We start from the raw sequence: 70,354 nt of genomic DNA on the forward strand, positions 1-70,354 counted from the left end.
CATTTCAAAAATCACCAGAGAAGTGTTGTGCAGGTGCACAAGGAGGACCGAGAAATGCAGTAGGTAACAGAGGATGCTGCCATTGGGCACAAGATCTACAGTGTTGACTCTGGATGGCCATACACATCCTCTGGGAGGGGGGCTGAGATTTTTAAATCACCTGACGCTGGCTGCCTCTGCTGTCTTTGGTGTGCTTTCAGCAAGGACCTTTTGTACTTTAAGGTGAGGTCATGGAAAGCCTTCTGCCCGATGGTGAGCCAGCAGAGAGGTGCCCTCAGTGTCCAGGTCTCCAGTGGCTACAATTGGGGTTTGTTAGAGCAGTCACACCGCCAGCTCAAGCCCTGCACAATTAGAAAGCCAGAGACTTTCTGACTGATGTTTTAATGGGAGCGTTTGCTCATGCACGCTTCTGAAGCAGGAATCATGTCTTATCTCAGCTAGTCAGTGGAGTTAATAAAAGCCAAGTGCATTCTGAGTCCTTCACTTGCCCTGGATGTACCCTATGGCTCAGCCTGACTTCCACCTCTGCTCTGCTCTGGTCAGCCCTCGCTTTCCCAGCTGAAATCCTGCTCTTAGGGATGCTGAGGGATCGCCTGCAGGTGCTGAGCACACCTGAGCCTGGCAGCGGCGTTCTGTCCCGCTCTGCTCGCACAGAGCACACCGGGCTCTGCCTTCCTCTCCACTCCTCTTCAGGCCACAACCAAATCTGGACGATGCTTTGTGCCCTCCCCGCTACATCAGCCCGTTCTGGGGTGCCGAAGGCAGTGACGGGACAAGCCGCGGCACTGATGTGGCAGCAGCCATGCGGGGCTGCCGGCACGGAGGAGATGCCACAGGGCCACGGGAGAGGCTGTGTTGAGCCTCTCACGGGGAGCTGGCCCAGCCCCGGCATGTGACCGATGAAATCCCGCAGCCATGCCTCCCAAAAATAGCCCTCCGGCCCCCAGCAATTGGGAGCCGCAGGGATTTCATTGCATGCGCTGCACCGTCCCCTCTCAGGTGATTCAGGTCCCCGTGATGCTGCGGGCTCCAGGTGACAATTAACACTAATACAGCACTTCTAAACGCCCCCACGACCTCTGTTCTCTGCTCTCCAGCCGGTTCCCGTCCCTGGGAGGCCGGCGAGCCCCATGGCAGCCAGGTGTGAGCAGGTCCCCACGCCTCGACACATCTCCGGGGCGATGCTTCTCCCCAGCCGCTCCCAAAGGCTCCTCAGTGGAACCAGACCGACCCGACCGGCCGGGCAGGAGCGGAGTTTTGTGCTGCGAACGCAGCACCGCGTTTCAGGTGTTGCTGTCACGGATGGAAGGGGAGCCAGGAGACTGTTGGAGGTCACTTGCTGCCAGCCTGGTGCCGGTGGAGCCCACTCCGCCTATTCACCCCTAAAAATTCATGGACTGGAGGTTGCTAATGACTCCTGGAAGTGCAATTCCTTGCCCTTCTCTTCAGTCTGGGTCAGGTCCTGCGCTCCTTCTTACGGGCGCAGCTGCACTTTCTCACCTCCCTGACTGCAGAACAAGGGGAAAACAAGCTGTAGTGTGTCCGGCCCTGACCTCGGGTCTGTGGGGAGGGCTGTGGAGGGGTGAGGGAGGGCTGGCGCAACACTTGCCGGCTCTCCGCCTTCGATTGACTTCGGAAAAAGATAATTTGTTGATTGCTTTTGGAGTCTGAACCCAGAGAGAGCTTTCTGGGGCGCACTGCTTAATAGAAGAGGAGTAATTTGACATTAAATTCCTCGTGCTTCGCGCCGAGGAGCCCCTTTGGAGTTCGGGGCCGTGCCTGCAGTGCTGGCACAGGGCTGGGCTCAGCATGGGCTCCCCAGCCCTCCTGTCACGCCGGGTCCCTGACCCGGGACAGACCCTCGGGCAGTGGCGGGAGGTGACACGGGGCGACAAGGGGCAGGACAGGCCTGGCCGTGCCTCTGTGTCCTGGGGGCGGGTGCAGCCGGGCCCCCGCCGCTACACTGGCACCGCCGGTGCCGCCGTCCCCGCGTTCGCGGTGCCGCCACCGCCGCTTTCCGAGGGGTCGTTCCCCGTTGCGGAGCCGTAACGCATCCCGGGGCTGCTGAGCGGCGACCCGCCGGTGCCCCCGCCCCGGGACGAGCCCGGCCCTGCCCCGCCGGCCGCTCCCCCCGCCGCGCAGCCGCCGGCGCTCGCAGTCCGCAGGCGCGGCCGGGCCGGGCCGCCCCGCCGGGGCGCGGGGGGGGCGGGACGGCGGCGGCCCGTGGGGCGACACAGCGGCGGCGGCAGCGCTGGGACGGCGGCGGCCGCCGGGCTCGCCGGCAGACGGACGGACGGACGGACGCACGGACGCAGCGCCGCACGGGGAGGCGGCGGGGCATGGGGAAGCGCGGCCGGCCGCGGAGGGAGCCGCGGAGCTCAGGGGTGGCCGGCGGGGCCCGGTGCCCCCTCGGGGACATCTGCAACACGAGCCCCGCGGCGGGCATGGACACCTTTCTCTACAACGTGCAGGTGCTCCTGGAGGCCGCCAGCTACCTGGAGCGGATCGAGAAGGAGAATAAAAGTAAGTGCGGGCTGGCGGCCGTGGCCGCGCGTGTGCGTGACCGCGGGGCAGTCAAGGGAAGTAGGAAAAATAACCCAAACTTTCGGCTGGCTGCAGGGGCCGGCGACGCAGTGACAAAGGGCGCCGGGGCCGGCCTGCACCCCCCGCGGTGGAAGCGTGCGTGCGACCGGGCCCGGGGGGAAAGTTTGGGATGGAGAGTGGAGCGGGCCGGCGCCGGGAGGTGGGGGGGGTGGAGGCGCATCGCCGGTTCTCGGGGAGAGCGGGCTCGGAGGGACACCGAGAGGGGCCGGGAGGGCGGCGGGCCCCGCGCCGAGCCAGAGCCGGTGGCGGAGCCGGAGCGGCGGGGGAGGAGGCGATGACACGTCCCCGCTCCCCCCGCCGGGGCATGGGCAGAGTCACGTAGGCAAGTGGCAGCGCTCGCCAGGTAGCCGGCGGGGAGGAGAGGGCAGGGCAGAGCAGCGCAGGGCAGGGCAAGGCGAGCGTCCGGTGCGGGGCGGTGGCCAGCCGCGCCGCTAGCCTCCCGCTCCGCGGGCGCGGAGGGCGCGCATAGCCCGCGACTTATCCCCCGCGGAACGGTGTCCCGGGCGGGCACGCGAGCCGCGAGGGACGGCGGCACCGCGAGGAAGGGAAGGAGCGCTTTGGGAACAAAGGGGCGGCCGCGGCCCGCGGCGGAGCGCGGCCGCGGACCCCGCGCAGTGGCGGAGCGCGCTCCAGCGGCGCAGCGCCCGGCGCGCCCCGCCCCCGCGGGCGGACACATGGTTCGCACATGGAGCCAGCGCGCCGCGCTCATTGGCCGCCGCCGCCCGGGGGCGGGGCCGCCTGTCCCGCTCCGCCAATGCGCGGCGCCGGGGTCCCCCCGTGTGACGTCACGCGTTGCCGAGCAGGCCGGGGGGGCTCGGGGCTGGGGGGGGCTCGGCCCGAGGGCTCCGGGGCCTGCGAGCCCGGGGGTGGCACATCAAACCTCCCCGGGAGCCCCGGCCTCCGCTCCGCCACCGGCGCTTTGCCCTTATTTTCCTCGGGTTTCTCTGTTACTCTTTGTTTTAGCCTTTTTTTTTTTTCTTTTTTTTCTTTTTTTTTTTTTTGTATTTATTATTTTTATTATTTTCTACTTTTTTTTTTTTTTAATTTCTCTGCCCTCTTCGGTTTCATGTTTTGGGTTCCCCCCTCCCCCCCCCCTTTTTTTTTCCCCCGCGGAGCATGTGCTGCGTTTTGTTTTCCGTTTAACTTTACAAAGGAATCAGCGAGTCCCTCCCCGCGCGTCTCCATCGCAGCATCACGCTCTCCTCGCCGTCCATCCCCTATGGCAGCTGTAGGTCCCGCGCAGGTGACCATATAGGGTGCCCTTGTTCTGTGGGAAAAGCTGCGTGCACGCAGGGAAAGGGATCCCACTGCGGAGGAGCTGCTCTGCCGCTAAAGCTGCAGCCAAAACCCCTTGTTCTTTGCTCGCCCGGAGCAAATCCAGGCTGCTTTTCACTTTTTGAGAGTTGAGTTAATATTGGGCTGTTTTGTTTTGTTTTGTTTTTTTTCCTCGTGTGCTAATTGTTTCGTAATGAATCTGCAAAGCCAAGCGTCTGAGGAGCTGAGCTGCACCGCGAGCGGCAGCTGCAAGCAGGAAAATGATAGGAGACACCAGCAAGAATTGGGTTTGCATGTGAAAACAGCAGCACCCCTGGTTTGGAAATTGAGTGTGAGACCGCTGGCTTAGGTTTGTTTGTTTCTCAGTGAGCGCTCTTGTTGTGGAGGGGGACTGTCAAAATCATGGCTTTTTTTCGGGAGGAGGGAGATAGAATTTTCCTTGCCGTTGAGATGGATAGTATCTGATCTTTTATACGCTCTATTTAAAAATGCATCATTTTATACGGTTCCTTGTTTGGAACTGGAAAATGATCAGGACGGCAGGATACAGGATTTTTTATTGCTAGATTTTTAAAAGAGGTGTTTGCATCTAAATAACTCCATTTCAGAGCACTTGTTTTCACAGAAGCTTTCACTAGTAATTGTTGAGGTCATAATGTTGAAAATCGTCACTTTTATTAGGCAATTCTGCAAAACCCTTCAATATTTTAATGTGCAATCAGGACATTTTAGGGTGAAAAGTCCCATTTAACCAGAGGTTCAGCTGGTGAACGTGCTGTTCAGAACGTGACCGTCATAAACCAGGCAGCTCTTACGTGTTGCTCCCAAACAAAGAAAAATGCTGCTGGGATTGGAAAACAATCTCTGAGCATTACTGGCCCTATCTAAACTAAGGAACAGCTGCAGAAGCGGGAGGGCTGTATCCTAATGTATATACATCTCCTTTCTGGGGAGGGATTTGCCTGCAGAGCTCAGGTTATTGCACCAAGAGAATGCTGTGCCCTTTCATCTGCCAGGGCAGGGGTGATTCCTCAGTGCACCCTGTGCTGGCAGCCTGGCAGAGACATTGCTAATGGCTGGTCAGTCCTCATTACAATCTCTGAACTCACAATTAGCAAAAATAGGGGAGGCCAGCTCAAAAAAGTTTGGTGATGGAGACTGCCAGACTCAGTTGCAGTCAGACTTGGTGCTTGCCTGCTTCCTGCAGCGTGCCCAGGTCATTTGACCACGGTGTTTTGCAGGGCTGTAATGAGTTATTTTGGTGTTACTCCCATCAGGAAGGTGGCTGAGTCACAGCCCTGTTGTGCCAGGTGCTGTACATGCTGGGGAGTGACGGTGCCCTGCCCCAAGGAAACAGTCTTAAAAAAATAGGGGTGACAGGTAGATGTTTGTCTCTCCCTGGCCAGGATGGGTGACAGGGACAGAGCTGGGTAAAGCACCAGGATGCTGGTTGGGATCAGCATCACAGTGGTATGGAAGCTGAAGGGCTTCAACAGCCAAAGGAAGGAATTTAAGGAAGGGCTGTTAAGGCTCTGAGAGTTCAAATGGTTTTCCTTGTAGTTTGACAGTTTCTGATAAACCACACTCAGTGTCCTCATTCATTCTTCCGAGCCTTTGGTGGCTGTGCAAGGTTATTCACCTTCTCAAAACACTGTCCTCAGCAGTAGCAGATGCTGTTTGGTAGAGGGCCCCACTGAGAGGTGGACACAACCTCTTCTCTTGTGGATCCAAATGCTTGGATGTCCCAGATAAGCTGGTCACACCTTCTGGTGATAGAGGAGCAACTAAAAGGATGTTTTCCTACCCTTGTCTGCAGGTCAGTGGTGCAAGGCAGACAGCAGAGCCTTCCATTTCGAGGGCAGGATTTCGGATAAGGCAGGAGTTTCCTACCTGCCTGAAGCTCAGGGAGAAATATGGAGATGATTATGATTTGCATTTATACGTCCCACATCCCATCATGGTCATGAATAATAGCAGAGGAGTCATGGGTTGCCTGGGTGGTGTGGAAGCAGAACCACAGGGCAGAGAGCAGTGGAGCAGGGTAGGATGTACTGTCAGGGCTATGGCAGGGACACACTGTTCAGGAGTGGCCTCTCAGCACCACCCTTAAAGTATTCACTTATATTTTAAAATATTAGAATAGAAAAACCTGTGTTACAGTACAGTGACAGGGAAGGTTAGAATCCTCTTATCAGACTCCTCGGGTAAGCTGGAGTATTTTAGCTACTGAAATATAACTGAATTATTTTTCTAGTTGAGCCTCTGGGAATGAATAACAGTGCTGCCTGCCTTCTTGCTGCAGTTCTCTTGGTGGAACCACAAAACCCCATTCCAACACACCTTGCTAACTGACATGTACAGGTTTCCAAATGACCTGTTTCTAGAAATTTGAGCTTAGTATCCAAGGAATAGAAACATCACACTAAGAACGTTCCAGTGGCTGTTTTCAGAAATGAAAGTTGTGCTGAGGGCAGCTCTGTTGATATATCTGTAACCTCTGCAAATGCCACTTCATGAATAAACATGGCTGAAAATCTGTAGCAGCTGAAATGCTGGAATTTTGGAAGATGTTTTTAAAGGTACCTGGAGGAAACTCAGCTGACGAGTAGTATGTGTCAGGCATCCCCTTTGTGTGTGTGGACTCATGTTTTTGTCAGTAGGAGTTGCACAAACACGTGATGAATCCTTTGGATACGATGACTTATCTGTAATAGGCATGGTGTGTAATACATTCTGATCTCGCTACAGATACCGACCTGTGTTGCCATATCCTCTTCCAAAGGCATGAAGGCAATCAGGTCTCTGTAAGAGGGGTAACAAGTTCACAAGTCTAGTAGAGGTGTGCATGCATGGACAATGGATATTAGCCCCTCACAGGAGACAGCTAGGTCTTCTTCAAGTGCTGGCTATGTTTATTGATCTTCTGACCAGGAATAACAAAGAGGTGATCTTAGATTTGTCCTTTGCTCCTGAATAATTCTCTCTGAGGGAGAGGACAACTGAGCCTTGGGGATGGGTTAACAGTATATTCATCATGTGGCTCCTTCCATTGTTTATGTGCTGTTTAGGGTCTTTTTCTGACAATCAAATGTCAGAAACCTGTAATTAGCAGAGGGCAGAAGAAGCTGAGACTGCCTTTGGTCTGTGTGCAGAGCTCCCATTGTATCAATGAGAGCTGAACACGTGGCTCAAGGTCAATGTAGATGGTCTTGGATCTTATGGTGATGTGATATACGGAGCAGTGTGGGACCCCTTTATTTATATATTTTTCATCCAACTCACAATAAACCCCTTTCATTCCTCCTGGTTCATGACCTGGCCACAGTGATTCATGTGTTAGCTAGCCACTTCCAGGCTGGGGTATTTTGACTCATGCCGTTTGGACCTCAGCATAGAATTCAGAAGGAAGCCACAGCAGGAGAAATGATAGGGCAGAGGTAAAACCATGGGACTGTGCCAGAAGCACCACTGAGAACCAATCACATCCCTTGTCAGCAGAACATCCTGAGAGCTGGCAAAACACCTTCTGCCACTGGCTGAAGAACCCTACCTGCTTCTTATTTAGCTGAAGGACTCAGTATATTTTTTCTTACGGAAATTCCTCTTAATGTTGCAGCTGGATCAGTTAAGTGACTTAATCAAAGTCACTAAGTCACTGACTCAGTATAAGTTTGGGCACAGCACAGGCCTGAAAACAGAGCACATCTCCTGGAGAGAAGGAGCAAGTGGCCCAAAGAGCCAACAGATCTGCGGCTTTTACCTTATTGTTTGGCAGAGTTTAGTCTTTGAATCAGAGTGCACACTTTATTCTGTTCAAACTACTCTGTTGGATACCCCGGAGGTTTGGTTCTGAGAAACGTCTGCCCCCAGCGGTGGATGGCTGTCCATCGGATACCAGTGGGAGTGCTGAAATGGATTGTCTGATGCCTTGCAAAAGAATGACGCTCCCGGATGAGAAATGAGGCCATGTCCTGCAGGCACTTGTAGGTCCCTTAGTGAAGGTATTGCAAGCCTTGGAAGGGAGTTGAGTAGGTGTCACTTGGGTTGTTCTCCAGTCTGCTGCTGCAAGTCCAGCAATACTGAGCTCTTACAGTCATGACTACAGGTACAGAGACCTGTTTGTTACAGTGTGTGCTGTTCAGATGTTGTTCCCCTCACTAGAGAAACAGGAGTGGTATGGATCTGCTGTTCCCAGAAATTTGGGGGAATCACTGAATCTTTGCACTGTTTTGAGAGTGCCAGAAAATGGTTCCTGCTGGGGATCTCTGTTCATGCTTTGATTGCACAAGTTAGATTTCAAGGATTTGAAAACAATATTAAGAGTTTGGAGGGTTTGTGTGAAGGTGGGTAAAGGAAGCGCTTAGGGCTGCTTCTTGTTCTGGGAGGAACATCAAGATGGCTTATCACTGTTGCCATCTTGATGTTCCTCCCAGAAAATGCAAATGGCTGGGGATGGGAGGGTTTTAGCAAAAGCCATATACAGAATGAAAAACAAGGCAGCTTAGCCAAAGGGATTGCCCTTATTGAAAATAACTTCCACGTTGCAAAGCATTGTGTTATTTCTAAGGTTTGTGTTCAAAGCAGAGGGCTGGGCATTTTGATTTGTGAGACGTGTTCCTGTTCCACCTCTGACTTAGGGTGTGTCTTCATGTGAGTAATTGTGCTGCTTACACCTCAGTTTCCCTTCCTGCAGAGTGGAAAGAAAACAGCTAAAGTAATTTCGGGTTTGAGAATCTTAAAACATTACTTTTTGAAAGCTCTTAGAAAATTTCCCTAGATGGAAGTTGCTAGTTTAATGCGAGTGATGGTGATGTCGATAAAAAACAGATCGCATCTGTTGTACTTGATGAAAATAGTACAGCAGCATTTCAGATGTAAATATTAATTGATTTCTGCACTGCAGATTTCTTCTTGGATATTTAAATTATTGCTAAGGAGGAGGGAAAGGCTATCAGGGAGATTAACAAATCCATTATTAAGGCTGGAAATGGAGGGTTGCCGAAGTGCCATTTAATAAAATGTAAAAAGCCCCTTTCTAAAGGGCGAAGCAGCAGAACACACAATGAAAGTGAATCACAGCTGCCAGAAGGGATGCCAAGCAGCAAGCACTTATAATCAGAAAACTGTACTTACAGATCATTTGGAGCCACTAAATTAAATGATCTCATTCTCCCCTAAAATACTCTTCCCTTAGCCCCTCCCCAGTGTTGCCTGTGGATTGCTCCACCACATTTAAAATCTGACTTTGGGGGCTTTTTGGTCAGCAGTTGAATGGCACTGGGCCTCTTCGTGCTATTTACTTTTTACCCACTTTTGTTTCTGTCACACTGGCATTTTGCAGGCTGACCTGCCCACACGAGCACTTGGGCACTTGGGCTGGCAAATGCAAGATTTTACAGATCTGCTGTGGCTCCATAGTTGACTTTCGTCTTCTCTGGGGCTCCTTCTTCGGGGAAGTATCCTACAGTTTATTCCCAAATTTGTCTTTGTTTCACAAAGATTTTTTTTTTTTTTTCCCTAATTGCACATTGTTTGCTTCAGAAACAAAGACTTGGAAGCTGAGCTGAAGTGGAAATGCAGGAGCTTATCCTACATCATTTCACACAGAACTGATCCTGCTGTTACTTCATTCCAGGGCTGATTTAATTCACCATGTGTGTCAGGGTCTTTCTCCTTCATCCTCTTTTGTTTTGTATCTTGAACTTTATCTTCATGAGGCTGACAATCTGATATGCTCCTAACCTACCCCTTCATTTTCCAGCCATGGCTTTCCCAATTTAATCCCTAGAGTGGCATCACATGTCTCCCAATGTGCCATCAGAAAAGCTAGTGGCAGTAGATACCCACAAGGGCCTGTTTTGCAGTGATTTTGAGGGTTCATCATGAGTTTGGGGGGTTGGAGTTGTGGGGTTTGGGGTTTTTTTGATGTTTAGTATTGCTAATCCTGAGAGGCTGGTTTTGGAAGTAGGTTAAAGGAAGCACAGTTAGAGCCCAGAAATGCTCTTGTATTTACCTCACTGTTGTGGAGATGTCTGTGCACCTGTGTCCTTTTCCCTAATCCAAGATCTTATGAGTAGTCCTCGAGACTGCTGAAACTGTGAATTTTCCATGTGCTTTTAACAGTCTCCTCTATGGGCAGTTTCCAGTGTAGAAATATGAGGTGGGGAGAGAGAATACTTCATTCCCTGAGTTGTCCCCCAGACAAAAGCCAGTCTTTACATGTGCTGTGAGTGTATGAGTGGATGCTGACTTTCCCAGAATGAGGGAGGGATGTCCCTGGAGGTGTCCTAGCTTCCTTTATTTTTCAGCTGTCCCACCTTAAGAGAAACAAAACAAATCAACCCCTAGAGATTCGGAGATGAAAAGGTCTGTGTAAGAACTGAATAGTGGTATTATTTTTACCTCCATCAGCTGCAAGCCTGCAGTCTTCTGAGGAAACCTCAGAAATGGTGAATCAGCAAATTGTGTGAGAGAAAAGTTAGCTACCCTAAATCCACTTTTTTCAGGCTTTCTCTAGTTGAGTGCTACCAACACTTGCAACTCCATCCCGAGTCTCCTGATAGTTTGTGCTCTGCCTAAAGCCCTTGCTACCAGACATAAGCCATTGATTGAGAATCTCTGATTTTTTTTTTTTTTTTCCCAAGGTGCTTTTCTGTCTCCCATTGTGATGGAGGAAAGTTTGCAAATGTAACCAGTCACGGCCTAAAGGTTCAGAAGATTACCCCAGTCAGAACTACAGAATAATCTTTGGAGGGTTTCTAAGTCAGAATCAGTTGGAGATTCAGATATTTACTATGAATGTTCTGATTCTGATCTTGAATGTTCTCTGAGTGCGTCCTTTTTGAGCAAGTCAAATATTTTAGAGAGTGGTGTCATGTAATTTTATGTTACCAAGTTTTAAGCGCCATTCCAGCTAATGCTGAAGTTGGTAAAATTCAGGGTGATAGTGTTCCGAGGGTTTGTACCCGCATGAAAATCAGGATGTAAATACATTATTAAAATTCTGGAAAGAGTGATTATACTGAAAGGTGACAGCATTTGTTAAAATATTGGGATAGTCACTGTTCTGCCTTGTTAATGTGCTACTTCAAGTACAGTGAGTTTGCTGTCTGTGGTATCTCTTGTCTATGCTCTTAAATCATTTGTGCACATTGAAAAATGGGTCTTGCTCCTCAGCCTGCCACGAAGAACAATGTATCAGTCACTCCAGGTGGGAATTCTGGCACCCTTCTTTTTTAGTTACATCTCCACAGGTGAGATGTGGAAAGTTTCCACACTGTGGCTTTGTCGTTTGTAGCCTCTCTGCTTTATCCTTGCCACAGCCCTGTCAGTTCCATGTGGGGTGCATGGAGCTGTCACCTGGAGTGCTGTGTCGGGTTCGGGGCCTCTCAGTTCAGGAGAGATGTGGAGCTCCTCGAGCAGGTGCAGTGGAGGGCCACAAAGTGGATCAGGGGACTGGAGCGTCTCTCTTACGAGGAAAGGCTGAGGGAGCTGGGCCTGTTCAGCCTCAGGAAGAGATGACTGAGGGCGTCTTATCAATGTCTGTCTGTTTGAAGGGAGGTGTCAGAGGCTGGGCCGGGTTCTTTTCGGTGGTGCCCAGCAATGGGACAAGTGGTGACAGGCAGAAACTGATACACAGAAGTCCCACCTGAATATGAGGAACTGTGCAAGTAACTGAGCGCTGGCGCAGATTGCCCAGAGAGGTGTGGAGTCTCTCTCGCTGGAGATATTCCAGAGCCATCCGGATGCAGTCCTGTACGCTGTGCTCTGGAGTGACCCTGCTTGAGCAGGGAAGTTGTCCCACCGTGGTCCCTCCCAGCGCGACCCGCTCTGTGATTCTGTGACTCGACCACCACCACCTCGGGGTCTGGGTGGGCACGGAGCCATCACCTCAGGCGAGGGGACACACAGCCATTGCGCCGGGAGGGTCCTGCGTGTGTCGCAGCCCCCGACACGCTCCGGCGGTGCCTCGGTGCTCCCGGGAACTGCATTTCCCAGCCCGCCCCGCTCCGCTCCGCTCCGCCCGCCCGTGAGCGCCGGGCAGAGGTAAACAAAGTGCTGCGAGGCGGCGGGCGGGGCGGCGGCCGGAGGGGCCGGTCCCGCCGCGGGGCTGCCGGGCCGAGGGGGCCGGGGCTGCGATCCTGGCAGGGCCCGGCGCGGGGCTGCATCCGGGCTGGCCGCGGGGGCAGCGCTCGGCCGGGCGCCGGGGACGGGGCTGGGGCAGGAATAAGCGCTCGCCGCTCCCCGGCGGGAGCATCCCAGAGCGGGTCTTTCCTCCGGCGTTTCCCCGCGTGTTCCCTTGCCGGCCCTCGCCCTCTCAGGACAGCCGCCCCCGGGACGCCGTGACGAGGCTCGGGCACTGGGCAGAGACGGCGATCCCCGGCGCCTCCCCGCCGCAGCCGCCCCCGTGTCCAGCGGGGAAGCCGGGAGCGTGGGGGCGGAGGGCGGCCCGGGGCCGCGGAGCCCCCCGGCCATGGAGCAGGTCCAGATGATCAACATCCAGCGGCTGCTGGAGGCGGCCGAGTATCTGGAGCGAAGGGAGAGAGGTAATGGGGGGAGGATGGGTGCCCTCCGTGAGGGGAACGGGTCTGGGGTCAGATCCCCGCCGAGGGGGGAGAGTGACCCCGGAGGAGGGATCAGAGCGAGCGTTTGCTGGCGGGGTGGTGGTAAATCCCCGGCAGTGAGGGCTTGGATGAAGGATAGGGCTGATGAGTCCTCCTGGAGGTGGTGGGTGAGGTGGAAGGCTTTTGCAGAGTGGGGGAGATTGACATGGATGTGGTTTCTGGGAGGAAAAGGGGGGGATTGGTGTGGAAGTTTTCCACTGGGCAGGAGGGATGGTGGTGGGTGGCTCTGGCTCAGCAGAGACGTCGGTGGCACAGTGAAATACACGGCACAATGAAATACATCTGGTTTGCCTGGTTCAGATAGGTCGGGCGGGAGGAGAGCGATGAGGCACTCTCTGGACTGTTGTAGTATTTTTTTTTTTATATTTTCAGTGTTTGAGTGGTGGTGTCCTTCCCCCAGGGTTGGCAGAGACTTTATACTTCCCTTCCTCCCTTTTCTCCGACTCCTAGTCCACTTCCCTGTGAATATATCCTCAGTCATTTCCCTGAGTTGTTGTGGTTAAGGGCCTCCCCAGCTAGGCCAACGGGTTAGTGGTGAGGCCTGCTTGCTGACTTTTTTTTTTCTTTTTTTCCCCTCCTTTTTTTTTTTTTTTTTTTTTCTTTTTTTTTTCTTTGTCATTGTTGTTGTTTTGTTGGGATTTTATTTTGTTTTTCATGCCTTGCCTGTTGATTCTCTTGCAGAGTGCGAACACGGCTATGCCTCAACCTTCCCCTCCGTTCCAAGCCCTGGACTACAAGACCCAAAGCCCCCGCGGAGGCTGAGCCGGGCACGGAAATACAGCGGCAGCGGCAGCATTGCCAGTATTGCCACCAGGTACGGTGTGGGCAGCACAGCACAGGGGACAGGGCTGCCTCGGGGGGAAAAGCTGCAGAAGAAAGTTGGAGGCAGCAGAGAGACTTGGGAAAATGGGAAGAGTCTGAACAGCCAGAGGGATTCAGAGCTGGGACACACAGGAGCAGTGTCCATTCCGGATCCATAGCACTGGAAGCAAAGGGGACACGGGGGAGCTGGGTCTGAAGTGGCACTGCCAGCTGATACCATGCCAAGTCTCAGATGCTGCGGAGGGACGGGGAATAGGCAGATCTGTTCATAAGGTTTAGGGAGGAGGCAGGCAGTAGCTGTTCCCATTATATACAGCTGATGTCTTTCCAACCCAGAAATCACTGCTTTTAAGGGATGGTGCATGTGCAGCCTGGGTGCTTTGGGATTGTAATGACAGGCATGATTCAAAGCAAGGAAATGTTTTGAAATGGATCCCCTACAACAAATGGGAGAGAGGGAGATGACTGACTGTAATGTACAACATGTTAAAAATTCAGTTCAGGAAAACAAAGCTGTCTTTCAGTCTGCCTTTCAGGGCAGTGGGATTTCCCAGCTTTTGATAGCTTGGTAATTGTAGAACTCCATGTTTTTGACACTTTTCTTATTATACAATGTCATGTCTCTTGGTTTCTTAAATCTAGAAGAGACAACAGGATTAAGCCTGTCGCCTGGTGCTCTGGTTGCATCTGCCCTTTCTCTCTCATTCCTGTTCTTTTTGTTTTTGTTTGCTACCTTCTGTAGATTTGTTCAGACCTTACTGAGACATCCTGGGGTAGAGAAGCTTTAGAAACATCAAGTATGCCTTTGAAAAGCCATTTGCTTTTGCTGCAGCAAGGCCTGTGCAATCCATGAAATGGTGGCAGGTGGCTCAGGTGATTAAGGCTTTCTTAAGGCCATTGGGAAGGACCTGTAAAGGCCTAAGGGAAAGGTGCCTTTGCTTGCAGTGGTTCTGCTTCGGCAGCATTTGATAATAAAGGTTGTTTGAAGCTATGTTAGGACACCTTGCTGTGGGGAAGTTTTCTTCATCAGGATCAGTGTATCTTGAGCTCTTTGTATGCTGAATTTTTGTATTTGCTTTCCTGCTTCATCCAGACTCTCCTAATTTGAGGGCATTTGTAGCTCTTTACTGTTTATCAGGAACCAAAGCCCCCAGTCCTGTGACTTTGTGTTGGAAAATGATGGCAAATGCTGAATCGAGGTTGGTATTTTTCCCTCTAGGTTTCCCACATACTATTTTTCCATCCCACACCTCTTTGTCTCAAAGGCCTTTGTCATGGCAACCTGCCCTTCTCCAGAGGAGGGCTGGAAGCACATCCCCCTCAGGAACTCCTTAGCACTGAATCCAGCAGCCTGGAGGCTGGAGAGGGATGCAGAGCACTCCCAGTCCCTGGGGCCAGGGTGCTCAGCAGCCCCTGCCAGCACAGAGCCCCGGGCACAGCTCTCCTGGGGCAGCTCTGGTGCTGACACCAGCCCGCTGGGCCCTTGAGCCTGACAGGCTGAGTATGTTCATGTCAGGGGGAAAGGCAACAGAGAAGCAGAAAAGGTTCTTTCTAGTCTTACTTAAACCTTCTTTATACAAGGAATACTGAGGCCAAATTGAATCTTTAGAGTGAGAGCGTAGTTACCCAGAGTGTTGCTTCCCGTGGTTGTTTCAGCCTCAGGGAGTGACCAGGGTCAGGTCTGCTCCAGGCAGAGACCAGAGCGGGTCTTTTGAGGAGCTCAGACCTTACATGCACAGTTGGAAATGGAAGTTTCTTTTAGCACAAGTCATAGCAGCTTGCACTTGCTCTAGGAGATGGCAGGCCTTCCAGATGGCTGAAGTGCCGGGAAGTGACAACTGTGAAGTTTAGGGTGCCTCCAAATTCACTGCAGTGTCTTTTGTGTGATGCTGAGTATAGCATCAGCCTTGTTTAAGGAAGGCTCTGTATCATCTCTTCCTGTTAAAATCAAAGGGGCAATTCAGTAAGTTCTGTCTGGTGAAGTCGGAATGGACTTTGAATTAAATATCAAGTCCTTGATGAGGAACAAAACTTACATTTCATGTGTGGACAAGAGATTTTCATAGATTGCTTTTGTCTCAAAATGTTTCGTTAGTGTAGAGAAATTATGCATTTAGGTCTCACGCAGATCTTGTAATTTAACAGCCTCCTGTAAAAATGCCTCTCAAGCAACCTTGGGAAAGCAACGTTTTCCTCCCTCTTTAAAATTTTATTTATTTATACACTTTTACAAATTGGCACGTGTACCTTGTTGATGGTCATTATTGAACCAAATAATCCATGATTTTGTGGTGCAGGGTATTTACAAAGCCTAGTTGCTTGTTTGATTCATGGTTTAAATCCAAGTATTTCCCTTCCGCATTTGCAGCCCAGATATGACATCTATGTCCTCCCAACTGGCTCTGTGCTGTCGCTGCACAAACACCCAGGAGGTTCTGAGGAGCAGACAGCCCAGTTGTGGATGACAATGGTGGAGCAAATCATATTCTTACAGAACTGTGGTGGTCCCACAGTCTCAGCAAAATAATTCTTTTCTACCCCAAACAGAGGTGTGCAGATAAGAGGGGAAAACATTGCTTCATGATTTCTAACTCGTCTGATGCAATTTTAAAGAAGGATGTTGTGGCTCAGGTTCTCTTTTCCTTTGCTTGTCTCCATTGTGCAACCAACAGTATGGAGATTGCTGCAGAGGGCTTCCCTCTGCAATCATTATCTACATGAACGTGCAGTGTTTTGTGTAGATATTTGAAAGACCTAGTGAGTTTGAGTTAAAACATGAATGTGTTTAAAAATACAGTTTTGTTTCAGTCAGGGATATTTTGGTATGGAAGATTACCCACCTGCAGAAAATAAGTAGAGAATCACAGTCATTGTTACCTGGTGTTTATAATAGACAAGGGAAGCTTTTTCTTTTTTTTTTTAACAAATCTCACTTGACATAGATAAAAGCAAAAACCCAAGTAAATTAAAAACCCAAGTTAGCCAACATGTTACATTTGAATTGAATATTGCTTCTTTAAATTTGCTCTTGAGAAAAGTATCTTCTGATTTTTGGAATGGGATGAAAGATGAGCAGAGGTTTGTTACGGCATGTAGTATCATTTATTTAATGTTACTTTCTTCAGAAGATGTTCCTGGGGCAGAACCTGAGTTCTAAAAAGTTGCTAAAGAAGTGAAGTAGTCTGTGCTGGGAGTTCGGTTCGGTGGGTACATTAACTTGCACTCAATATCACTGGAAACTCTCATGGACCCTGTATGTGCAGTTCTGATACACCCAATTATTTGAAAGGTTCATTATAGTTAGTTAGGATTAGCCCGGTTTGATATTTATACATTTTGGAAAATAATTGAGAAGTCTTTTTAATCGATTTAAATCATCGTATCAGCAGGAAATAAACAGTAGGGTTGCTAAATTATTTTTCCCCCAATAATACCATCAGTTTAATGAAGTTAAGATTTATAACAAAATCTGAAATTACGTTACAGTATTAGATTGTCATTTGTGTTTTGTTTTTATTTAGGCCCTCAGGCATGTAGAAAGCCTGTTGTTTTTTGGTCTAATCCTGGGGAAATACCAAGCATCCTCCCAGCAGCACTGGGAGCCCTCAGCTCTCCCAGGAGTCCCATGTTGTTTAGGGCTCTCAAAGAATCTATTGCTCAGTTCCATGGGGAGGGCTTGGTCTCTGTCCAGTTTCTTTTTCCTTTCATTTTCCTCTCTTCCCACTATCCTCCCTTGTGTCTGGGGCTGCTTCCCAAGGGCCTTTCAGACACCTACAGTCTGGTAGCAGGTTGCTTGCAGAGCTTGGAGTCAGCAGATGTGATGAGTATGGTAAGGGATTTTGGACATTATCTTGGAAATCTGGGTGTGTGGGTTTCTTTGCCCTTCTGGCTGTTCTACTGGTGCTGTTCCTCGTCTTCTCTGTCCTTGCAGTCTCGTCTACCCGCATGAAACTTTATTTCCACTTCTAAATCCCATCACTTGGTTTTGTGCTGAATCTTCTCTGTAGGCCTTCATTCTCATATCCTTTGAAACTCTCTCTGGAGGGTCAGTATGGGGACTGTACTGCTGAAATCCTCAGGTATTCTTGGTTTAAGCTTGGTTTGCTCACGGTGTCCCAGAGCAAGGACTGAGGGGTGGGTTTGCAGGTGTGCATTAGGTACTCCATGTGCCTTAGGTGGTGGCTTTGTGTGGCACGAGTTCACAAACACGGGTGCAGAAGCTCAGAGGATGTGGCTGCAAGTGAATCTGCAAGTCAGCCTTGGGTGTCTGGTGCACAAGAAAGCTGATTTACCACAGCAGCAGTGCTGTGTACCTCACTGTGCAGGGGAGGACTAGCGGGGCTGGTGAACACTGCACAGTTTTAATATATTACATCTTTTCTGTCAAAAGAGGTTTCCGCCCTCCACCCTCCACATCGTGCTGCTGACTGAGTACCTGGCAATTTTCAGTCCTTCCTAGAGGCTCTGGAGTTAGGACAGTGCTGTAATTATGATTTTATGGGGACAGAGGATGTGCAGGTGGTTGAGTGGTTTGCCTGTCTTGTGTAAGGAATTCCTGAAAGAGCAAATTGCTGTGTCAGCTCTTGTTGATCTATTTTTCTGCACAAAGCCCCTACCCCTGTCTTCATGTCCCAGAGACCTGGTCTCTTGAGACTTTCTGTCCACGGCTTTCCTGCTTCCTAGGCTCTATCAGTTGTTACTTGTTTCTGGATGATACTTTGTTTATTTCCTTGTGAGTGTTTTGTGTTTTTTTTTTTTTTTAATTCTCTTGCACTGGATCACACCTCACTCCACAGCTAGTGGGAATTGAGTTTTGACTCACTGTACGTAGGTGGGTTAGAATATGGCCCTTGGTAATATGGGGGAATAGAGGCTGCTTTCTGCCTCAAGCCTTGTAGTGCCTTGTAGTGAAGCTCTATTCATGGCTCAGGACCTGGCTTTGCTTCATAGAGTACAAATCCACATGTGTAAAACAGAATGTGTGAGACCTGCTGTGCCGTGTTTTGAGTTATGCTTCATTTTGGTAATGTACAAGCAGTGTGATTAGGGTCTGGAATCTTCATCTTGCTGTTGAAACTTTGTCTGGAAGTACTTGGAGACTGGATCTGGCATCCCAGTGGAGGCTATACGTGAATATGCTGGTTAATTTTTCAAGGAAGGGAAGCTGAACAAAGCTGAGCTGTTAAGGATTGTTTTTCTCTTAGACATGCTGAGGGACACTGGCCAGAAGTATTGAGTACAGTGAGGTATGTGCATGACTTCTTTTTGAGAAAGCATAATGACAGTATAAGTGTTGGGCTAGGAAACTGGATTGGTGATCCATGCACGAGAGGCAAATCACCCCATATTCAAATCCCACTGTCTTTGTAGGTTTGTAGTGGCATACAGGTGCTCAGAGAAGGCTGGCAGGTAGGACTGTACTCAGGTAACTCTGCCCATTCAATGTAATTTGCCCCAGTGCAATCTGCAAGTGTAGATAAGCAACTCCCAGTAATGCTGGAGTTTCTGAACCTGCCAGCACTACATTGTGTGAGATCCTGCCACGATTTGGAAAGCAAAAAGTACCCCATGTAGGTGAGGTTTTGTACACAGTGTCTTCTCAGTGGTGCTTGGCTTTGCAGTACAACTGGCAGGTTACCAGGGAAAACACAGAAAGTGGGGTGAACCCAGCAAATGGCATGAGAAGCATAAACCCCACTCCCTGGTGAGGAATGAGGCCTCCAAAAGTGCAAGAGCTGATGTAGCAATTTCCATGGAGGTACCCACTGTGTTCCTCTTTGTCACCTTGTTTATTTTATAACCCTTCAAGGAAGAAGATCCTGCAGAGCTGCAGTTCCTGTTTTCCTTTGTGTATTAGCAATATAGCCATGTATAGGGATAGCTGTGGGAGTCCATGCAGAAATCCACAATTCTAGGCTCAATTTATACTTTGTACTTTCAGTAGTTGTAAAATGTAATTTGTATTCTCTTTAGACTCTCTAAGTTGTGCAAAGGGGCCTTTGTGTAAACTAGAAGTAGGCCCGGTTGTTGATGTTATCTGCAACTGAGCTGAAATTCTCTGCTGCAGCATCTGTCTGCTGTGAAGTGTCACTGTGTGTGGCTGAAGGCTCATGATGCCTTTGTCCTCCCAGATTTAGGGAAATCCTCTACAGGAGTGTGCTGTTTTGCAGCAGGGAGTTAGTCAGGGCTCATGCTGTTTGTGTTGCAGCACTGCCCAGATAGAGCTGTGCTGCAGCTGCCGTGAGCTGATTTGCATCGCTGATCACAGCGCTGGTGTGATGGCAGGAAACTTCACATTTTGGTTCTTATGTTCTCAGGGTCTTTTGAAATGTGAAGCTTCTTAGATCCAACCCCCGGAGAAATTTGGCGTCCTGGGATGATGGGGAGGATATTTGGGCCAAACCTGTTCAAGTGTTCCTGCAATTATCTTGTTTTCTCTTTCCATTGTACTCAGTGTACAGGCAATTCTCTTTTTTTCCTCTGGTTCTTGTATTCCTTCTTTGTCAGTTTGTTTTGGTTTTTTTCCCCCATCTCAGCACATTTTTATATCTTCCTTTTTATATCTTTTCTGTGTAATGCTTCATCCACGACACATGCAGGGATTTATCCTTCATGCTTTTGTTTAACCTGACCTGGTGCTGTGCTCAGTAGTGAATTGGTTGTCACCTGTAGTGTTGTTTCCATCTGCTCCCCTGTTTGTAGGTAAGACTGACTTTTTCCTTTCTTGCTCTTGATTGAGCTTTCAAATCCATTTCTATTTCTGACCCAAACAGACTGGTCAATGTCCTGCTGCTGAGTTAATTGTCTTGCTTGTTGGAGTTCCTGCTGTTCATCGTCTCCTGATCCCTCCTGACAAACTTCTGCCCAAATTCAAAGACTGGCTGCTATCTGTTCTCCTCCCGAGAGTGTTGGCTCTTACTCCCTACCTTCTTTGAACCAACAAAGATAGGATTTGTTTTGTTGACTTATTTTGGGCTCTCTTGATCAGAGGCTCTGGGTCTCTGGGGCTGTGCACTTGGCTGGCCTTTGCCTGGATCTCTTCTCTATGAGACACTGCCTTGTTGATCAGCTCAGAGAGAACAGGCCTGCTTTTTCCATCTTGCTGGATATATTCCCATCTCTCTTTTCTGTGTTCCCTACTGTACTTTCAGTCCTTTCATTCTCTGATATGAAAGTGATTTCACTTCAGTTCTGTTGCTTTGTGAATTGAGTTTGAAGTAGCCTTAAATGATTCCAATATCATCTTAATTACATGTTTATGCTTTGCTTCTTGGTCTGTGACAAGCAGGCATGTGGACTGAGAACAATTCTTTTGCCTCAGTTTTGATTAAAGTTCCTCTCCATAAAATAGTCGATTATTTTCTGAAAGCTTCTCATTTATCTCCTACCATCTGTTACACCATCAAGAAGGGAGAAGTTGTGGGAAAGGACAGATGACATTGGGATTGCTGTTGGGACTGCTGCTCCAGTGGTCATTGCCCAGGTGCCTGGGCAGCACTAAAGCAGCATATAGGCATGGTAAGGTAACATGGCACCGATTCTGGTTTGCCTTTAACAGTGAGGCCACAAAGTGCAGCAGTTCATGAACTGCTTCACAAGCAGCCTGGCCATCTGGGAGCTGTGGGAGGTAGCCACCTTGCAGCCTTTGTGTTAGTTGGTGCTGCTTGTGAGCCAGAACTGTAAGAACAGAAGAAATCAAAGCTCTTCTGTTTTTTTCAGCCTTTCTTTTCCATGGATTTCCCAAATGCTGGATAAGTGTGTCCCTGTTGACAGAACACAGTCCCAGACATAAGGACATCTAGGTTCTCTTCCTGATTTTCTTACAGCCTGTGGAGTCCTTGTGCCTCAGTCTCCCTAGTACAACATGTAGCTAACAGCAGTGTTAATGTATTTTCCTGTTCTAAAGTATATTCCCCCCTGCCTTCATCTCCAGGCACAGTATTGCAGCAGTAGAGTTGTAACATGAGAGATAACTAACAAGCCTAAATAGAAGTGAAGGAAGTCTGGCCTGGCCCACAGCCATACAAATGCCATCAGTTTCTTTTCAAACAAAGTGCAGTTCAGTCAGGTGGTGTTTACTCAAAAAGCCTCATTTTCCTCAGTGCCTCTGAAGGCAGTTTCTTGAGGGCAGAAGATGCGTGTTTGCAGAGAAGTACATGTTCCCCAAACAGACTGCTGCACTGCAGAGGACACTGCCTGGGCTATTTCTGGAAATGACCATCTTCCTCAAAAGGGTAATGTTATGTGTGGGAAGAAGCAGGGTATAGGGCAAGGGCCTGGCATGCTGGGCCCTTGGATCATTTCCTGAGTCTGCTGCCGAAGGGCTGCACGATCTGGGCACGTCAGATGACCTACATGGCTCCTACCATCTGCACATTATATGGTTCCCACCATCTGTACGTTGGGGTAATGCACACATTTTTCTAATCCTGTTTTCTGGAAGCAGTATAGATGTTTTGGAGCTTGTAAATGTTTGAAAGAAAATGAGACTTAAGCTCCTAAGTTTTCTGGGTGGATTTGAAAATTGCCTCCTGTGTCTTTATTTTTTTTTTTTTCTGTGAACCACTGCAATGCAGGTACCAGCAACTGGGATACTGGTTCTGATGTGGCCTTGGAAGGGGACAAGTCCCTGACCATTTAAGTCTCACTACTCACATACCTGCTGGAAGTCAGCAGGACAGAGAGAAGTGTTTGTATTTTTCTGTCCTCATTCTTTGTCATGCTATTCCTTGTTCATGGGAGAGCTTGGAAGTGCCATGGTGACATTTTTGTTCAGGAGAGCAGGTCATGAAATACACAGTTTTGTTAATGTATTAAAAAGAAAGCAAGAATCTGTTTACAAGAAGCTCAAACTCCCTTGCATCATGGATCACAGACAGGAGCCTTGGTGAAGGCAAAAATAATATTTTTTCTGACATGTGAGAATCTGCCGGAGTTGACCACGTTCTAAATTGTTATAGGAGATGTTGTCTGCTGCAAGACCAAGGGGGGTGGACTAGGGTTTCTGTACTGAAATGGCTAAGGTACTTTACCAAATGAACATACGTCAGCCTTTGTCTCTGATCTGTGTGTCCCAGCCCCTTTTGACGTGGTTAACCGTGGGCTGGGAAGAGAAGGAAGTGGTTTCTGTAGGACTTTTGCTCACTTGTGGCAGAAGTTAGAAGGCAGACAAATGGTACAATGAATGCCACTTTGGAGAAGTTGCTTTACTCTTGGCAGCTGCCTGGTGTCCAGCCAGCAAGCCCCTTTCAGGCCAGCTTGTTATGGGAGACCCCAAACTGTCTGTTCCTCACACTGATCTTTTCCAGGATACAAACCTGGGATCTGGACTGTGGAAGTGCCAGTGGTGCACAGCCAGAGGGGACACCAGCAGGACTTGTGCTCAGAAGATGTAAAGTGGCCCAGAAAACCAGATCCTTGGGGGTCTTCATGGCAGTGCTCCAAGGGGCATGAAGATGCAATTCTGATTTTTCTGTTTCTTCGCTTCCAGTTTGGAAAGTGAGGGTGCATGACAATAAATGTGCTTGTGAGCTGCCCAGCCACTGCTCTTGGTGAGCCTGTCAAAAAGCCTGTAAGGAAAGCACCAGTTCTGTATTCAGAGCAGGGCTTGGCTTGAGGCCATGCATTGAACAATGAAGAGAAAACAAAATATTGAATAGCTGCTTGTTCAGCAAACCCAGTTCCTCTTGGCCATGCAGGGCCCTGCATGAGGACAGTTTTCCTCTAGCATTTGGGACTAGGATGAACATGTAGGGTCTCTGGTGGTGCAGGAAAACTCCCACACCAGCACACTTGCTCCCAGCCTGCACAGTGGGGAGGAAAGCCGGCTGGGGACTTCTTTACTGGCCCCAGACTGCAGCACTGACTGCAAACAACATTCCTGCTCTGGCTTGGAAAACCTTTCCCTGCAGAGTGCCACCTTGTGCTGCTTATTAGAATGTTAGTCTGGTTTGGGGGAGCTCAGCTCTGGAACTGGCATAAACTCGTGGTGCTCAGCAAGGAGGAGCTGTCTTCCTGCTATTTTCTCCCATGTGCTGAAAAAGCAGAACACACACCAACAGAACAACGTTGCTTCCCCAGCTGAGGCTTATGTCTGATACGTCTGTGGGTTGAGTTTTATCAGTAAATTAATACTGCTTTGTTATTGGCTCCCATTTTAGATTGTTCTCTGGCACTTTGTACAGTGCTGTTTGAGAGTCAGACTATGCCTGCTACCTTATCCTGGGGTTCAGGGAACCCAAATTAAGTACCCTGCTCTGCCACAGGTTTCTTGTGTGACCTTGGGAAAATCATCTATAATTTATGTGTGTTGGTGTTGTCCCCGTGCATACAAAAGTATTATGGAAGACTTAATTTGGAAATGTTGCAAACAGAAATAATGGTTATGGGGAGCAGGTAGCAAATTGAGAGAGGCTGTGTAAATACAGTAGGTGACTCTAAATATATTTACTTCTTGAAAGGAAGTGTGCAGTATACTTTTGAAAGTTGTTTTGACTAAATCTTGCAGGAGACTTTCCCAATACTGTGTGGAAACCCAGGGGTAGGTGACTTTCTACAGTTGTCAACCACGTGGAAGAGCTCTCTTCTGCTCTTTGAGCTGAAAACAGACTGTGGGGCCATTTCTCCTTTTCCGAAGATGAACAAACATGAACAGATGCCAGTACGGCTGCGTTCCCTTCTCTGTTGGAGACTGAGAATGTGAACTTTGGAAAGGGTCTGGCTTGATCCTGGGAAGACAGCTTTGATCAGAGCCTTAGGAGGAATCTGATACCGTGTCCGTCTAAGAGCGGCAGAAAAAGTAGCCAGAGTTTGGGGCCAGGTTAATCTGGTGCATCTCCATTGACGTCAGTGAGAAGGTGAAACAGCCTGTTCCATCCCCTCACCTCAACTCCTCATGGAGAAGATTGTAGGGGATCATGAGGTAGTCATGGCTTAAGATAATTTTTGTTTCTGGGATTTCTTGGAAGGAAACATTTTGTTGGATTTGCTGATATGCAAGGCTGAGGTGAAGCTCTTGTTAGACTTGAGGCTGCTACTTGCAAAGGGCATAAGGATGGCAGCAGAAAGATTCCTGCTCCGGCTGTGCCATCTTCTGATGTATCTTGCTCCTCCTCACTGCAGGATCTCCCAGCAGTACTGAGTACCATAAGTGCTGTGTTCCCAAAGCTCCCCTGCAGCTCTCTGAGGGCCAGACTCCTGGGCCTCCCAGAGGTTAGGTGGGTTCACAACTCCCTTAGAAAGAGTTGTTGAGCATCTGTATCTGGGCAGGAAGAGTTAACTCTTGTGCTGTCTTCATTTCACTTGCCATTGGTGCTGCTACTGGGAGAGGTTCTTTGTGGGCTTCCCAGGCTGGCTTCTGCACTGGCTTCATAGGCTACTATGGTGTTAATCCTCTTGGAACCCTGGCAAAACACTGGGGGTCTTCAACCACTAAGTTGTGTTTTGTGGTCACATGTGGATTTAAAATGTAAAAAAGCTGTTGATCGCCCTTCTTTTCCATGATTTTATTTTGTCATTTTTGAGGAAGAAGTTGCATAAATGAGAGCAGTAATGTAGTTCACTGGTTTCAGAAGGGTTGGTTATTCTTGGCTTGGCGAATGGAAGAAGGCATTTCCTGCAGGGGAATTTAGTGACCCAGTGTCAGCAGGGCCAGAAGGTGGGAAGGGTCTGTAAAATAAAAAAGAATGAGCCTGTATATATTGTGATGATGCATAAGGATGTACTGGAAGAGGTCCCTTATGGCCAGCAGCACCTCCTGAGACAACAGTATATCTGTTGTGGTGCAGATGGAGCTCTTGAAGTCCTGGACTCTTCTGGAGCCAGGAGCTGGTGCCAAATACAGACAGGAAGATGATCAGGTTTAAGAGAGATGACAGGATCATTGAGTCTAAATGCCTTCTGTGTATTGCATAGGACAAGGACTCTCCAGGGCTTTGTTCTCCTCAATGGAAAATAGTTACCTCACTGAGAACCCAAACTGAGATGCAGATGTTCTGCAAATGCATGTATTGGCCCATTTATCAATAATAAATGTGTAAACCAGAAAGGTCAGCTGTGTTTAATGTCATATGGCAGCTTTGTGATTTTAATTACAGTGAAAACCCCAATGACAAATGAATTCAGTGCTCTTCAGAGCTTATTCCTTTCTGATGCAGTTGTGTTGCCTTACCTGTGCTCGGGCAAAGTTTGGCTGCCTCTGCCATGGTAGAAGAGATTTTATTTAAATAAAGAAGGTGGGGTAAAGTGGCAAATTACTTGCATATTTTCATTTACTGGGAGACTTCAGTGTAGCTTAATATTTCAGCAACACCTTGTTAGTGTGTTGGATAGCAAGGTTGCAGGCAGTATCACTATAACTGGCACCAAAAGGTGGTTGCATTTGACCTTAAATTAGAATGGCTGACAATTGCTGCTTCCCTCTTTCTTCCTATTTTGTGTGCAGTTTCAGGTATCTGGAGTAAATTGAGATAACTTAAGTTTGTCCTCTTTCAACTTTTTGTTGCTTAAAATCTTGACAGAGACTGCACTGCTATTTTTGTTGTTGTTTGCTTGGTTCCTTTATCTTAAGCTTCTGAAACTCATTCTTGATCTTTTTCCAAGCTGTTTCCAGAACGTAGTGAGAAGGATCCTCCTCCTTAATAGCATTTCTTCAGTTTTCAGAAGCAGTTATCAGTTTGGGTGTTTTAAATTGACTGTTAAAGAACTGACTGCTATAGAGACCTGACTTTTAAATGAGGTCCCTGCAGATGGTTTGTGCTTGAGGTACTTCTAAATTGCAGCTGACGTTTTGAGCAGTGCCAGTGCATATGCTTGGTATTTTGTTTTCCCCTCTGAATGGGTCCATACCCACCTGGCTCTGGTTTCGGCTTTGCAGGTTCTGCTTCCCCTGTCCACCTGACAGCAGGGATGTGAGTTCCCCTGGTTTGTGGTCCATGCTCAACAGCAGTGTCCTTGTTTCACTGGTGCCACAGGCTGTGGCTGTCAGCAGCAGCAGCACAGAGGTGTCACACGGAGCACGCTGGTTACTCGCTGTTGTACAAGCAGAGTGTTTCCCGAGTTCTGGTGATAGTTTTCAGCTGTGGTGTTCATCCTGTGCCCATCAAAAAGCTGCTGGTGGTGTGCAAGGATGAGGCCTTGATTTCAGTCTGCTGATAGTCTCTGAGTTCTCAGTTGATGATAAGACCAGCTCACTTAAAGAGATCCAGTTACGTTTGGTTTTGGACCTATTTAAGACACTCCTTTTTCTGAGTTGTATCAGTAGAGGTTCCTCTGCTTTTTTCCACTTCAGTGACAGCACTGTCCTTGTTTAACTCCCTTTATATGTTGTCGAAGCAAAAGGAAACTGTCACAGAAAATATGAGTTAGTGAATGGTGATAGTGGGGAGCAGTGCTGGACTTTTTTCCTAAATTGTGGTGAAATAAAAAATTAAAACTTCTCCAAATGGTCCCCAGTGACCAAACAAAGCTTAGGTAGGCAAGAGAAGAAGCCTCCCAGTAGGATTCATTCAATGCTGCTGAGATTCTTTCATTTGCATTCAGCTTAAGTGGGAAGGTGTTGGGGGGGGGGGGGCGTGGTTTGCTTTTTTTTCCTTGCACAGATGTGGTTAAAAGTCACAGCAAATATTTCTTGGTGAAAAGCCTGTGACCTCTCTCAGTTGTCTTGTTCATCAGAGAGCAGATAGGTAATAAAGAGTCTCCTGTGTGAGAGGGGTAAGGAGAGCCTGCTGTTTTAATTTTGTTCACAGCAGTGGGCCAAACTTTGTTCTTTCAGTGCTGGCCTTGGTAATTGGCTCGACATAATATAGGAATTCAATCCATTGCATATCTTTGGCCTTATAAGTGCTAATGTCATAGCCAAGAAGAGTGCACAGTCTCCTGCAGGAACATGCAGTAAAAAAGAAAAATAAGCATGTTTCAAACTACATATGGGCTGTGATTCTAAAGGGCCTCAGCTCAGTCCTGATGGGTTCATTTGGGTTCAAGTTGCCTGGACAAATGGATTTTGCTGGTTTTGATAGGGTGGGGGGAATGTGGGTTTGATTTGTGAGATTTTCTGGACTGAATATTATGTTCATGTTTCTGATTCCTGGGAACTAGAATGAAGCAGAATGAAGGCATCCACTACTTTTGGGACGGAATTCAGGGGTTTTCTCAACATGAAGTGTTTGACTTCAGTGTGCCTTGCCTTCAGGGTATCCCATGTCCTGCTGAGCAGGGTGGCTTGCACAGGTGTATTGTAACATTCTGTTTTTCCTCTGCTCTCAGCCATGGTCCGCTAAGACTCATTTACCTTGGTTTTTGCAGACATCCACAGTTTATTTCTGATTTTCAATGAGGTTCTAACACCTGTTAGGCGCTCCTCCTTCCTTTTTTTGGAGGAGCATTTAATTATGACAGGGTTTCCCTTGGAGCACATCCTCCATTCAGTTCCCTAATTGTAGAAATCTCTGTGGGATTCTCCAGATGGGGGATAGCAGATAATCTTCTCAGAGCTCCGGAAGAAATGTGATGCCAAATTAGAGAAAATAGATCATTTTTATTAAGCTCTTGGGTTCTTTTTACTCTTATTTTAAGGTGACCTTCTGTTAAAGAGAAATGTTGGACAAATGGCTATCCTTTTAAATAATCTTCATCAACCTTACCTGGGTTAGATTAGAAATCCTGAATGGATTTAAACTTTCTTTGCCACTCATTCTGTCATCACAGTGGCAAGGAGAATGAATTTGCCTGTTTCCCTTTTGTTTCTAGTTGGTTTCATTTTCAGGCTGCAAAGCTCTAAAGGAATACTGGCAGTGTGCTTGGCGTGGTGGGCAGGTATAAAGACAAAGCCCCCTCCTTTGTGGTGTATCACAGTGTCACTTTATGGGTTGTCGCTGCACGCTGGTATTGTGGCAGTGCTGTTCCCATGCCCAAGGGATTTCCAGGCACCCTAAATGTGCTACGCAGTGCCAATGTTTGCAAACATGGCAGAAGTGGCCATCCCATTTTGTGCCCAAATGCTGGCCATGTCTGCTTCTGCTCAGATGGCTAAATCTGGCATGTGATGGCTGAAGGGCTCCAGGGGCTGTCCCTACAGAGCCAGTTCTGCTGGCAGGAAGATTCCCATGTCTTCAATGCACAAATTAGTGCTCCGTGAGCTTCTCTGCTAGCAGATGATAGTGATATTTTTATGGGGTGAATGAAGAAACTAAAGCACAAATTAAAATTTCAGTCCTATACTGAGCTGGTGGCAGTGCCAGGAGTCTGGTCCCTTGTTCTAATCATTGTCTCTCTTTGGGATGTTGTGTGCATTTAAGTCTCTAGGGAACATTTTCTTTAGCAGTAAGGGTACTAGCTTTTGCACTGGAGGGAAGGAACATCTAGTCAGCAAGGAGGATGAGGTTATAGATTTTAATGTATGTAGTTGGTTGGCTTTGCGCTGTGATGTGTCAGTGGGGATGTGTACAGCTTGCAGCAGTTGAACTTGGGTGCTCAGAGATCAAAGGTGGCTAATCCAAATTATTTTTTTTTTTTTATCTTCCAGGTCTACGCACAATGAACTAGAAAAGAACCGGTAAGTAGCTAATGTGCTGAATTCTAAAAAATGTAGGCCTGGTAAGTGTAATGTGCTTTGACCTTACCCATGCAGGTGCTGTTTGATCTGCTTAGACAGCTGTGAGTGACCACGCTGCATCATGGAATTTTAAAATTTCAGGGGAAGACACAAAAAGATCTGAAAAAGAAGCTTTGTTTTTGGTTGTTTTTTTCTCTCTCTCTGAAAAGGCAAGAAGTGACCCAGTTTTGTGACTAATCTGTATGCAGAGTAAATACTGTTCTTCTCCTGACACAGTGAAATCTGATTGGGGCACTTTCCATACATGAGGTTGCTACGGGATCAGGTTTCTTGGGCGCTGGGTACTATGTGTTACCATGAAGAGAAGGGCAGAGCCCTGTGCTCTGCACCCTCTCCCCCCACCCCTGCCCTGGGCTGTGATATCTCTGTAGCACAGGAGAAAATGCCATTGTCCAGAGGCTCGGAGATCTGGCTACCTGCAGACTCTTCTAACCTGTTCTAGAGTTGTGCCTGTTTATCCTTGAATCTGTTTTAGCAAGCCCTGCAGTTTTGGTACTTGGCTGGCTCTCCAATATGACTCAAACCTTTTGTAACAGCAGTTAAAGTAAGATAAATACCATTGAGACAAGGGGAGCTAGTTCACACACAGATCAGATTATCGCCTTCCATTCAGGATGCTATAGTTAAGGTTGTGTCAGGGTTCCCATTATAAACTTATCTTGGCTCTTCTATGGGATTTTAGGGGGGCTGAGGGTGGATGTCTGTGTTTTTTGTGGCTGCTGTAACAAAGGCAGTGTTCTGGCCAGCTGCTCCTATGAGGAAACCCCCAGGGTGGGAAGGAAAGCTGAGTCTAAATAGGTTGATTGCCTCCTCTTCTCTCTTAGCAGCCATCATTTAACAAGGGATGGAGGACTGTGAGGATGGCCAAAGACACACAGAGGCTTTGAGCCAAGTCTGTATTTGCATTTAGACAAGATCTTCCCATGTGGCTTCAAGGGAATTGGAGCTGAGTACCTCATGAATTGTGTTGCCCTCAGTTTCCCCCACATCTGCCTCCCCCTAGCAGCAGCAATGCTGGGAAGCAGCTTGGCCTTTGCATGGTGTGGGTGTTTTCTTCCAGCCTGTGCTTCTACCTCCTGGTATTTTTGAGTATCTACAGAGTTGCCATGGTCTTGTCTCTGGGTTGATGCAGGGAGGGTTTTGTTATTTGGGTTATGTTGCTCCCTGATCTTCAGCCTCTCCAGTCTCAGGCTGAGCTGTGCTGGGCAGTGTTGGCTCTTGACTTTTCCAGTGCTCTCTCCAGTTCTGTTTACCAGTGAGGGAAGGAAAATGCAGTCCTTGGGTCTGACCCAGAACTGAAGGTGCTATTTTCTCCATGACAACAGGAAACCGTCACTAATCTTCAATGTGCTTATTTGCATATCTAATTGTTTCTGCAAATGCTGCTTTCACTCAGTACGGCTTTAGAGCGGAGCTGTCTCCATCTTTCCCTGTACCAGTCTGGTCCTATCACACTGGCCAAGTTTGCATGGATATGTGATCATATTCTAGCCTGAGGGCAGGCAGCAAAACTTTAAATTCTGTGTGGGTGAGATCTTAGCAGCCAGTGTTACATACCTCCTGTCCAGCTAAGGACTCGTATGGACTGACGGGGCTGGGGTGTGCTGGGTACCAGTCATCTGTGTGAGTTGAGGGAGTTTCTGCCTTGATTCCCTGTCTTTTACTGAGGACAGCAATATTATCTGTAGTGGGGATACCATAAGGATTGACAGTTGACTAGCGTGTCAAGAAGTGTTACTCATGAGAGGAGTGTTATTACTTCAGCTTCTCCTTATGCCACCTTTTCCTGAATATTGACAAGGTGTTTGCTGCAGAATTTGTCCTTCCATTTTCGGTTGGTGTAGTATCTCTCTCTTCCTTTCCTTTTGTCTGTTACTCTCCTTAGTCCCCACCTGCTCCAGGCTGAAGATTCCTAACCATCAGCCTTCTCAGCAAGGTCTTTCCTCCAGGGCTTCCCATTCCAGGGCACTGTATTCCAGGTCTGTCTCAGACATGGTTTTACAAGCCTTGGGTTTTCATCCTTCTGGGAAGGGCACACGTTTGACCACATTGGGTGCTCTGTACAGGCAAACTCCTGTATCTGGGAACTTTGGTCAGGAGTCTGATGTTCCTGGTTTGGGGTTGTCTGTCCCTTGATTCAGATGCTATGGCTTGATAAGTTACTCACATCTGCAAACCCAGCTAGATGCTGTAGTGCCTTTGCTGTGTTTGCAGTGTTCATTACCAATGATTTGGGCAGCGAGTTTCACACTGGAAGCATTTATTTTCAAACTCCACAGCAGTGTTTTCTGAGTGAGGGATTGCTTCCTGTGTTCCCCAGCTCCATGTTTTATTTGCTGTGTTGTTAAGTTTGTCAGTGTCTCCAGACTTAACTGTTGCAAATATAAAAGCCCTGATACTAATGGCTTTGTGGCTGGCAGGTGCTCATTTTCCCTATTATTTGAGATTATTCTTTCTGAATCTCGCTGTTATCTCTATTATTGACACACACTATAATTTTCAAAATTGTCCACTATTAGGTCTCTGACTCTGTTTTTTGCTCTTCCTATCTGTGAACAGCAGTCTTATGTTCAGCTAAATTTTGGTTTAACCCATTCAGCAATTACACAGAGTTTGTTTCAAGCAGTAGCAAGACAATATTAGTAAAACCAAATGTTGTTCTCCTTTTTCCATATGTGATTTAACTTGGACTCAGTATTGCACAGCTGATGATATTTTAATGTGTACCCCTTTAATGTAGAAAGTCCTCTAAAAATGTATTTTTAAAAATTAAAGCAATTTTTTAAGGTTGACTGCTTGAAAATATTTCACTCTGGAACACTCCACTGGTTCTGCTAAGAAGCTGTTTGATTTGGTACCAAACATTAGCTGTAGTATTTAAATGACTCCTCTTCTGGCTTTGATTTTTTTTTTTTTTTAATTATTTTTAAAAGATTGCAGTGACATTTATATAAGGGACTTTGTTTGTTGTAATAGATTAAAGTTAATTTATACTTATTATCTGTCATTAATCCTCACACTGAAGAATTTTATTTAATGGGTATGTGTTTCAGTTTATCTCTGCTCAGGATGAGTCATAGCTTGCATTTAAACAAGAAACCAGCATTCTTCTCATCTGCTGCAATATGTAACTAAAATACGCCTACCAAAAAACCTGACATGTAAGCATCACTTCGTTTTCTGAAAGAAAACGAGATAAAGCGTGTGGCTGAAAGATGAACTTTGCAAGTGTGATACTTTCGCAAAAAGGATAACAATGAAATTCAGGCTAAAGGTAAATGTTGTGTGTTATGCAGATAGCGGTGTTATCTGTTGCCTGTGAACGTTTTAGACACGTGCAAGTGTTAGGAGGTTGGTCAGCGTGGTATTAAGGGAAGACACGCAGCTCTGAGGTGACTTCCTGCTGCTCTGTGAAGTGGCAGTTCTGGTAGACCAACACAGTGGTGGTGTGTGTCAGAAAAGTTCTGTCTCTTGACAGAAAGAGTTTTGTAATGCTGTTGATCAGATTAAAAAAAAACCAAACCACCAGCATCTTTCTGTATATGATACATTGTTCTATTAGGTTTTGATGATGATTGCTTTGTAATACAGCAGAAGGAAGGAAAACAAAGCTGAGTAATTGGGTAAAGAACGAGTTATGAGAGCATATTTTTCTTATGGTAACATTAATTCAATTCAAACAAAAGATAGATCCAAGGAGGTAAAGAGACCTTGGGATCACTGAAAATAGAATTTTCTGAAGATCTTGCAGAATCTGTGGCTCTGCAAAAATACATCATTTAAAAAGAAAAAGGAAAAAGTCTAAAGGAGACAAACTTCTAAACCAAGTTGCTAAAAGTTTTTTTTTGTGTAAAAGCACAGAGTGAAGTGGTGTAACATCCTTTCTCCTGATATCTTTAGAGATGATCAGTAGCAGAGAAGACAAACACATAGCAAGGATCAAGTACTGTGGTTTTTAGCCTGACTCTTACCAGAATCCCCCATCTTCAGTGGTTCCTCACCCATTCTTTCTTTGACGTGAGAGACTGTTTATTGCAGAGTGGTTGTCCAAGGCAGTTTCTCACCCAGAGCTGACTCCTTGGGTGCCTATCTGAGGTAGTGGATAAGATAAAAACCCTACTGAATGTTGAGGAGAGAACCATGACCTGGGTCAGCTTGCACTGAAACACAGGGGCCTTCTGAGGCTCTGCAGCATTTGCACTGTTTGGTTCTGTTTCTTGAGAACAAGGGCTTTGAGTGTGTCCTAGGAAAAGCATTTAATGTAGGGCTTTTAAATAGTGCAGACAAGCTGTCTAGGCTGGGAAAGATAGAGGGAAGGGAAATGAAAGTATGGTGAATCCTTGCTACTCTGAATAGACAAGGATAATTGTGCTTTTGTAGTGCTATATATACTTGCCAAGGCAATCTGATCAGTGTTTGTCTTGAACCAACTAATCAATGTGGTGTTGAGTTCAGCGCTATTTATCAGGGGAGCTGGAACGAGAAACTAATCCAGTAAATTTCATTTGTTCTCTGGAGTGGGCTTTGTTTTCATGCTAACTTCATGTAGCAAACATTGACAGTACATATTGTTTTCCTCATTAATACAACTTGGAACCTGTGATGTTCCTTGCAGCATCCAGCACAGCTGAGCATGCATCTTTCTTTGACATATCCAAAGGTCAGAGCATGCACTGATCCAACTTGGTCCTTGTGGGAACTGTAGCTAAACTCTCCTGTCTCCAAGGCCAGTGTGGAACAAGAGCTGGAGGCAGTTAGCTGTCTGCACCTCTCTTGTTTGGATGACAGATGCCTCTGTTTTCAGCTGGGACTAACAATTTTCAACAGAGCTGCAGCACGTTTCTCTGTTTTAGGAGATCTGGATAACTTATTACAGTGCTGTTCTGTTTTTGCTTAACCTGGAGAGGGTGAAGCTGGTGGTTTTTAGAGTAAGGCTGTCAAAGAGCTGTTCTTTCTGGACACCTTCAGGCTCAGCCAGTGTTATTTACTGCCAGTCTGCCTTGTGCTCTTTCTTTGTGTTGCTCTGAGAACTCGCCAGTCCCTAGTGTAACACTGGGGAAGGCTGACCACCACACTTGCTCATGCAAAGTGCTCCTTGGGCAGAAGCAGCATTTTGATTCACTTAAAACTGAAAATCTGCAAAGGCTTTGTTTCACATTGGCTGGGTTGCTGAACATTCTGAACTCTGACTACAGCTGCTGCAAAGGGACAGTTAGTCTCCATGCCAAGATTTGAAGGAAACAAAATGATCCACATTTTATTGCAAGTCCTTTAGTACTGCTCATATAGGGATTTCTAGTTTCAGTATGAGTTATTTTTTTATTCAAAGTGATGCAGTGAAGAATGTATGTATGCCTATCATCCTTTCTGCTCCCAGATCCCTGCACTTCCCTTGGGAATCCAGTAGCTGTTGAAGAAAGAAGAGGAAAAAGAACAATACTACTATTTTGGATAAACTGTCACAAAGAAAAATGGTTTTGTTTCAACAATGTTGCATAGTAAAATCACTGTTCTAAGCCATTTTTCAGAAACAGATATTTATCACAAAGCCCTTCTTAAGTAAGATGTGTTTGGGGCACTTTCTGATGTGTTTTTCTCCCATATTTTAGAAATAATTGTCAACACAATCTGCTTGGCCTTGTCATAATGGTCTGAAGCTGAGAATCCTTTCATGGCCTGCCTCCCAGGAGGGAGACTTGAGAGGAAACCCCCTCTTCAAAAGAAACATTCTCTGCACTCAGGCCTCTGCCCCAAATCAGAGGTCACCTGACTGATTTGGAATGCATCATTCCAGCTGTGATTCCTGAATCTTTTACCAAACTTTCATCCTCAGATTTCTGCTTGGGTGCATTGCCATAGTTTTCTTTCAGGCTGAACTCTCTTCAGTTCTGTATATTTATGGCTGTCCTCATAAAATTACAAAGACTGGGCAAATGCCCTCTCTAATCAGTGAGCTTGGACCTCTGTCCCCAGGTAGGAAGTCAGGCATTCAGCTTTCCTGGCTCCATTTTCAGTCATGTCATGGCTCTGTACTTCCCATCTCTCTCTCCTGAATGGATCTCTGGAGACTTTGCAGGCTTGGGTGGGTTTTTTTGTTGTTTTGTTTTTTCCTCCCCAGGGTGCTCTTTGAGGCGCTGAGAGCCAGCAGTCCTGATGCAACAACTTTTCTTGTTCAAGTGACTAACACTGCTCGAGGGCCTGAAGGCATTGCTAGCTAGAAGCCAATTGGGAATTTCTGCTGTAGGGAAGATGAGGTAATAGGAATATAATTTTGAGACGGATCACCTGTTAACGACAAATTTCAGGACCTTGCACTCTTGGGGCAGAAGTTGAAGTTGTATGTGTTGATCTGCATCTGGTACATGTAATAATGTAGCCTGTGCAGACTTGTAATAACCAAAGAAGTGGGATAGGAAATGAAGGAGACATACTCTTGTTCTCTTTTCTATATGTGGCCCATTTTTACCAAAGTATGACAGCTTTGATAATCTCTAACCTTATATTCCAAGGGGAGATGGGAAGAGTGAGATGCTCCAGGTGTCTCATGGTGTGATCTCTGCCAGATGAGAAGCAGAAACATGCATAGAGCTGGTGCCTGGGTGAAGAAAAGGAGCAGAGACAAATTTGCATTGACCCATTCCTTTGCCTTATTGATCCACATCTCCAGCCAGTTGCTTACCTTTTCAATCCTTCACACAAATTTCCCCTATCCCACCTTCCTTCAAAATGTCCTGCTCACTCCTTGTGTCCCTCTCAGTGTCCTTCTGTCCCCTCAGTGTTGACCAGGGCCAGAAGGTGCTGCATGACACCTTCTCCCATAAGGAAAGAGAAGATGGACACAAAGTGGAGGCACTTTTGCTGCTTTGGGAGGCAGCAGTATGGTCTAACTCCTAGTTTTGGGTGCTGTGATGGTAAATGCAAGTGTGTGACAAGTGTTCACAACCTTGTCTGGGAAAGAAGAAGAGGACTTCATCTTGCAGTGGTTCTTGCCTGGCTGCAAATGGTGCTGGTCACCCTGAGTATTTTGCATAACTGTGGGCAAACAGACCTCACAGCTTTCCTCGCAAACAGTGCATGAGAAAACCATACAACAATTAAATAGGCAAAGTGCAACCAGGGGTCAGGAATTCTCCTCACATGAAACAAGTGGATTACATGGACAGGGCTACATCAGGGCCATGGCAGAACATAGCAGTAGATGGTGTAATCTACCACTGTCCCTTCTGTCTTGGGAGTTTGAGTTTGTGGGGGAATACAGATCATCTCTGCCTAGTGCTCTTTTTGGTTGTTCCTTACAGTGCTGTGCAAAAATGGAGTGTCCCGTTTTTCAGAGGTGAAACAGACTTGAGTCTGTTAGATGCAGGCTGAATCTCAGATGATTTTGGATTTGTCAGAGTCTGGAGGAATGCAGAGGAATCCCTGCATGAGTCAGGTTTTCAGCCCAGTGTTCCATTAAGAAAGCCTAGGGGCTGTCTTTTGAAGCTGTACTTTATGGGTACACTGCTGCCTGAGCATCGCTTCCCATTAGCTGTGTAATAAGATTTTCTGTCCCTCTTGCCAGTTAATTATTTACCTTTGAGAGTACATTCATAAAGCAACATGACTTATTTAGGGAAAAATGAAAAGCTTTTGCAAAGCATGGATGCTTTTCTCTCTTTTTCTTTTTTTCTTCTCTTTTTTTTTTTTTTTTTTTTTTTTCCTGGGTGTTGAGTACTTATAAGACTCAGGATGAGGAACAGATTGCTGTGAATGGGAGATTTTGCAAATGAGCATGTTCAGCTCACAAAAAGGTGAGGCAGGAAAGGGGATATAGCAGTTACAGAGTGATCTTTTAACTGTCTGTACAAGGGTTTCTGCACAGGAGGGGCTGAGGGAGACGAGGATTGGTACAGAAAAGCTTATTCATGAAGCCACCAGTGGAAACAGGACATGGGTTTGAAATACAGCGTTACTTTTATAGAAGCAGACTCTGTACATGGTATCAGTGGGTTCACACATGGTCCAGACAGATAGCAATTCCTACGGTAAGGGTGTGGTTTTTATCATGGTAGGTAGTAAACAGCTGCACAAAATTTAGTCATGCTTACAAAGTCAAGTGCAGGCTGCTGTCCCTGAGTTGTCGGGTTGCTGAGCCAGGGTGGAATATCTAAAAGCATCTGAATCATTTAGAAGCACAGCTCTTAATGGCTCTGGGGTGAATACTTGCTCCTTCACTTGGGCAGTTGTTGCTCCTCTCTAGTTGTCTCTACAGTGCTGTAGTCATGTCATTTGGGGAGCAGTGCCAAGGGTTCCTTACTGTCCAGGACAGTCAATAATGCCAAAACAAAAGGAGGGCATTTGATAGGCACTGCTCTTCTTGTGATTAAGCGGATGTGTTTGTAGTGAAAGGGCAAGGACCCTTCCACGTGGGTGAAGGCTGGCAAAGCCATACAACCATCAGGAGGGCTATGTGGAAAGGTAATTGATGCCAGACTTGATTTTGCTGCTTATTTGTGTATGGGAAAATCTCCTTGTGAGCATCCCAGGGAAAAAATGAAACAGAACAGGAAGATTCAGAGGTGAGATCAGCCCTGAGGAGCCCACTGTGTTCCAGGACCTGACAACAGGAAGCCACCAGCATTTCCGTGTGCTACTGCAATGTGTCTCTTTTCTCTCAGAGCTGGATTGTGCAGGGGGGATTGCTTTGGCTCTCCCAGGAAGTTCTGGGCAATGTCCTCCTCATTTTCATCTCAGGTGAGACATTACAGTACTGCTTAAAGACAACCTGCTGAACACTTGGGTAATTCATTTCCCAATGGTCAAAGCCCAGCCCCTAGATGGGAATTGTTCTGCTCCTTCTGGAAACTCAATGAAACTGTTCAAATGAGTCATTCTAAAAGGAGGAGCAGTGCAGCAGGTTTATTGTAGGAATCAGAGGCTAAAACAGAGGTTGCTTTGTATCTCCCATGTCTTTTATTTCCACCTGTTTGGCTTTGTTCCCTGGGGTGGAGTGAGCTGTGGGTTGCCCAGCTGTGGGAATCTTCCACGCAGCTTGGACAACACCGTTCATTAGCTACACTCGGGTAATGTCGGCAGGCCAGGCGTGGGGCGAGTACGCGCGTTTGCCCAGATGCACGGGTACATGCAAGCGCACACAAAGAGCTTGCAGTTAAACCTACGTGCCCTTCTCTTTTTAACAGGGGAAGACAGCCCCAGCTGTGTATACAGCTTGGTGCTTCCCTTTGATCTCTGTTTGTTTCCAGTGTTTCTCACAGGGTGGATCCTGGCGCTCCTCAGGGCTGTCTGCCCTTTTCCAGGTTTGCAGCTGTGTAACTGCAAAGCTTGCTGGGGTGCAGCCGGTTTCAGCAGTTTGGGTGGGGGGTTCCTCTTCCCTGTAATCCCTCCTGTTGTTTGCTTTGCTCCTGGTCTTTCCTGGCCAATGTGCACAGCAGGGAGCTGTCTCATTCTGCTAATGGAAACAGTGCCTTGCAGATAACCTCGAGATCCACCCTTTTGCTTTGCCTGCCTACTGCCACGCACAAGGCGCTAATACCCTTTGCCAGCTGCAGCTGCCACTCTGGAGCAGATCTTCTACTCTGTCACCCAGGTCAAACCTCAGAGAGGTTTCTGGAGACTCAGCACACTGCCCCTGCAGCTGGCTCAGGCCCTGTACCCAAAGGAGAGCAAGAAGCTGTGTTCTTCAGATTTCTGTGGTTTCTGGAGTTTTCTGAAGCTGTCAGGAATGGGAGCTGAGAGGGGCCTGCCAGCACTCATTTGGTGCCCTCATCCCAAGGCAGGATAAGCTCCATCTAAAGCTTTTCTGGCAGGTGCCAGTCAAGCATGGCCTTAAAAGCATTTTGACAGCAGGTTTGCATAGGGAAACAGTGCAGCCTATTGCCCTGATTAACTGTGGTTACTACTAGAAAGTTTTGTCTAACGTCCGACTAAGAAAATGATTTCAGCATTGTTCAAGGGAATAAAAAAAGCTGTCCAAAGCAGGGTGCCTCTGTGAGTGTGAAGAGTCCCAAATGCTGAATATAGCAGTCAACTTTCATAGCAAGAATCACTCTGTTAGACCCTCGAAGTATGCTGAGGAGTTCTGGCTGAGACAGGCAAATGTGGAGAACTAAAACCATTGATCTTTACTGTTTCCAATGCGTGTGATTTCCACTTCACTTAACCCAAAGAGCAATTTGATGCCAAAAAAAAAAGTGGGAAACTTGATGGAAACACTTCATCTCCCATGGATATTCTATGTAATATGACCCTCCTAGTAAATGTGCAGAGCCTGTTCTCTGTGGTGTGATCTCTTTTAAACTTTTCTCAGCTTGGAAAAGCAGCTTACAGCCTTGGTGTTCACTGGAAAAAGCACATTTGGGGATACATTTCAGTGAAGGAGAGGAGAGGAGAAGAGAAATCTTGTATCTAGTGTCATATACTTCAGGAAAACATGTGAAGGCTCTCTGGAGTCATGAGTGTCTCTTGGAGTTTCTTTGAGTTGTGTGTTGTGATGATCTCTGTGAAGAGTGCATGTGGTGGGGAAAGAGCGGAATGGGAAGGGGTTTGTACTGTGTGTTGGGCACCCTGGAAGTGCTCAGCAGCTGTCAGTGTAAGGCTGTGGTACATGAACAGGGGACTCCCATAAGCCCTCCAGGCTGGCTCCTGGGTCTGTACAGACAGCACTGGTTTGTGCTTTCCCTCAGCCATGCAGGAAAAGCAAATTGCGTGAGGTTCTTAAAGGATTTTTTATTTTTCCATTTCAAAGGAGCTTTTTTTTTTTTTTAATTGTTGTGTTATTTAAAGTGAAAAATATGATTAATCTTACCAGCTCTTGTAATCTTCCTTGCAATTCTGGTGGTACTTGAGGCATCCCAACATCCAAAGTTAAGTGTTTTGTATCCCCCGACATAAAACCAGTGAGCCAGTGTAACCTTTGTATTTAAAAAACAGAAAGAAGAGGAAGCATCCTATGTAGGTGTTTGTTTTTAAAAAGAGCATGATGTCTGAGCTATTATGGTGTATATTGTTTTTTGTGGGGCCTAAACCATAATAGGATTAACAGTAGGACATCAGAAATGGAAGGTTTTAAATAAGTAAAAGGTTTTATGACTGCTTGATTGTCATGTCAGCAATACAGCCTTCATCTTGTCTTCGTGATTATGACTAAACTCCTTTGAAATTCCATCTTGAGAATTTAAGGTAGGAGAAGACCTCAGATGGATTTTTGCTGCATATATGGAGTAGTGAGGAGTTACTGATCCATTTTGGGAAATGTGGCCATGTTGTGCTGTGAGCCCTATTAACTACTGGAGAAAGCTGGATGAATAGGCTTCCCAGAGAATCCTAGTCTCTTGGCTTTTCCCACACCGTTGTCATTGCTGAGCTACATGAGTACCTGAAAACCAGGAGCAGCTATAGCTGTGCAGTACTCCATGAAGGAGTTAGGATTAGCTCCATATTGTGGATGAGTGGTGTGTTCTGCAGTTCCTGAAGGATTTACCTGGGGCCATGCAAGCTTTCTGTGCACAGGTCTGTTTCTCACTTAAGAGAAGTGCTGCATAACTCTTTCCTGTTTTTGAGCATGTCATCTCCAGTTTGCTGTTTCGCCCTTCCTGAAAGTGCCTGCAAGCTCTGCCAGCTCCTGGCTAGCACAGGAAAGTCAAAAAGTTCGACCTTCTGGTTTGCAGTTTGGCTCTCATGCTGAGGAAACCCACCACAGGCTCTCTCTAGGTGAATTGAGTTTGGAGAAAGTAACCTTTTTTTGTTGTTTTTTAGCTATGATTTTTAACAGTAGTGTTTGAAACCAACAAGGAGTCATCCCAGGATGGGATGCAACATAGAAAATGATGAAACTGATGGTGAAGCAGTAGTGAATCTTGCCTAAGTTCATGAGGCCCTGAGAGTGACATAAGCACTACAAAAGAGCAAGGAAGGAGGGTGTGAATGTGATTGTAAAGTGGTGCTGCTGCAGGTATTTTTGTAAGGTTGTGTGGTTATTTTTTTAATACTGCTCTGATAGCAGAGCAAATGGAAACCAGTTTCCTTCAAACCAGAGGAGTTGGTGTTCCAGCTCTTCTCTCTTTTTCTTTGTCTTTTAAAATATTTTTTCTTTCCAAAACAAGCTATGAACCTTTCAGTGTCTGGTTTGTTCCAAGTGGGGTCCTAACCCTTTTCCTGCTGGGAGAATACAGGGTCAACAAGCGTAAGGCAGCTAATCCTCCTACAAATGTTAGTTTATTTAACTGCAGCTGTTCTTGGTTTGGGGGAATCAAACTTGTATCCATTTGTGGCATTGAAGACCCAGACTGGGGTCATGATGGTCTTCTCCAGCTGATCAAAAGTTCACTAGGTAGAGTGTCCTGTGCTAAACATAATGATTTTTTAGTCCTATTGGAAGCACTGGAAGTTTTGTAGTTGAACTGAAGCAAATTGAGCATTTTGCATGCGTTACATTTTGTCTTGCTTCCAGCTCAGGGAAGTTGTTTCTGAGTAGCCAGCTCCATGCTCTTTCCATGTTTGAGGTTTGAGCTCACTTACATCTGTTGGCCTTCACATACTCCTACAGGAGAGAAAGAAAATGTAAGGAAGGTGCCCAGTTAAAGGGAAAGGACAAGGCAGGGAGTTTGTGTTGTTCTTTCCCTCTGAAGTTTATACTGGTTTAATTTTCTAGGCAATTAACTCGGCTCCTCTTTGGAGGAAGAGCTGTATTGAGAAAGAGTTTGTATTAGCACATCACACCAGCTAAAGAGGGGCAAGGTGTGTTTTCACACTCTCTGGTGCCTCCTTTCAAAAATTCGGGTTTTTTCCTGGTACCTCTGTATGTGAGAGATCAGAACATGGCTCACCTGCTGTCAGTGTGCTGGGAGCTATGCTCTGTTCAGGCTCCTCTCCTGAGTAATATGTATAGGTAATTTGAGTTAAAACCGTTTATCACAATGTTAGCTAACTCCTAGCCTCTTGAAATACAGTATTGCTGGTTTTTCTGTGCAAAGATATTACCTGCTAGGATCTCTTTCCTAGTCTTCTTTAAGTTCTCCTTCCTACCGCTTTTTTTGCCAGATATACATCTAAGAATGACCTTGGCTGGTAATTCATTTTCCCTGGGAAGTTTGAGGTTAAATTTAAAATAATTTTACAAGGTGAAATTACATGCACTGCTTCCCTTGTTCCAGATGTATGCCCTCTATACCTGAAAGGTACAGTAGATATTTGATGACTCCTTAAATCTTTCTGACAGTGTGAAGAGATATTAGATGAAGAGCACATGCTTTCCTTCTGGCATAAAAGATTTTGTGTAAACAAGTATGTCAAATGGTCACATTCTTAGAATATATTTTCATTAGGAATTTTCTTCCATGAGGTAAGCTCCAGAAAATAGATGTATGTGACGGCAAAATTCTTAGTAGCTATAACTTATCTATGTAATTTTTAAAATTATGTTAATGACAAGAAGAACTTCTAGGACTAGATCAGAATCTATTCTTGATATTGACAAATTTCCCACTCATGATTTTAAAAACAGGAAATATGTTTTCCAAAACAATAAGTTAATAGCATCCTTTACTCCTTCCCTGATGTATGAATGTCTGTCTTATAAAGCAAATGCTTGCTTCTTTCAGCTGGTTAATGAAAGTACAAGTTTGAAATCTGGCTGTATTTGGGAGGCACCAAAGTCCAAGGTCTCTTTCAGTAGTATTGCAAGGGAACAGAGGCTTTGAGGTACTCTGTGTGCTTTTACTGCTATGACACCTTGTGGACCCAGGGGTAGCTTTTCCACTGTAGGCAGGAGACCAGTCCCTGGCTACTCTCCAGCTGCCTGCTGGGAATCTCTCTGCTGCCTCGAGTTCTGCCAGGCTAAAGTGCAGGCATGGGTCTTCAAGGGTCTCTGCAGATCCTTCCTAATTGATCTGTTTTCTGGTGTGCACCATCTTTGATTCCAGAGAGGCTGGAAGGACCTGGTGGCAGTGAATCTGAGCTGGAGAACTTTCCCATTGCGTGGCAGTTTTAGAAGCCATTAAGGATTATGGAGTGAGAGCATCCTTGTTTCTCAGTGTCTGACTTCAGAAGCCTTGCAGGCGCCCAGAATACCTCTTCATTTCAAAGGCATGGTGCTTAGCCAGGAAACCTCTGAACAGAGTAATCAAGAAAAGCCGAAGAGTTTGGACAATCTTGGCTCTCTTTGCCAGTGACCTAATTCTAGCAGTAAAGCTGAAAATCGTAGGTTGCAGCAAAGCAGGTTTGTGCCTCCTCTGCAAGGAGGCAGGTTTCTGATGAATGGCACAGCTGCTTTGCAGGCATGTTGGCAGCATGCAGGAGGACGCTGCGCTGACTTGGCGGCTGTGAGCACACTGTGTATCCCTGGAAGGATAATTACAATGGTATTAGTGAGCACCAGGGCACAGGACACCACTGGCTATTTAAAGAGCAGGTCTATTTTTAACCACCTTTTAACAAAGACAGAGTTTTTATTAGACTAGGCTTTATAATTAACCAGCCTGGATTGCATGTTGATGTTTATGGCTTTGCGTGTTCCCTGATAGTCAAATGCAGGAATGCAACCATATCTTATGGCCGGGGCAGGAAATTACAATACCTGCGTGCTTAGCAGCACAGTGAAAAGTTGGTGACAAATGCTCTTGTGCAGGAGGTACCTGCATGTGGCCATACCAGTGACACCTAGGCTGTGTTTTTGAGTCAGAAGGAGAATGTGATGTAGAACATTTGTGGCCTGTGGTGGCTGTCGGGTTTAGCATGTTGTGAGCACAGCTCAGCCTAAAAGGAGTTTAGCTGGTAACAATATCTTTTGTGCTAGAGTAACATATAGTTAACTATATTCACCAGGGATTAAAACAATTTCAGACTAATGCCCAAGATCAATAATATATATATCAATGTATAAATTCAGGGGGAAGTCTGCTCCAGAGCATCTATTTGCTCTGTTGCTATTTGACATCTCTTAATAACTGTCCAAATGTCTTTCAAGGAGTGGCATAGAGGAGCTGGGAGTAGGCAAGAGAAAGTGGCAGATGGGTACTGAGGTCAGTGTTAGATCTGTATGAAAATGAAGGGGTGAGAGAAGATGCCAGGCACTGATTGATTCCATTCCTCTGCTGGGCAGATGGCCACCTATGCTGCTCTCATCACCTTCTCATTGTGAAGCCCAGGCTATTGCATTTGATCTTTAACTGCTGAGTTGAAGCAGCCTGGTCTCATCGGCGCTTCTGAAGATCAAAGGGGTTATGAAAGGATGAGCAGTCATGTTACCAAGCAGTTGTGAGTTCATTCTGGAGGAGGCACCTTCCAAAATGACATAATTTTTATTACTTTGGACATCGATATTCAAAAGTTTTTGACATTGTCTTTTCTAGGTTTGGAAGTCATGGGATTACAGGTAGTCTCATTTTTTTTAGAGATTGTTTTATTCATTTAAATTAAGCTTCTGTCTTCTAGCCCTATAATTCAAAGAAAACCTCAAGATGTGCAGCAAATAGGACCCAAAGGCCCAGAAGTTGTGCTGTGAATAAAATTAGTCCTGGATATATCACTTCAGCTTCAGAATCACAGTATTGCTTTAGTATAATTATTTGGGATCTACTTGATTTAGGAATTTTGGGTGCAGTCACAGGAACCTGTTTCCATGTCTGTGCATTTGGCAGCTGTATACTTGTTCCAAGGAGTTTCCAGTCCAGGACAGGCTGAAGGATGGCAGCTAGCAGAGCAGAGCAAACAGTGCTGTCAGAGAAGAGAGTGAAAAAGAAGGTAGTAGAGACTCAGTGTGAAATGAGAGCAATCCTACTCCCTGAAGTGCTCTCTGAGATGAGGGTGGGACTCCAAAGTTTTCAGAACTGTCCTGTTCACATCTGTGTCTGCAGTGCTATGGCTTTGAATCCTGGAAGTGGATGCTCACTCAAAGTGTATGTAGGCCAACCCCTGCACCCACTGAACAATGTGATGTGCATTTAACATCTGCACAGTGTGAACAGGCTGATCAGCCACTGGGAGATACAGCTATAACCATCAGTTACCACTCCATGTTGCAGCCCAGGAGACCCCTGTCAGGCAGGAAATCCACATCTTTCAGCCAGATCCCCCATATTTCACCAAAGGATTGGAGGCTGCCTGGTTTCACATCCCACCATCCCTCTTTGAAAAACTGTGAAGTAATTAATTTGCCTTCAAAATCGCAACATAATTAGGAGAGCCCTCTCAACAATGTTCAGTTTTCTACCCAGAAGGATCCCAGGAAACACAGAGATTTTGACAGCTGTGTGATGCAGAGAGAGGTGGAGAGAGCATGTCTTTCTCCAGACTGCTGTAGTAGATAGAAAGATCTGTGTTGGAATGGACCAGTGGTGGCAACACATCACTTGGCACAAGGTTTGTTGGTCTTGCAGCTTCTGTTTGTCAAGAACCTGAAGCTCTTCCAAAGTTGACATCAGTGATGAGTCTTCCTGTCTAGGAGAGTTGGGTGTAGGAGTGATTTCTGTGTAAGGTGCACTTGGCCATATGCTCACGCTGCAGTGCAAGGCCACGCAGGGCTCAGGGACAGTCGGGGTTTGTAGCATGGATGCTTTCAAACTGTACAGTGGAGAGTGTGGGCAGTACATTTTCAGGTAAAACCCTTGATTTATGCTTACCCTAAGGCTTGCACCTTCTGCTGTAGATGGGGAGAAGGGTTTGTGTGCCCCAAATCTGGCCATTTTTTCCTGAGTATTTCAGTTGCGTGGTAAGATGCTCCCTTTCCCAGGGTACCTGGTTTTGGTTTTGTCACTGAGGTGGCCTTTGGACAAAACACTGCAGTTGTGGAGTACCTCAGTACATTGCTGTTTGTATTTTGTTTCCACTTAGGGGCTTGAATCATGGCTCTGCTTTCTTATGCGCCGTGCCACCCCTTATCTGCCTGGTACGTGACTTGTCACCAGGCAGAGGTGCATTGATTTGTGTGACTTTGAAAAACTGCACTGCCTTGGGGTTGGGGATTTTTATTATTTCTATTATTGTTCGCGTTGTTAGGTCACAGATCTCATCTTTTGCGGATTGTTTTTCCTTTGCCCTTGATTTGAGAATACAGTTGGGTGCATGTTCATCTCTAACTTTTGCAGACAGACCTGACAAGGTTAAGATGAGGCTGAAAATGTTGCTTGTAGAACTTTTTTGTTCCTTTAAATTCCTATTTATAGTATGTTGTCAGGTCTTTTTATTGTTGGTCTTAAATTTTCATTTCTTTGTTTATTTTAAATGGTAGATCTTTACATCTAAAAATTTAAATATATGAAGGATTTTTTTTTTTTCAGTTAATTTTCATGGCACATTTTGTTAGCATTTGGAAAACAAATACTCCTACATGCCAGGGAGCCATCATTAGAAATTGACTGGAAACAGGGTCAGATGAGCAAGTATCCTCTTCCCAGCTGGGAGCAAACCCACGAAAATAATCACGAGGAGAGACCTGATTTAAAATCCAAAAGCAAGGCTTGTTGTGGGTGATTTCACAGCTCAGGTGGAGAATATTAACTTTTAGCTGTGTGTTTGTCAGCCAGCTTTCCTTCTGAGACGCGTGTCTGTGGTGCCCTGTGGAACGGGGGTGAGCGGGTGTGAGTGTGTTTATTGCAGGCTGGCCGGACGCCACCACAGCAGTTATTGCGTGGCCAGAGAGCTCGCAGCAGTTGCATAACGCGCTGCAGCACCGACAGCTAGGGCTCAGTGCCGCTCCTGCCTCCTCCAGCCCGCAGCCAGGTGCAAGGAAAAACCTCTTTCCTCGCTGGGAGCAGATACGTCGCTGAGGGGAACTGGGAATCGGGGACAGGAGTAAGGAAAAGACATCAAATCGTGTGCTGGCTGTTGGAGTTAAGCAGCCTCTGACCTGTGAATTGCTTTTAGAAGGAAGCCGTATTTTCCCTGCCCTGTGGTTTTTGCATGTGTTTCTCGTTACTTTTATCTCAAAATCATTCTCGTACGGTGAATTATTGATGTGGGGTCACATGTGTTTCTCCAGGAATTGCTTTCTTTAACCAGTGATCCCTTCTGAATTTTTTAGGCAATCTGTTAGGCTCTGAAATCCAAATAAAGTTGGTGGTTTCTAATTTCAGGGTTAAATTAGATTCGACTTTGAAAAGGCTTTAAGGGAAGAGGGGACATATGATAATGTCCTTCTTCGTGTTAGGGTCCTCCTTCTTCTGGTTCTTTTGGTGCTTCTTTTGGTTTGGTTCTGGGTTTTTTTCAGCACCTCACAGAGATCAAGTGTCTGATTTAGCCTCAGTGTAACTTGAGCATATTCGTAATGTTGAGCACATGCTTAAATCCACTGTTGAATTCAAGCCCTATAGACCTGGAGGCATAAGTACAAAAATATCTGGGAAATTCTTTTCTTTTCCCTCAGATGCTCCCTTCTTTCAACATACAAAATTAAGAATTCAGCATTTTGAACTGCTGCTGAAGGCGAGTTGGTCATTTCCTGCTGGGAGGGAGGCTTGATCTTTTAAAGATGGGAAGAGAGTTTGTGTGTGTGTGTGTGTATGTGTGTTTTACAGATGTTCAGGCCTTGATTCAGCAAAGTCTCTCAGCAGTGTCTGACAGGGGGATAGTGCTGAGTCTGGTAAACCTGCTGCTCCAGAGCTGAGTGTGCTCACATTTGCCTGACTCCTCAGCAGAGAAAGTTTCTTTTCTCAGTTTCCATCACCTCTGCCCATGGTGGAAGCTGGCAAGAACCCTGCACAAATCCCCAATCACTTCTGGCAAGGAAGCTGCTGTCTCTGTGGCAGTGTTAACATGCAGGGATGGCTCCTGTCTGCAGCCGTTTCTGCAGCATTGAGCAGAGGAGGATGGAGCGGGCGGCGGGGATCACCTGCTTGTCAGGGGCTGCACAGGGCTGAGCCCACCAGGGCCCAGGGAGTGAAACTACCAGTGGCCTTCCAGCCCTGGGCTGGCCCTTGCAGGACCCTCTCTGGCATTGTTAGGGGGAGTAGGTTTCCAGCCCCTGTGCGGCCACTTTGTGACCGGCAGACGCAAGGCTTGGAGCTGCCAGCGCAGGTCCCTCAGCTCTCTGGGGACTTCCCGGGCGAGGAGGAAGCTGGTGGCTTCGTGCCCAGCTCGCTGTGGTGCAGAGTGTTGTGCTGGGTTGATTCCTACCCAAACTCCTCAAAAATACATTCAGATGTGTGGGGGAAGGAAACAGAGACTTGTTTTTGCACCCACACCTTTTTCTGCAGTGCAGTTTTGATTCAGGCAAAAGAGAGCCCAGTTCCTGCAGTGGGATTTGCATGTGTGTTGTACACTGAGACAGCTGAAGCTATGAGCAAAAAGCACGCATAAATAAAGGCTTCCTCCCTGTGCTTTATATAATCAGAGTGGGTGATGTCATTGGGAGCTGGAGAGGAGAGCAGGCTGTGAAATTACAGCCCTCTGCAGCCAGGCAGAGCCAAGTGCAAGGGGGGGCTGCACAGAGCAAGAGCCAGGCTCCCTCTGATACAGGCTTAGGACAGAGGACCTTGGAGGGGAGCTGGGGGGTAGAAACAGATAATCCAGATACAGTCAGATAATCCAAATACAGTCAGAAGCTCTTGCACAGGCACAAAGGGAAAGCAGGGAGATCAGCAGGTGCCCAGTGGGAGGCAGTGGGGCTGCCATTTCAAAGGCCAGCACTCCCTTCCTCCACTCGCAGCCATGTACAGGATCTGCTGGCAAGCCTGTGGGGCTGCTGGGCTTTCTCATCCTTCTTCTGCTTCAGTCTCCTGGCCCATTGCAGAGAAGAGAGGGCATCCTTGCTCTGCTTGCCCTCCACATCCCAGAAGAACTTGCTCCTAGTCTCCTCCTAGCCCTGCACAGGAGAGGTAGAACAAGCAAGAGAGGGGCTCTGTCCTAGCCAGAGTGGCCAGGTGAAACAAGATAAAGGGTGATCCTCAGCTCTTTGGGACAGGGCTTGTGTTTGGCTCTGGGTTTCTGAAACCTCTCAGGTGTTTTGCTCCTTTTTTGGCCATCCCAATACCCCCCAACATGGGAATCTCAAATAGGAGTTTTCCTTCTGATCAAGCTGAGCAAGAAGAGGGGCCAGGCTGATCCCTTGGGAAAGTGGAGAGCCCCCTTCTTTCAAATCCTTCACAGATTTCTTTTTCAACACGTCAGGCAGCTACAATGTGCTCATGATGCTGCTGTGAGAATCTGATTTTTTCCCACTTTGGCAGGAGGAAGGGCTCCAGCTTCTCCCCTCTCCCCTGCAGCTAGCATGCAAAAGCTTTGGCCTCTGCTGAAACTGGAATTCTCCTTCTGTCATTTTCTGTCTTCCTCAGAATCAAGAGAGCAAGGAGCAGCAGCTCTTCGCACCAAGCCTGCCTTGTTTCTCTGTTATGTAACAATATGGGCTTTTAGACTTGTTTTTCTAGATATTGGCAGATGCGTCAAATATCGGCATAATCCAGTGGTTTACATGGAAAGCCGTCTGGCTCTGTCTGGAGGCTGCACAGTGCTGGTATTTTCATTGAAAACAAGAGCCTGCAGCATTGTCAAAGCCATGTTGCAACAGAGTCCAGGTAAACAAGGGAAAAGACACATCATGGCCTGACCTGTGGAATTACAGCTGCCCAGGGACAGCTCCAGGACTTGATAAGAAAGATTAATGGCTTAGCAATTGCTTTCTCTCTGAAATGGTCTTTTAGCTAAGTCTTCTGTGATGGTTTTCAAAGAATCACAAAATCATTTGGGTTGGAAAAGACTTTAAAGACCATCGAGTTCAACCTTTGACCGATCACCACTTTGTCAGCTAGACCATAGCCCTCTGTGCCACATCCAGTCCAGGGAGCAGTGACTCCTCCCAGGGCTCTGGAGTTTTATTTCTGATGCACCCATCAGTGTGTCAGACTTGCAGTGTGTGCTCTGAGGTTTAAGAACCCATCATGGTCCTCTGGGATTGTTGGAATTTAAAAAGAGGCCCAGGTGATTGGGTTAGATTTTAAAAATAAAAAGGTAAGGAAGGCATTGAGCGCTGCAGAGGGGTAACAGCTGGGGCAGTTGTTCAGTTTGATCTCTCTGAAGGAAAGCAATGTGCTCACATGACAGGACCGTTTGCAGGCTTGGTTGCTTCTTCCTATCGGGGTGTGGCTCGGCTTGGAGTGCAAAATAGGGGGAAAATCCAGCTGCAGTGCAGAAGTAATGGCTTTGGTCGAACCTCTTCCAAACCTGCCTTAGCTCAGCCAACACCACCTCCCCCTGCAGCATGCTTGCAGCCTGAGCCGTGCCATGTGCCACGGTGAGCTTATCAGCTCGTCCACACTCGTGTCCCAGGCAGGTGGCCCCTCCTGATGCCTGGTGTGCTGGCACAGCCCATCACCCCTGCTGCAGGCCACAGCCTTTGGCCAGCAGCCAGGAGAGCCACGGGCAGGAGTGACTTCTCTGAAAATGGTCTGCATGAGCCTGGGACAAGCAGTAACCTTCTTCACTCCACCGTGGTCCTGGGGCACAACGAGAAGTTTTTCAAGTCTGGGGTTTTATTGCATGGCTGGACCTTTGCCTGTAGCTTTCAGGTGCTTAACAGGGTTGATCTTGTTCAGTCTGCACATAACCCAGCTTTTGACGTGGCAGATCAGTGCCACCCTTTTGATCGCTGTCTCAGCAGTCCAGCCAGTGCTTGCTCCTGTCCAAAGCTGATCTCTGGTTCCAGGAATTGCAGTTCCTGGTGCAGCACCTTCCCAGTTCCTGGTAAAACTCAGTGCTGAGAATCAGCCCAAAGCTCAGGCTGTAGATGGGTTGTCCATTTCTCTGTGCATTCAGGATTGAACTGTGATATCTTTGCCACTGGTTAGATGTTGATTTCCCGAACTTTTTTTTCCTTTTACACAAGTAATTTGATTTTCACCATGGGCTGGAGGTGCCTCCAGGACTGTGGTACCTGCTGTGTAGCAGTCTGCTGTTCTGTGGAGCCCCCAGATCTGAGCTCTGCTCAAGCTGTTTTCAACTTGGGCTGATCCGTCGGTGAGGTGCATGCCTGGAGCTGGTGCTTGTGCTGTGAGGAGGCACATGCTGCTCTGTGCTGCAGCTTGCTGGCTGTGTTCTGACTGCTCTGACTCAGTGAATTGCCTGTGTGGCCATTCAGGAAGTCTGTGGCATATCCAAAAATAGGTTTCAAACTCCAGAATGTCTTTGACTACAAGACCTGCTCCTCTTCATTTCTGTGCAAGAAGTCAGTGTCCAATCTCCTGAGGGATGACACAAACTGTAGTACCAGTGTGAACCAGCAATACCTTTTCATTGCTTACCCTTTTGGTCATCATGGGACACAGGGGAAAGACCTGTAGCAGGTGCACATTCCTGACCAAGCTCTGTGTTGAAAACTGGCTTCCAGGTAGAAAAAAATCCCCCCATGTCAACTATATGGGTTTGATGATAGTGGGGTTTGCCCTAGAGCAAGCTGAGAAGTAAGAGATGAGATTGATGTGATTATTGTTCTTCCAGTTGGATTTTTGGATTATGATTTCCCTTTCCCCACCCCTGTATTTGTTAATGTTTAATGGAAAACATGTTTTCTCCAAGGCTCTTGCTGGTCATATGCAGCCCTGTGACTCTTATTGAGACAGAATGATGAACCCTTCGTAAAGAGATTTATGGTAGAAACTGTGAGGAGCTCACAGCTACAGCACGGCCAGTGAGCACTCCCCTGTGCTGACAGTTCATCAGCAAAACCCCTGACCCTTCCACCCTTAATCATCCTTGCTTGTCACTGACATAATTGCCTGATTAGAGACTCCTCTCCCCCACCCCTTTCAAACTGGGTGCAATAGTGCATTTGAAAAACAAATGGAAATGAACTGTCCATGCTCTTTTTTTCTTTCTTTCTTTTTTTTTTTTTTCTTCCCCTGCATTGAGATGGATCAGACTAAGATTCAGTTTCTTTGTGCATGAGCAGGGGCTGGGATAGGCTTTCAAGAGTCTTTTGCACTGGTGTTTCTTGCATGTGAATGGTAAAGCTGATGTCATTGTGTTATTGATTGGGATGACAACTTTGGACATAAATCATTAATGTCTGGGAAAGAGAGAGGGAGGGGAAAAAGGCAATCCTCACTCGATAGTTTTCCATAAATCTGCTGTTCATCTCTGTATACGTGATCCAGAGGAGGAGACAGTAGGAACAGTTTTCCCCTGCAGCCTGAGGACAGTGTGTATTGCCACTGCTGCCTAAACCATTTACCCCAGAATGTGTTGCCATGTTCTGCAGAAAATGGATCATATCACCAGCAGTGCTGTTGTGCTGGAGCCTCTCTTTGTAGATGTGAGCCAAGGTCAGAAGTCTGCCCAGGGGAAGTTCTTGGGGGTCTCTCATTCCCACAGACCTTGCACCCTAGCAGCATTTCAGACCTGGGCCCAGGAAGGACTAAGAGTGTGGTTCTTGGGAGCTGCTATCCCTCTCGCTCCATTTATTGTCACCAGGGATTGTTTCAGTGTTTTGATTGATCATTTTTTTAATTGATGATCTTAATTTCATTCAAAAAGTAGGTGTTCAGGTCAGTTCATGGCAAATTTCCCTGAGCTAGCAATGAACAAGCGTGCAGAGGGTAGCAGTCATTCAAAACTGCTTTCATGAAAGTTCTTCTCAGCAAAACAGACAGCAAATAGCTCAGAGAGAGCAGAAATCCATGAGATACTTGTACCATTTTCCTATGTGCCTTTGCCCCTGCACAGCGTTCATCCAGATGAGTCAGATTATCAGTTCAGACAGCAAGAAAATAAACAGTGTCTGTCAGAGGTTAGCAATAATGCAAGTATTGGTGAGCAGCTGATGTTTGAAGTGTAAATAGTTTAGCAGCAATCTGCGCTGGTACCTGAGGGGACTCTTGTGATGCGTGGAAACAGGAAAACCTGAAAACCGCCTCGTAGGGAGGCAGAAGTGAAAGAAATTACATTCCTTTGCAGAAAGCCTGGCTCTGATCCTCTTGTTTTCCCCTTGCAGCCGAGCTCACCTCCGCCTGTGTCTAGAACGCTTAAAAGTTCTGATACCGCTCGGCCCAGACTGCACCCGGCACACCACGCTTGGGCTGCTCAACAAAGCCAAAGCACATATCAAGGTAAGGGCTGCCTTTCCCTGCTGCTTTCAGCACAGGCTCTTGGGAAGTGCAATGCAATTGCTCATCCGTGCTGCCTAGAGCTAACTCTGTTGAAGGAAATGTGGCACTGTGTAGAAATAAATAAATAATTGAATAAAAAGAGCGAGCGAGCCTTGCCCCCTTAGTTAGCCATTTGTCGTTGCCACAAGCCACATTGTTGGAAGAGTCCATAATGAACTCCTTAACTACAAAAATTATGGATTTGAAGAGCAAGGATCTTGGTCTGTACTGTGATTGTTTGTTGACAGCTGCATCTCTTTTAAAGACAAATATACCTACTGTTGAATGACTGCATTTTGATGGGAAATGCAGCTTTTTTTCCTGACGTGCTAGTGAGTTTCCACTGCTGAAGCATTAGCACAAACCACAAGAGTGTGAGACAGGTTTGGCTTGCTGGAGTTCCATGTGTGAACCTTCCAGCTAGCCCAGTGCTCTTCTAGCTCCACTTTCGGCAAAGTGAGATGTGAAAAGAAAATGCAGCATTGTCAGTATCTGGGAGAGGCTGAATTACTTTGTTGCAGGTCAGGGTATAGAGAGGGAAGATGGGTGATGAGGGAGTAAAAGTGCTGCCAAAGGGACAGAGTTAGCCTGAAATGACTCCTCCTTATGCAATGTGCTTGTTGTAGGAAACAAAGAACAGTGCCCTGGTAGATTTCCCAGCTGTGATCAAAGAAATCTGTAGTAGGTTATGTAAATCACTCACTGAATAGAAAACTGTTTCTGAGAAATCCTTCTACACCGTGCAGTAAGGAACACAGAACTCCCAGGGCACGTTTTTGTGTTGGAGCCGCTCTTAACAAACCCTGGAGTGGATTGGTTCGAGGGTTTGAGGCCCCTGCGTGGGCAGAGGCGGTAATGCAGCTGTCGGATCCCGGGTGGAATGACCCACAAACTGCTGCGATTCACAGCGCTTCCCCTGGAGAGGCTCAGTCCTCAGAGACTCTTTGTACTAATGGGTATGATTTATCAGGGCCTGAGAGGTGGAAAGATGTGGGGAGAAGGCATTGTGCTTGGAGACTGCGAGCAGCTTGCAGCTTGAATCCTTTTGGGACTGGGAAGGTCTAAGCGAGGCAGGTGGCAGGGCAGGGGAAGTGGGAGGGAAGGAGAAAAGGATAAAACTAATTATTGATTTATATTTGATTATATCAGAAACTTGAAGAGGTTGAGAGGAGAAGCCAACACCAGCTTGAGAACCTGGAACGAGAACAGAGATTCCTAAAGAGAAGACTGGAACAACTACAGGGTCCTCAGGAGATAGAGCGAATACGAATGGACAGCATTGGATCTACCATTTCCTCGGATCACTCGGACTCGGAGCGAGGTGGGTGTTGCTGAACCAGCCTGGAATTGCCAGGACTCTGAAGTGGGAGAATGAGATTCATCCATTTCTTATCTCTCAGCTTCCCCATCTCATGGCCTTGGGCATTTAGGTTGCTGATTCTGCTCACACACAGGCACATATACACACAAGCATGTGGAGAGTTTAGTATTTTGCATCAGTTCTAAACCTGAAAGAATTGCTGCTGCCAGCTTAATCTGATTTCTGTGGCGTTGGAAGGGATGGTAAAGTTGAGATGCTCTTTGTGATTTTTGGTTTGCTGAATCTCTTGGCAGCACAAAGAGGAAAATGTAGGAACATATTAATGAGACTAGAACTGATGTTTCACAAAGCTACCTCTCTGCTCCGCCCCCACCAAACTTCCCACGGAGTTCATCTCCTCAGTCAAAACTGGCTAGAGATATCTGAATGGCTAACTGAATTAAGATAACTTCCTTTTTAAAAATATCCCTGCAGTGGAGAGAACATTAGGCACAATAGATGATTTGATATTTACTGACAGGCCGAAAGATGCTGCATCGTTTGTGTGTGAGTCTGTAGTTTAAAACAAAAATCCTTTGGAAAATTCCTGAGCAATATGGGAACCAAGATACCCGATTAATTAGATCTTTGTTTTCTAAGTCTTTCTTAAAAACAAGATGTCTATTCCAAAATCCACTGAGCATGCGTGAGAGTAAGCCATGGTAATGCATTGTAACTGTGTGTGGTCCTGGCTTTGGCAATATAGTGTCAAGCAGCTAGCATGATTAAGGTTAACTTCATGTTCCATTTTCTCTCTTGCACTCAGTTTTACCTGTTTCTTCTTTGTTTCTAACACTGGGGTATTAGCCATCCAAGGAAAGGCTCAGTGTGAGACAGGCTCAGTGTGTGGGGTGCCTCAGCTATGCTGATGGTGTATCTGGCACGTGGAGGAGTGAAACCCCTTTGCCAAATCCCTACAAAAACTCCCAGCTGGTATATGTCTTTTATAAATCATGACCACAGCCCATCCCATTGCAGGGGGAGCACTGAAAGTCTTCCTGCCACATGACTGCTTCATTCCCTGTGTTGGAGGAGTCCCAGGAGCTCGCTGACATGGAGGGGGCAGTTGTGTGTGTAGTGCTAACCTGTGTGCGTTTCTCTCATTTCCCTTTCTAGAAGAGATTGAAGTGGACGTTGAAAGCACAGAGTTCTCCCATGGAGAAGTGGACAATATCAGCACAACCAGCATCAGTGACATTGATGATCACAGCAGCTTGCAGAGTATTGGGAGTGATGAGGGTTACTCCAGCGCCAGTGTCAAGCTCTCGTTTGCTTCCTAGAACCAAGTGAGACAACAGTGCAGGGTGAATGATTTCACTGGGGTGATCGAACTGGGTCCTAGATGCCAGTATCCTCTTTCAGAATTGACATATTGACAGCTAGGCCTGGAGAGACCTGTATATAAAGCTTTTTGGTAAAGGAAGCCTCCCCAGAAACCTATATCTGTTCATTTGGTCATGTTACCAATCCCAATTTCTGCTGGCCAAAAGTTAGGCCAAACACTAGTCCCTTTGCAGTCAAAGAAATCCGTTTGTTTCTGTGGGACCTTGATACCTTAGTGATGAAACACTTTGTTTTGAATTTATTTGAAATTGTTTGAAAGAGGATACTAGAGACTCATCCCTCTCTTTCTGTCATGAGATCAGAGAAATGTCAAAACTTCTTACACTGCGTTCAGGTTGAACAACCTAATTTAGGCCCTTCTGAAGAGCTTTTGTGGTCCTGAAAGGACCGTACCCTACAGTTTATCACAATCTAATGCTGTCATAACGTACTAGGAAGTCCAAGAAGGCTTACGTAGCCTAGGAATAACAGTGACGATAATGATTAAGGTCTCATTCTGTGCCCAGAGGGAGAGGGGCAGCGATGTTCAGGGGAGAACGCCATTCAACTCAGCTTTCTGTTGGACGTCATTTGAGCAGTGAGTACCTCTGAAGCGTGGCTAGAGCGAGAGGTACACACCCGTAATCTACCAGCACGGGGTGGGCTGTGGCACCTGCGGCTGTGCCAGCGCCAGCGGGTCCCCGGTAGATGCGTGCCCCTCGCAGGCACACAGCCAGCTGAGGGCAGAACGAAACCAGCACTCGAGAGGTGACACACCAGACAGTCATGCCCAGATACTGAGCCACTATGACCTTTTTATTTGAAGTGATTTTTTGATAAACATTTGTAAATGTGTTGGGAGGGAAAACACCCCAAGTCTGATGCATCTTTTTAGAGCTTGTCCATGCGAAACCTTAGATGTCTTTTATATGAATTTATGCCATGAAAAGATCTCTGTTTTGATGAAGCACTTGACCCAATGAAATTGCAAAGATCCTTTTTTTGCCGTGCACACGATGGATGAGGGCTGTGCTAAGCTGGAAGAGGCCAGGTTTGGTGGGGGTTTCTTCAGTTTTCTTTTTAGAATCATTCCCTTTGCTGACTTTTGAAGTTCCAGTCCAGTAGTTAACCTAGTTAAGCTGAGCACGTCTCTCATGTTAATGTAACGTTTTGACTGCACGTCCTGTTCCCAAGGGCCTTGCCATCTTATCTGTGCAGGTGCTGTTAAGAGCTGTTATAGCGAATGTTTTCTAATTTTCTCCAAGACAAGCATTCTAACCTGCACTTTGAGGGCTTTGCTTTTTTATTTTTGTCTTTTTAATGGCCAGGATTATTTTGTTTTCCAAGTTTTAAAAACCTTAATAGAGTCTTCACCTATGGCATTGTTTGAAACTTTGTATATCCTTGAGTAATTTAATTACCCCTCATTACTAAGGAAAAAAAAGAGGAAAAAAATGCTTTATAAAATCCATAACTTATTGCTGATTTGAATGGGTTGTTAATTTCAGTCCTTTAGATTTTATTTTATTGTTTTAGATAGGGTTGGGTAAAAAGAGGTAAAATAAAGTAAAAAAATAAAGACAACCATATTTAGCAGTGCAGTGGAATTGTGTTTAAATGTTAGCATATGGTCCCCATTAAAGTAGCACTTTAACGCCATTAAACATTTCTGTATCTGAAATGAGTTGTGTTCTTCCATCTTGGTCGTTCCTGTCACTTCAGCTGGCTGCTGTTCTTCTTGTGCCCTTCGGTCCCGCGGTGACATCCTGGGCGAGTCTCACGTAGACTTCTGCACTGTGATAAGTTGCCTGTATTTAAATACTCTGATGTTTCCCCCACTCTCCAAAGTGTGTCATTCCCTGTAAGAGGCACAACACACATGCTTGAGTAGAGAAGTAATTTTTCCCTGGCTGTAATGAATGATTTCTCATCAGTCTGGGTTTTTTTAAATTCAGTCGCTTACTAAGTTTGCATCTGGTTGCAGTTGTTAAACGTGTTTTCATTTGTGTGCATGTAATCCAGTGTCTCAGTCCATCTGTTCTTCTTTCTGGGAGGTTACCTGACAGGAGCAGGAGTCTGCCACGGAGTGAATTAAGCTCTAGGTTACAAATGGAGCCCAAGGGCTTTGAAAGAAGAAATGCTGCTTCGATTTATGTTTCAGTGACACAAGGCTTGGAACAGTCTGTAGAGTGGTGAAAAGTAGGAAACTTCAGGTTTAGCAAGACCTTATTTATTTATTCATTATTATTCTCCTTGGAAGTGTTGACCACTGGCAGTGCTGGTGCTGAGCAGTTGGATACCAGGGGGATTTATTTATTTATGAGCCCTTTTCCGTAGCTGTCCCAGCACCGCCTCTTTCCTGTTATTCCTGTTTGTGTTAAAAGCAATACCACAGCTGAGAAGCACTGAAGTTCAAGGGATAGAGAATGGCCATGTTCTCCTAGCTGGTATAAAACAGTGACATGTCTATGGTTGGAGTAAATGCATTTGAAATGTTTGTTTGCAGTGCTCTGGGGCAGTTTGGTATCTCCTGCCTTTTCTAGTGCCGTGGTCTCAAAGAGATCCTGATCTCAAGTGCAAGTGAATGGGGAAAATGCCACAGGAGATGAACTTCCATCACCAGCCACCTGCCTGACTGCTCAGCCAGCAGCAGTGGTCCAGCCAGGGGGTGGTCCAGGAAGAAAACAAAACTAAGAGCCTTTCTAGTAACTCCAAAGACCTGGCATTGGTTGCTCTGGTACTGGTGGATTCTTTGTAGCAGATCCTAGCAGATTTCAGCTAGAGTTTTGATTATTTCTTCTGTGATGGAAGCATTTCTCTGGCCTTTCAAAGTTGTCCTGCCCTGCTTTATTTCTGCTTTGTGGACTCTGCTTTTTCTCACCTCGCACAGCTGCCATCCTCCTCAACTCTCCCTTCGCTGGTCTGGTCTCTCTCGTTGCAGTGTTCAGGATGACCAATTTTTAGAGAGGTTGCTATAATTTTACAAGAATATTTATTTACAAGAATTTACTTTTCCTGTAACGGCAGAATTGGATGCACTTTCCTGAGGCAGCCTTCCCATGCAGTGAGCACACATGCACACGCACACAGAGCTCCCTCATAAGCTCCTTCTGTCAAGTCCTCCCTCCGTAAATTAGATCCCCGGTGGGTCTCTTTGCCACAGACAAACCCATTAAAAAGACCATCCAGCATTTTCCTTCTTTTGACACAAGTGTATTATGGAATGTCATCTCGTGTCTGCAGACAAGGTGGAGATGACTATCTGGCTGCATTTGTCACGGTTATCCTGTGGCGAGTTGTCACTTGAAGGTCATTTTCGTGTCCGTTCCATTAGCAGCATGTTAGTGACGAAGGTGGTCTCGCATCTGTCTGTCTCAGGAGATCTCTAGGTCAATAGAAAGGGGGTTAACTAGACTGACTTATCATTTTCTGGGGTTTGTGGTCATATTTTCCTTTTGTCTGTTTGCTTGTTTGCTATCATCTGTTTGTGAGCTCCAGCCTCCTGCTTTTCTGCTTTCTTGTTCTCTTGTACTCGCTGTTCCCTGTTTGTTGCGTTGCCCTCTTGGAATGGATGAAACATTTGGCTTCAGCGGAAGTTGGATCCACTGAGTGCTCTAACTGGAGACAGTCATTCTGTTCCCTCCCCACACAGGATCATAAGCTTTTCTTGTGGCATTTTTTTGTTACACCAAGCGTGCATCATTGGAGAGAGAAATCAGGGTCACTTCCTGAAAGAGGACGGTTAAAAACAGGACTTTGTTCTGAGGTTAGGGAGGTGATAATAATGAAAAACTGCATAAAAGCAGAATGAAGTCCATTTTGTTGGGTTTTTTTTTTTTTTTTTTCCTGGAGCTTACTCCCTTTGACAGATTGTCCAGTGAGTGAGAAATTCCGTGACTTGATGGTGACTGAAACTCCTCTGCATCAGCAATGAATTGTCCTGTGGGACCCTCGGGGAAGAGGAGTGTGTCCTTCTGCCCCTTGTTCCTCAGTCTCACGAAATACCTAGAAAACACTGATGTGCTGTCACACTTTCTTGAAATGTGCCAACAGATCTGCATGACATTTGAGAGGATGAATACAGGAAAGTGGTGTCTGCACAGACAAGTTTTTCTTTTTACTGAAAGGCAGGTTGTTTAACTGGGAACAATACACCAGCACTGGCCTCTGCTTCTCTGCTCATTTCCTCCTGCAAAGAGGACTGATCCGTTGAGTTGTGAGGCTGGAGCAGAGCATCTGTGAGTATTGCTGTTGTGGCTGTGGTACTCAGTACCTTTCATGGAGAGGTTCTGTTTGGGGTGCTGCTAAAACTAAAGTTGTCTCACAACATGCATGTGTTGAGATCCCTTCAAAGATGTCAAGGGTCGGGGGTGGCTGAGCAGCCTCTGAGAAGGGAGGATGTGTCCTTACAGGTGTGGGCTCGTACGGAGCTGAGCAGTTGAGTCACACGGTGCTGCCAGCCTGGCTGATGCAGGTCAAAGGTGTGAAATGTCATTTTTTCTTTTGGGAAAGATCTCTAGTAACCATGCTGTAAAAGCTGTGGGTAGCAATTTATTTTTATCACACTGGAAAAAAATCAGCCCCTTGGTTTGTAGTACCCTGGTGAGGCCAGGGGCAAGTGGTGGGGTGAGCTGGGTAGTTTGGTCTTTAGCAAGTCATCCAACATCTTGGCTTGCAGGCTGCTGTGCTGCAGACATGTGAGGAAGCTTTAGTTTAACACAGCAAGGACACAGCTTCAGCAAGGATTAATTTTGATCTTGAGGGATGTTGCAGCAAAGCAGAATAAGCCATGAAGGAATTTAAAGTATTTTATGGTGGTTTTAATATTGTGGTTGCTAGTTAAAAGGTACACAGGCCTAGGCCATGACTTGGGCTTCCAGTACTCTAGCTAATGCTCCATTCAGCTACAGTTAGGAAATTCTTTCCATTTAATCCCCTTTCAAAAATATATCTCAAAACAATTAATTGTTTTGGATCTCCTCCTGAAAGTCTTGATGGGGAAATACCAAAGCTCTTTCCTATCCCAGAGTGGTGGAGAACTGTACAAAGTAGGATCCATTGCCTCAGGAAATATGAGTTTGACCTGCTGAAACTGGTAAGGTGTAAAATGCATCAATCATATTCCTCATGGATAATGTCTCTTTGGGAAGTAATGGCACCTTTCAGTCTAGGTGAGGCAAGACTTTTTCAGTCAGCACCACTGTGGGAAGGCTTTGCAGTTCTGTACAGACCAAGGAGTCATTGCCAGGTGAGTTTAGTGTAGAAAGGGAATTGCTTTACAGAACAAAACAATGCAAAGTGCTTTTGTGTAGCAGAGCCTTCAGCTCAACACCAGAGCTGGCTTGGGAAGGTGGCACCATCATCCCAATGCAAATGTCCCTCCTTATTTTACCATCTAAGTGAAGGTTTTTAGAGCCCAGATAAAGATTGGCCTAATTGCAACTCAAAGAGCAGCACCAGCTGCAGGCAGCTATCTTTTTCTTGGGCCTGGCCGAGGAATGTTTTCCATAACCTCACTCTTCACGTCACTCTTCCAAGAGAGTGGTTGTTTCCCAAGACCTTGCCACAGCTGCTGCAGGTGAGCAGAACCTCAGGGGGAAGCAGAGAGTTTTGCTGTGGGTTGTGCCTTCTAAACATCTCCACTATTGAATTGCAGTCCTCTCAGGTAAAGTCCTTTTTTGTATTTAAAACCTGTGAGACCAAGCAGCTACATAAATAAGTACAACACTCACTGGCTTTAGGGAAGGCAGCATAGAAGTGGATTGCTGTGACCATGTGAATTTCAATTTGCTACTGTTGAGACTTCTAAATACTTAAACTGACTGGGGCAATCCTAGATCTGAGTCAGGTTTATACTGGTTTAATTTCCACAATGGGTTTCAATTTGCACAGGACTAAGGCTGTAAAAGTAAGGCCCTCTAGGAGATGGTTGAAGAGGAAACGTGCAGCCCACACTGATCATTTTGCACAGTACCCTTATCTGACAGGCACAAATCTGTATTCTCTGACAAATATCTCTTCCATGTCTATAGCTTGGGGGATTTGAACTCTTAACTTTTACAGGAACTTTCCCTGTCATTTCAGTGTTTTTAAGTACTCTCTGCCTATAGCAGGATTTGCTGGCACTGGGGTAGGTAATTTGTGTGCAAAGACCCAATGCAGAGTCTGACTTGTCAGGTTTCTTGCTGTGTAGACCAGTTAAAAAAACTGGAAAATAAATTGGGAAAAAAAAAAAAAAAAAAAAAAACCAAGCAACTAGAACACCATCAGCCACATTTCAGGTCAACACAGAACTTGTAATATAAGAACTCTTGTGTTTTGGCAATTACGGGCATTGCTTCACTCAAGATTTACTTTTATTACATGAATTTCTCAAGTCACTTTACTAAGGCTGTGCTCCAAAACCAGATTACAATGAATTAGCCCATCCTGCAGATGAGGCAAGAGCATAAAAAACCCAGTGTGCCATAAGAAATGGCTGTGTGGCCAACACAGCAGTTTTGGTGAGGTGGCTTTTTTGTTCATATAAGTTGTTCTCAAAATGTTTTCTCTTCAGAGTTCAGACCACCCCACCCTGGTCTCATTGTTTCACTTATTCCAGGTAAGGTGTTTCAGGAAAAAGCCCATCAAAACTTTCTTTCAGCACTTCTTTGCAGTGCCCAACACAACAGCTACAGCAAACTCCATGAGGCAATCCCCGTTACAAGAGGGACAGTAACTTACTCAATGGAAACATACAGGTTTTGCTATTTTTTTAAAAAGGTTCAGCTAAAACAACTTGGGCCAGACTGTCCCTTGCAGGGGAGGCTCACACACCCTTGTGTTCTGATGGCTCACTCTACTGCTCTCCAGGGCTGGTGAATAAATAAATAGCCTGGGATGGTATATTGATTGTATTTATTACGCTAAAGATAAGCAGATCTACGTAGTACATGTTAGGTATGGATTGAGCCTTCTTGTCCAGACTCTTTTCTATTAAAAGAACAGGTGAAGCTCAGAATTGGCCCCCAGAAAACTCCAGGTGTGCCTGCTCCAGCATGTGTCAGTTCTGACTTCAAGATGCTGCTTCTGGGTAAGTGAAAGGGACACTGTATCACAAGCACCTGTGAAAGACAACAGGTGACCTTCCTCAGCACTGAGCTGTCAGTGTGGCACGACTGTCACCTAGTTAATGTCACTGCTGGGACATGTCTTTCTAGCTGCAGGCTGCAGTATACACTCCCTTTCTAAAAAGCAGATTTTACTCTTGAGGTGTTTTCTATGCTAAACAAAATTTAACCCCCCAGCGACCACTGAAGATACGGAATTAAGCAACAATTAATTAACCTACTTCATCTTGCAGTGAGTGTGTTGTACTTCAGGGGCACTTTGGAGTATGACATTCTGTCCAGCAGATTCTGCTGTACTCACCCCTGTCCTGCTGATTTACCATTATCCTCCCCCCTGAATAATTCCAGTTCACCAAATAGAGCCAGCAGATTTTAAACACTTTATTTAATAAAAGTTAAACATACAAAACTGAAATTAACACACTTTGTATTCATAAAAATCACCTTCTCCCATTATAGGGAGAACCTTTTTCTATGTATGGATTCTAAACTACCGCTTGTAGAGTTTAGCTTGAGTTGTGACTCAGGTAACTGATGGACATTTCCACCAATCAGTGCATCAACAATTGCTGACGTGACCTGATCTAGTTAACAAATTACAAAATGAGCTACATTAACATAATATACAGGGAAATAATGGTCAGGGTTAATGGACAAGACACACATTTTATATAATGGGGGAAATAGCTGATGTACTCTTGTCCATTAACTCAGCCCTAGATTTTACAAAAATAATATCTACATTGTATACAGGGCTACCCATTAACTTCTTTAAACACATTACGGGTTCAGAGGTGGCATCACTACCGTAAGTGCGAGACAAGGAACAGAGGAAAGCAAATCACAGAGAGTACAAAAAAGCAAGAGCTTTTACACGTGGATTCCTGAAGAAAACTGAAGGGGCTCAGCAGCACTGTAATACAGCTGAAGGTACAAATGGACACTAGGGCCAGTCAGTTATGTAAGGACAAACTCCCAACTAACCTTTACTCACTCACAACTAACTAAGTGGGATCTAGGCATTCGGATCTGCAGTGCCGTGGTTCTTCTTGCCTGGATGGGGGCCCAGGCCCAGGCTGTCACTGCTGTGACTGTACCATCAGGGCTGTGACTGTACAAACACACCTACAAGATCTACAGGGGAGGACAGGCCAGCTCCTTTCCACAGCACAACCAGTTACACTCCAGCTCTGATCCCTGGGAAGAGGTGGGGACTCCTAATACAGTTCTTTGTCCTATGGTTTTCTGGTTACATTTCATTAACTTCCTATTATAATTTGATGAGTATTTATAAAACAAACAAAAACAACCAACAAGAAACAGCATCTCCTCTGCTTAAATTCAAGTGCAAGAAATTTGGACTGGAATTAAGTCAAATTTATTGTTTCTACAATGTAAGTAATCATCAGTAATAAAGATCCTATCAGCCCTGTTCTGCCCTCATTTACAGCTGTACAAATCGATCTGCAGTGGATTTGTAAGGGAGTTATTTAAACTTCCTCAGCAATTCCATGTGACATGTAAGCTCTCTCCCAGAGCTGCAGCAGCTCTGTAATGCTGAGCGTGTCACAGACAGCACCGTGACTACAGAAACCAGGGAGGCTCTGAAGGTGCCATTTTTATACCACCACTTTTTTTTAAGGAAAAAAACCAAAACCTTCACTACTGGTATGAATGAAAGATTCAAAGCTGCAGACAAATCCTGCTTTAAAAGTAATAGGCAACAGCAGTTCATGAACAATTACCTGCTACAAAAAGTTTAATGTTTTGGGGGGGGTTCAAATCAACAGCTGGAGATTTAAGGCTCAAATCAGCTGAAGCCAAAATGATGGTGACAAAATGGACTACTCACTATGAGCCAACAAATAATTTACTTTTAGAAAAATATAATGATAAAAAGGTAAGTGTAAAGCCCTGCAGAGATGAAGTTCCACCGTTTTCACCTGTTACTGAGGCATCAGATGCCTGACATTGTACTTAGAGGTATCTTGATACTGTGTCATAGGTTTGTCTGCAATTCCACATGTTCCAACGCCAACCTTGCCAGTTACACTCTCAGGGGAAGCAAAAATACTCCTTTTCACCTGGAAATGAAATGGAAAACAATTTCTGAATAATTATTGTATTTTACAAAAAAACCCAAGCAATCATTAACATCTGAAGTGATTCAACATTCTCAACTTTTGCCCTACAGATGGGCACACTTTCTAATGGCCAGCTCAGCTGTGATGTGTTGTCACAGAGCAAAGCAATGGGGCTGGGAACTTCTGGCACCTCAGTACTGGATGTGACTGTGGTAGTGAGGATCTCAGGCCAATAATGAATAAAATTCACCTCTCATAAGGGCATCTCTAATAATTGCTCAAAAGGAAGACTGAACTTTTACCACTATGTCAGGCAGCTCTTGGTCAAGCCGTGACAAATGGAATAAGACTTAATGTCTTTGCCGTCTTTTTTGCCCTGCACTTGCTGTTGCAGGGCACGTCCTCAGCACTGGTCTGCTGAGCCGTCAACACAGCAAGACAGACTTGGAAGTTTAGAGGGGCCCTCAGGTTCTTGGCTCCAACAAACACCAGCTGGCAACTGAAGCAAGCCCAGCTCTCCCAGCCAAGTGCAAGCTCATCCTCTTAGGAGCAGCACTCCTCCAAAACAATCCAGTAAAAATCGGGCATTTGAAGTGCACAAGATACAAAAATGCACACTTCAGAATCTCAAAGACACTGAAATCCCCATGTTGCATCCCTTTAACAAACCACCTCCTTCTTTCTCCCAAGGTACTGCACAGAAGTCTATGCCCTCTTGCTACTCACATACTGACAAAAGTATAAACAAACCTGGCCTTTTTTGTTTTTTGAATAGGCTCTGTTGTTAAACTGTTGCCATTTGACTTTCTGGTCCTCTCGTTCCTGTTCAAGTTCTTTAATTCTCTGAGCTTTTTTCAAAGCTTTCTTCTTTTTATACTCTCGTTGCTGGGCTATCATCTCTTTTCTGTAGAAAAGGAAAAAAAAAAACAAAAAAAAACAAACCTCACTTTTTATGTTTGTGCCTCTTCCTGTAACAAACTCTCTCTGTCAAACAGACACACACATTAGTTTTCCAGAAGTAAAATACAGAAATAAAGCTCGGAAATAGTCAGCATTTCTAAGAGACCAAAAAAAAATCTCAAAAACCTAAAAATCCAAACTGAACATTTCCATTAAAATAAGCATTACCTTACTTATTTACGTATTTGGCATAACAACAACCACCAGCATGCCTGAGGAGTCCATGCCAAACACAGAAACCCATGGGATTGAATGCAGTTCATATTTGGGTGAAAATCTGCACTTCTACCTTTCAGAAACATCTTGTGTTTGGGAAATGTCAATAACCCACTGGAGTGAAAAGCCCAAACTTTTCTGGAGGTCTGCGGGACTCTGATGCTACCAATTGTTGGACAGGGATGGAAGGAAAAGGACAAAGATTACTTCAGTGAAGATAAGGAAGCTGAAGGAGTCAATCGGTGCCACAATGCAGATTCCTCAGAACAACGTTTTAGGGAAGGGATCAGTGGCTACAAACTCATAAGACTAGTACCATCTCTTTCTTCCCAAAGTAAAAAAAAAAAGTTTTCAGCCCTTACAAATACTTTCCTGTGTTATATACACAGCAGAATACTAAGTAAATGGAAATTTAAAACAAAACCAAACCAAAAAATTACCTATTTCATTAACAAATTTTTATAGCCGAGGGAGAAAAAGAAAAAACAACCAACCCAAAAAGCAGCATTCTGACTTCTGTCTGTGTATTACTTACTTGGACATGGGTTTGTTGCCACTGTCCTCTTTTGCTTTCCTTCCCTCTTCCACAGGCTTCAGGTTGAACAGAGGTGTGACTTCAGCATTGCCATATCCAGCAAATGTAACTGCAGCTGTTCCATTCTCCTCATCTATTTCTTCAATCTCAGCTTCGTAACACCTGTAAAGATATCATGGCTGTAAGCATGTGAGTAAAGCTTTAATACTCAGCCCTTCAACACCTACATCAGCCAGCTAATGCCACTAAGTGAAAAATCAGCAGATACCAGCCTTCATTTTCAGGGGCAATACACAAATCAAACCAAGAGGTTCTTGTCTTAAGGTCAAAGGGACACAGGTACAATGACTGGAACCTGCTGGATTTGACCTTTAGCTCCAACAGTCAGTGCCCTCACAGCTATCACAACTAATGATTAATGCTGGAGCCAGTCTAACAAGCTATCCTGATTTGGTTTTAGTTCTGGCAGGTCATGGATAGAAAAAAAAAAATTCTGCATTCCCAAGATTAATTGAGGAGTTTTAGAAAATGTCAGCTCAGAAGTGCAAAGATTTGGTTCCATTTTTCTCCATAGGACAAAGAATTAAGAAAACTGGAGCTTTCAAAACATTCCCCCTTCAACATTTTAAATCTTTAAAGTTTTCTTACTGATTTAAAACAGCAATTTTGAAATTTTCACAGAAATCAGTCCATTTCAAATTTATGTGTATGAAACATTTTGGTGGAACTGATGTTAAAATGTGAAAAATAAAAAGACAAGTGACATTTCCAAAAATATTCAAAATAATTTTATCTAACTTCAGGGGAAAAGGATCTATCTAGAGCAAACATAGAGGAAAAAATGAAATGTTTAATAGACAATATTCCAATTAACATTTACTCAATAAATTTCTTGTGTTTTCAGTGGGCTAACATCTTGAGCTGAGTTAGGTGAAAACACATGAAAACCCAGAAGTCTGGCTATGGCTTTATGAAACACTGCTCACTTTAGAAATGCTGCAACAGAAGAAGAGTTTTCTAAAAAAAGCAGAACATTAAGTCTAATAAGAAGCACTTCAGTGAACACTAATACACTCTTCCCCAAACTCTGATCCTGTAACCAAGGGATCAGACCAAAAAAAAAGACTCAGTGGTAACCTAAGACTAAGAGATTCAGTTTTAAGTTCTAACACAAAAACATTTTACTCATTAACAGAAGAACTGCTCACTTTTAGATTAGATTTCTATTTAAGAAATCAGTAGCTGTACCAAAATCTATATATTGGTACATTTTGAAGAGAAGCACATTCATCAAATAACAGAGCCTCCCTCTAAGTGGTAACAATTGGGATATTGGTCCTGCACTAACAGTTATTTTTCTAAAGCTGAAACAGTTACACATTTGCAGTATGAAAAGTAACTTCTAAACGTTTATTTCAAAGTTTATGGAGTCAGAATGATCTGCTTGGGTTCCCAGAACTACACAGGCTAATATATATGAGACCAAACCCAAAATGTTGATTAATTCTATAGTTACATTACATAGTTAGTTGTTTTATAGCCAAAGCCAGCATTTTCAATTAAAAAATTAATTTTAATTTCCAATTAGAGGCCCAAACTGAGATACAGCAAGAATTTTTCTTCATAGTAATCAGTGACAGATATATATGAATGCAATGACAAATTATGAACATCTCAAAAACTTTACAAAAGACCATCCTAACTGACCAATTCTTTCAATCTGCCATTTATTACATCAGCAAATAGTAACTTACAAAAGCTACACTGCTTTTAAAAGGTTAGCAACAAAAAGGGCATTTTTATAAAATAACCCCCCATCTCTTTGCTACTTAAAATACTGACCTTCAGTAAACGGTCCAAGAACACTTAATACCACATTTATTTCCTAATTTCCTTTTCTTTTAGTCACCCTGGTCAATTCAAACTGAATGAAAATCTCTTACCATTGAACTATTTCATGTAACTGTTAGAGAAGTGTTCTACACTTACTGTCCATCCTCACTCCATATGGCCATACACCTATCCCCAACCTTCCAGGAGTGACTGGGCAGGGCGGATGCAGAACTGTCAGAACTTGCAAGAGTTTCCGAAGGTTGTGTTGAAAGGAGATCTTTGGTTAACTCTATGACTTCCTGTAAAAGACAAAAACCCCACAAAGAATAATTTTTCACATTCCTCTTACCAAGCATATTTCTACCCCAAGCTTACTGGTTTTGTTTTGGTTTTTTTTTTAAGTTACTGTATTATATTCATTGCTGATGTGTGAATTACACTCACTTTGTTTTTTAATAATTTAACTGAACTCATTAAATTGCAATTGTAGATAAAAATACATATGTACTGCTGTAAAGCTGCCGATGCCCTCCTCAAATTTTTAAAAAGTAGCCTATTATTTTCTATAACATTTCTCTCATTGGCTGAACTGTAGCATCCAGAGTCAGGGGGGCAAAACACCCTCCAAGCTATGAAGCCCTCTCATTTTGTTGGAAAGCATTCAAGTATACACTAAAGAACTGGTTTCCTTAAGTCATTTTGATAGAAGAATTTGTTTTTGTCTGAGTTCCCTGACTTTAAGATTACCCTTCCCTTGGTAATCCAAAATAAAAGTAACAAAATTTCCCAGTTCCTTTACATGTAATTCATTTGCAGGCAGGAGCTTGCAAAAACCTCTTCCAAGTTCCTGTAAATGTTACATTAAAGACTAAGCAATCCAGACCTCTCTTTTGCACTAGTGTTAAAAGCCGAAGGAGACAGCACCTAAAGGGCCATGTAAACTTTCAGTATAATGTAAAGGAACTTTGCCGGCCCTAGAGAAGAAAAATTCTTCAGTTCTTTGAGTACCTCAGCAAGAACCATCATCACTCACCTAACAAACAGTAAACATTAAAGTCAGGGGTGGGCTACAGTGTTCAACTGAGGCTGGGTGGAGCCTGAACTCTCCTCCCTGTTTCACATCTTACTTCAGCTGTGGGCATACAAAAACTCAGCAAAATGCAGTAAAGAAGCTGTTCATCATCCCTTAAGAACCTAAAGGATTGTAAGCACTTCCCAAGTTAATACAACATGAACTTACATGCACTTTTATCTGATAAACTAAACAACCACCATCAGTGGCCCAAGAGTCTGTTTCTGTTGCAGCATGTTAATGTCTGAATTTCCAACAGCTAATAAAAAGTTTTGCTCTTTGCTTAGGAGGAGCTGCTAGTTAATAAGTTCTCCAGTGAGCATAAGCAGTAGCAACTGTGAGCACAGGAACACACAATTACTTCTAGTACTCAGCTCACCATTTCCCTAATACCACAGCTGAAGCACAATAGATTTTGATTATCAAGTTACCTAATTTGAGAACATACAGCCTTAGCCTAATTTTCCCTCCCAGGTGCAAATTCCCAAACTATTCCTCAGCATACAGGTAGCTTATTCTGCAAATCCAGGAGGCATCATGGCTTATAACAAGTATCTCTCTCAGCAGGTCAAATACACCACATGAGGCACAAGCCACTCCTAAAAACAAGTGTTTCAGGTATTGCAACTAACAACAACACCAAACTGTTGATTAGTTCTTGCCTCAGAGATGGCTTATTCAAGAACTTGGATGTGGGTAGTTTCAGACAAGTCTACCAAAAATTCTCAGAATTTTAAAGCCCCATACACACCAGGCTATTAAAATAACCAAACTTTTGGTAAAAACCTTCATCTGATATCCACATACCGTAATGATCAGCTCACAAGACAGGGACATTAATTTTACTGCAAGTCAT

General features: G+C 45.6%; 2 protein-coding genes across 3 annotated transcripts in view; one reads left to right on the forward strand and one right to left on the reverse strand.

The window, feature by feature from the left end:
• Positions 1 to 2,242: 2,242 nt before the first annotated feature.
• MXI1 (MAX interactor 1, dimerization protein) lies at positions 2,243 to 57,365 on the forward strand. Of its 2 annotated transcripts, none has more exons than XM_040071393.2 (6): positions 2,243 to 2,523; positions 13,185 to 13,317; positions 28,849 to 28,878; positions 52,853 to 52,967; positions 54,156 to 54,327; positions 55,483 to 57,365. In XM_040071393.2, exons 1-6 carry the CDS (start codon positions 2,340 to 2,342, stop codon positions 55,644 to 55,646), a joined length of 798 nt encoding a protein of 265 aa, XP_039927327.1. In that variant the 5' UTR covers positions 2,243 to 2,339; the 3' UTR covers positions 55,647 to 57,365. The 2 variants fall into 2 exon arrangements, with proteins under 2 accessions (XP_039927327.1, XP_039927328.1); XM_040071394.2 differs by lacking the exon at positions 2,243 to 2,523 and adding an exon at positions 12,087 to 12,425.
• Positions 57,366 to 63,160: 5,795 nt separating this feature from the next.
• SMNDC1 (survival motor neuron domain containing 1) overlaps positions 63,161 to 70,354 on the reverse strand; it is a 9,798-nt gene continuing 2,604 nt past the window's right edge. The window contains exons 3-6 of the mRNA XM_040071675.2: positions 68,583 to 68,725; positions 66,594 to 66,755; positions 65,633 to 65,786; positions 63,161 to 64,882 (exon numbers count right to left, since the gene is read on the reverse strand). Coding sequence (XP_039927609.1) covers positions 64,745 to 64,882; positions 65,633 to 65,786; positions 66,594 to 66,755; positions 68,583 to 68,725 — 597 coding nt within the window. The 3' untranslated portion in view covers positions 63,161 to 64,744. The remainder of the gene's footprint in view (positions 64,883 to 65,632; positions 65,787 to 66,593; positions 66,756 to 68,582; positions 68,726 to 70,354) is intronic.

This window comes from Hirundo rustica, chromosome 8, assembly GCF_015227805.2.
Source record: "Hirundo rustica isolate bHirRus1 chromosome 8, bHirRus1.pri.v3, whole genome shotgun sequence".
In the NCBI taxonomy this organism is placed as follows: Eukaryota; Metazoa; Chordata; class Aves; order Passeriformes; family Hirundinidae; genus Hirundo; species Hirundo rustica.

What these genes read in the sequence shown, in the direction of transcription:
- MXI1 (XM_040071393.2), top strand. Translation starts at nt 2,340, where the DNA reads ATGGGGAAGCGCGGCCGGCCGCGGAGGGAGCCGCGGAGCTCAGGGGTG. An exon ending in ATTGCCAGTATTGCCACCAG is followed by an intron (nt 13,318 to 28,848) that starts GTACGGTGTGGG and finishes TTTATCTTCCAG; the next exon opens with GTCTACGCACAATGAACTAG. An exon ending in TCACTCGGACTCGGAGCGAG is followed by an intron (nt 54,328 to 55,482) that starts GTGGGTGTTGCT and finishes TTCCCTTTCTAG; the next exon opens with AAGAGATTGAAGTGGACGTT.